This window comes from Peromyscus californicus, unplaced genomic scaffold (genome assembly GCF_007827085.1).
Source record: "Peromyscus californicus insignis strain IS unplaced genomic scaffold, ASM782708v3 Scaffold_4__1_contigs__length_199733344, whole genome shotgun sequence".
Classification (NCBI taxonomy): domain Eukaryota; kingdom Metazoa; phylum Chordata; class Mammalia; order Rodentia; family Cricetidae; genus Peromyscus; species Peromyscus californicus.
Window position 1 is genome coordinate 99,311,159 of NW_026294562.1, and position 72,089 is coordinate 99,383,247.

Below are 72,089 nucleotides of genomic sequence, written 5' to 3' on the forward strand. Positions count from 1 at the left end.
GAAAACAGGTCCCCAAGAAAGACACGGGGATCGCCCAATGACGGAGAAATAGAAGAGATCTACATGAACAGCCTGGACATGAGTGGGGGTAATGAAGGGCGAGGGTCGAGGGAAAGAGAGCTTGGGGGAGTGGGAGATCCCAGCTGGATCAACAACTGAGAGGGAGAACAAGGAATAGGAGACCATGGTAAATGAAGACCACATGAGCCTAGGAAGAAGCAAAGTGCTAGAGAGGCCCACAGAAATCCACAAAGATTCCCCCAGAACAGACTTCTGGCAATGGTCGAGAGACAGCCCGAACTGACCTACTCTGGTGATGGGATTGCCAAACACCCTAATTGTCGTGCTAGAAACCCCATCCAACGACTGAGGGATCTGGATGCAGAGATCCATGGCTAGGCCCCGGGTGGAACTCTGGGAGTCCAATTAGTGAGAATGAGGAGGGTTTATATGAGCGAGAATTGTTGAGACCGAGGTTGGATAAAGCACAGGGACAAATAGCCAAACAAATGGAAACACATGAACTATGAACCAATGGCTGAGGGATCCCCAACTGGATCAGGCCCTCTGAATGGGTGAAACAGTTGATTGAATTGATCTGTTTGGGAGGCATCCAGGCAGTGGGACCAGGTCTTGTGCTCATTGCATGAGTTGGATGTTTGAAACCTGGGGCCTATGCAGGTCGCTTGACTTGGCCTGGGAAGAGGGGACTGGACCTGCCTGGACTGAGTCTACCAGGTTGATCACAGTCCTCAGGGGAGGCTTTTCCCTGGAGGAGGTGGGAATAGGGGATAGGTTGGGGGGAAGGTGAGGGGGACGGGAGGGGGGAGAACAAGGGAATCCGTGGCTGATATGTAGAACTGAATTGTATTGCAAAATTAAAAAAAAAAAAGAAAGAAAGAAAAGAAAAGCACTATTCAAGTAATTGACATCAGGAAAACTCATGATAAAAATATTCTTGGATATATTCAGGAAATTCAATAGACATCAAAGTGTCCAGAGCATATTAGGGAAACAATGGGTGTATTAATTTTCTTTAAAAAGAGTTCATAATATTTACTCTCAATTTATCTACTTTTAGTTATCTATTAATATTTATTTTATTTTATGTGTTTGAACGTGTTCTTCATATATGAATATTGCAATAAGTGCATACTACCTGCCCACAGAGGTCAGTAAAATGTGTCAGATTCCCGGGTGGTTGTGAACCAGGTGGTTGTGAACCAGGATGTGTATGATAGGAACCAAACCCAGGTCTTTTGAGAGATTAACAAGTGCTCACTCATAACTACTGAACCATTTCCTTAATCCCTTAAGTTAAGTTGTAAACAGATCATTTACACACACAAACACACACACACACAAAATTCAATAAATATAAACATGTTATTTACAAAGCCACATAGTATAATGGTTATACTGGGACAAAATGCAAATATTAACACTTTCTAATGGCAATTATTAAATTACAAGTAAATAAGAACTTATTTAGAAATCAATAAAAATCTCAATAAGTAATTATTAACATAATAATCATAGTGAGTATAAATCCTATTAAATTTTAACTTACATTTATTATTTTTAATTTAATAGGATGAAAATATAAAATATGAACAATACAATGAAATCAACAACTAAAATGAACCTATGTATGAGATGATGCATGAAAAATATTACCTTGAGTAATCAGCAAATGACTAATACTTTTATTTTTAATCAAAAAGTACATGTACCACAGATTAAACCTAATTAAAGAAAAGGAAAATATGAGATATATGTATTTGAAATCAAACATATCAGAGATGGGGACATGACAGCAGTCTCATTCTGAAGAATTTCTATTTCAATCCATTTCTAATTGTGAAAATGAATCTCTTCATGTTCCATCACGAGGATGTGGAACCTGCACAATGAGCACAGAGCAGAAACCTTTCTCATCTCTAGAAAGCAACAGCCTTTTCTGCAAGGCGGTGTCTGGCAGATCACTGCTGACATCCACAATTTAGAAGGAAGATCTGCGCCACCCTCTTACGAATGACCATGTTTTTTACACCATAGACAATAGGGTTGAGAGCAGGAGGCAGGAGGAGGTAGATGGTAGACAGAAGAATGTGAGTTGAAGGAACAACATGGCCAAAACGGTGGCTGAAAAAGGAGAAAAAGGCTAGAATATACAACTCTAGAAAAACAAAAATATGAGCTGTGCAGGTGTTGAAGGCTTTGATCCGTGCCTCCTTCTGTTGAAGATGAAAAACAGCCTGGAATATCAGTGCATAAGATATGAGGATAAAAATCATATCAAATCCCAGAATGCTAAACCCCACAAAAAGACCACATATTTTATTGACTTGTACATCATCTGCTGCAAGCTTCACCACAGCCATGTGTTCACAATAAGAGTGGTCAATTCGAATGGAATGAAAAAGATGCAGTCTTTTTATTAGAATTGGTAACAGACCTACTAGCACTACTGCTCGAATTACCACCACCACTATCATACGACCCAGAATTGAAGGTGTAAGGATAGATGTGTGCCTCAGAGGATCACAGATGGCAATGTAACGATCAAAAGCCATTGCCAATAGAATGCCAGACTCCATGCCCCGCAAAGCGTGGATGAAGAACAGCTGGGCTAGGCAGGCATCAAAGGCCATGGAATAAGCTCTAAACCAAAAGATGGCTAACATTTTGGGGGCAATAGCTGCACAGAGTCCTATGTCTGTGGCTGCCAGCACAGCTAGGAAGATATACATGGGCTGGTGCAAGCTACGCTCAGCTGGGATGATGATCAATAAAATAATATTTCCCAAAAGAGCCACTAGACACACTGCAAAGAATGGAAATCCAATCCAAAACTGCAGATGCTCTAGTCCAGGGATTCCAATCAAAATTACAGTTCTAGGGTTCAGATATGACATGTTGTTGGGTTTCACTGAGCTCATCATTCTGTCTTCTTGCCACTGACCATGATACCTGAAAAAGAATTTGGGAGGCAAGTGAAAATATATAATTAAGCTTATTCTTTGTCAAGCAGTTACTAGCATTCAACTACAGTATATTTTGAGCAAAGATCATAGCCTCCCATGGTTCTTTGTTCAGTTGGTGATGAAAGGCCTATGATGCTTGTCATGGTAGAAGCAAACACTCACATAAAGCCTTCAATAGTTCCATGAAACAGGTAACAGTGAAAGTGTCTGGATTGCTGATGTCTTTGGCACATGCAAATACACCAGTGAGAGCTCTATTCTGCCTCTTTGGGACCTCTATACTCATTTGCTTGTGAGTTTTAACTATCTGTTCTTCCTTTACTTATGGAAGACAAACACTAATCATCAAACTGAAAAATTCTTCTGTGAGTTGTGGTCTTAGATGAGACCTCTTTTTACCTAATCCCATGAGAGCATTATTTATGAGCCATTCTGCCCCTAGGAAAGTATTATTCTGATCACTGGTATCTGTTCTCAAGGACAATTTTGGACAGAATTTTTAATCTTCTTAGAATCAGTCTTTCTTTCATCAAGATATTAAACAATCTGTTGCTTTGCAGGGTAATAGCTGTGATTATAAAAGACAATGGTAAAATTAAGTGTTCCTTCAATGAATCAGATGTTGATTGTTCCTTAGTAGAATGTTGGAAAGTGGATAAAATATGTGTTATTAAGAGGGTATTTTACATTCCAGTTTCAATGAAAGTGCAAAAACAAGTTAGACCTTATGGAGAATTAATGAACAATCTTCATGTTTCTGATACCTAGGCAACATCACAGTGTCTGTGTGAAGTCTTTGAGTAACTGTTAGCTATTTCAGTTGTGACTGGTGACTTGGCTGTGAATGGTTTTGTTTTTAACCCCCATTGAGATTAGCCATGGGCTTCAGTACCTCCACTGGGACCTGAGATTAGCAGTCTACTTGAGATTCTTGTAGGACAAAGCTTATAGGATGTGAGCACTGTGTCTCATCATGATGTGTATATTTTTAGAGCAGAAGTGTCTGCTAAACCCAGGAAGATATCTTGGGTACTTCTTCCAATTAGTGCTCATCTCCAATTCTCTACTGTGAAAAGCCTTATTTTGAAGAACCTAAGTTTGAATCTCTTACCATCAGACTCTTGATATAGGAAACTTAAACTGTCATAAGTACCTAATAGTTCAGACTTTCAAGAGTAAATGGATATTATTGGAACTTTTCCAGCTGTCCAATGCGAGTCACACATCAACGCAGACTTTAGGTGGTTCACTGCTGCAGAGTGGCTGGGGGTTAGTGTGGGCTTTGGTTCTCAGTGATCTAGTCTCAGGTCCCAGTGGAGGTACTGAAGCCCATGGCTCTGTGCAAGAAAGAAGGAAGCACAAGACTCAGGTCAGTGTGTACACTACTCACAAGACCATTGATATTTTCATTCTGCTTTATGATTCTCACTCTAGGAAGAGATAAGGCATTGTTTCCTACATGAAATTTCTGCTATAGGAGCTGAAAGCAGTAACTCAGATCTACTGTGAATGCCTGGAGCTCTGTTTTTCTTGGATGGTTGAGGAAATATGTGTTCCTTTCTCCCAATTTACATTCATCCCTTGGGATAGCTTTGAGGCATGTGTGAGTTAAAGACATTGCTGTTTCCATCAGAGCTTCAGAAGGCACCTAGCTGGCTTTGGTATTCTTGTTGTTCACCAGACATGTGCTTGGCTGCTTTAAAAGCATTAGGAGTTTTGACTTCAATATTTTATTGTATAGTAAGCTGTACAAACTGATTATTTTTGCCATTGTTTTGAGAAACTTTCCAATGTTCATTAGAACACAGTAGCTAAATAATAGAACTGTATGTAATGTACATGAAATGAGGAAAATATTTTGCACATTTTTAACTTTTATGGGAAATTTTATGATAACTTGAAAATTATACTTGTTCAAATCAATTTAAAAAAGAATAAAGCCGGGCGGTGGTGGCGCACGCCTTTAATCCCAGCACTCGGGAGGCAGAGCCAGACGGATCTCTGTGAGTTCGAGGCCAGCCTGGACTACCAAGTGAGTTCCAGGAAAGGCGCAAAGCTACACAGAGAAACCCTGTCTCGAAAAACCAAAAAAAAAAAATAAAATAAATAAAATAAAATAAAATAAAAAAATAAAAAAGAATAAAATATGGGTTCAAAACAGGTAATTTAAAATAAAAAGCAAAATTTCTTGAAGATTTTTAATACAATGCACATTTATTTTGGGGGAATCTAATTATTTTAAACCTTTTCCTTTGCTTTAATCACAGTTTTTTCCATCAAGCTATTTAAAAAATATTTATAATTTGAAAAATATATTTAGAATTTTTCTCCAGTCTTCCCATATATAGACACTGACTCCAATATCTTCCATGAAAGATTTATTTTCATCTATTCACATCAGGACCCTCATAAGGGAACGTGTTTGAGGTATTAGTGGAAAATTGTTTCTTTTCCTCTCTGGATGGCAGTTCTCTGGACCTTATCAGTTAAGCCTAGGTTGCTTTTATTATTATGTGTGTTTATGGGAGAATAAAAATAACCTGGGACACAAATTCTGTCATAAACATGTCATATAGGAACACTGAGCTCCTGTTTCTTACTATTCAACATCTGTGAATGTACTATGGTCAAAACATCCCTAAGTATAAGTTTTATAAACAATGTGAAAAGCATTTTATTTTGTTGTTTGAATATGGTGTTTGGGGAAAACAGGGTAGAAGAACTGCTGAAAGAGCCACATACTGTTTATGACACTTATGACTTGATGTGCCAGAAATTAGAGAAGCTTTTTTTTTTCATTCAATAATTGCCCAACAGTTTAAAGGCAAAAAGTATATTATGCTTCCCCCACTGTATGATAGCACTTTTATCAGACTATTTGCTTTTTTAATGAATATTTAAAACAAAGGCTTGAAAAAATAATCAACAAGTTATTTTTAGAATTCTAAGCACTATATTTTAAAAATGCCCATTTCTTAATTAAATCAAGTAATTTTTATCCATTCTGGGTTTTAGAATCATATAGAAACTTAATGTAGGTTATTCATGTACCTCGCTTCCCTAAAACCCGGTTCCTATAAGAGATAGTAGGGTCTTAACCTGATGAACCTTAGAATTCTGAAATAACACAATTACAAACATGTAATCAATGCCTACTGAAAAAAATGGTAATTAATGATATTAAAAGAAGTAAGAAAGTAAATATGATCTGGGATGTTCTTTGCCCTGAGAAAAAATTTTGCTTGGCAAATGGATCAGATATTGGACAATTATGGTACATTCTTGCTTCATCTTTATCATATTTCCTTTATAATTTCATAATTCAAACATTGGTAGAGCTTTCTGAGAGACAATTAACAGGTTATCTTGAAATACTCCTTTTTCATTTTCAAAATATTACAGAGTTGTAGAGTTAATTGGAATCCTATTGACTAAGACAAGGAAGTTGTCATTAACTACTTTGGGACCATAAGTACAATCATGTATTATGTAATTATCTTTGAAACAACTAAAAGGTGCATTGTTCCTAAATACGTAAATACAATCTCTTTAGTCTGCATAATGTTGCTTGTATGAATTTAAAAGGAAATGTATAGAGAAGTATGGGTGGGTTTATAGGGAGGAAAGGGAAGGGAGAAATGACATAATAATATTATAATTTCAAAATATAAAAGAAAAAAATTAAAAGATGCATTAATTAAAATAACACCTACTTCATGAAAAATAATAAAAGCAAATAAAACAAAAAACACTGAATGAAGTATTCTTAACTTTTTTTATTATATTTTTACAAAAACAAATTTTCATTACTCCCAGTTTAAAGTCCGTAGAGAGAAAGACATACCTGGGAGGTACGAAGGACTAAGTGCTGAAGCATTGACTGGTTATATCAATGCAGAGTTCCAGCACAGTTAGATGTTGACAGAAGAACCAGAGTACTTTCCACTACAACATGAGCCAAGAACATCCTTGTCCTTCTAACTCCACAAGTTATTCTCCTGAATCCTGCCTTTGTTTGCCCAAAGCAAACTACCATTAGGACTAGAACACACACATTGGAAGTTCACTGATATTTTAAAATGAAAAGTAGTCTCCTTGGCAAAAGAATTAGAATCTCTCTTATAATGCATCAAATCATAACATAGTGATTCTGAGAACTGCAAGGTCAAGAAAACATAAACAACAGTAATTTCTTAGTATGTAGCTATCAAATCTATCTTTTCCATCCTGTGTCATCTTTCAAGAACCTGGAGCTAAAGTAGCCGAGTAAGAACTATTCTTATAAATGCACCAGTGGTGCCTACTATCAACTTCAACCAACTATTTAATGAATGTTAGTTCTGTTTGGCAACATTTTGTAGTGATTTCCATAGGTATATATGTGCCTGTGTGAATTCATGTCCTATGCACTGGTAATCAAATTCGGTAAATGCGAAGAAAAAGTTCAACTACTAGAATAAACCATAGCCCATAATTTTATTTTTGAATGCAATTAAAATCTACTTTTGCACATATAAGTTTTTCTAAGTTCCCAATATTGATACATCAGAAATTTTGTCATTATCTAATTTTTTAAGGACACCTGATTTTTTAGTGTGCCACTGCTCTTACTATAGCTATTTTTTTAGTCCTGTTAACCACACACAGCATAATATACAATAACTCAGAAGACAAGTTCTCCATGTTATCCAAAAGAAGAGTCTACATTGTCTCTTAGTCAACTTCCACTTATAAATGTGCACTTAGAAGCAAATGAGCTAATTCTTTAAACAGTTAGGTCAAAATCAAATGGAGCATACTAATACCAGTGCATCTTCTTTCCTGTTGAGCTGGTTGGTGAGCTAATTGGTTTCCTGAGACACAATCTCAAGCTATCCAGGGTAGCCTCTAATTTGCCATGTAACTGAGGAAGACCTTGAATTCATGGTCCTTCTGCTTCCTCCCTCTCAAGTGCTGGGGTGGTCAGTGTCAGCACCCATGCCTGAATCTAATGCATCTTTCTCCAAAGCTCTCATAGCCCTGAAATAACTTTATTTGAATTATTCACACACAGTTCTTCTTTCCTTGATATTGTTTGCTTGCCACTAAGTGACAGTATATAAATACATATATGACGGTTTCATTAGGGATCTTCCCAAATCCCAAGGTAGAAAGTTCCATATATCATTAACCATTATACATTTCAATGTCAATAATTGGCAGGCATTTAAATGCTGAGTTTAGTAAGTCAGTCATTGGTCAAATGATAGCAATAACACACTAATTAAAAAAATGTAGAGATAAAAGACAACCTGTTTTTCTCTGTCAGGTTTCAGATAATAGCACCTAAGACAAGGATGATGAAACTACACCACTTGAACAAAGATTTCAGACAGTATCTTCTTAGAAGCTTTACTCCCATCAGAATGTGACTCAGTTTCTGACACTGTCTACCCTTTGGTGGGATCATCACTGATGGGTCTGTGTTCAACATTCCAACCTTCTGAAGTCTATCCAGCTCCACAATCATTTGTGAAGGCTCAAGATTAATTCTGTTCTTAGAGAAGTAAACAAACTGACGGTTGTCAACTTTGTTCCACTTCTTTCTCTTCCTTTCTTTGACGTTTACCTAAGAATTATTATTAATTCAGGTTTAGTTTCTGTTTTCATTTCTCTACCCCATTTAGTTGTTTGAAATCAGGTCTCATCAATCTTCTATATTTTTTGTGTCTAATCTCTTTCATTTCTAAAACATAAATATAAATGATGATAATGTAATTTTATCGTTTCCACAAAAATATTCTAAAAATATTTCTTCTTGTCCTTGATAGCTAAGTTCTTCACATAAACATCATGTTTATATTCTGTTTTTCAAATGTCATATTAATGTTTTCATTTTTCTCTCTACTGAATGTTTCTAAACAAAAATATATATCTACATTCTCTTCCAATAATTCTATTATTTGGTATTTCGTCAATACAAACAAGGGTAAGATAAGTGCATTAACTTTTATAGCAGCTCTTATATAACAGCACTAAGTTAAACCTAGCCATCTAAGTGTTCACCTAAGTATAACAATCTTGATGCAATGTAGGATATGTACACTAGTAGGAACGACTAGGAAACACCACCCAAAATATGATGCTGAAAGTTCTCAGTACCCAGAAAGTCCTTTCTGCCAATTTTAGCTCATTCTCTTGCTCCCACCACTCTGTGAATCCTTACATGTCATTGAGCTTTGCCAGTGACATATTTGTCTTAGATTTCGTTTGGGTCCTAAAAACAAAACTCGGTGTTAAATGAGTAAAAAATATCATGTAGAATTTCAAGTGGAAGGATTGCATTTACCAAGGAAAGGAGGCATGATTACACAGATAATGTGCTCATTTGTATGGCAATATAATTGTAATATAATTTGTAATGTCGCTATAGATGCATTAGAAGCAATTTGGAGTGAGAATGGAAATTATTAATGCACACACAAAGTTTAAACATCATTCATTCTATACACAATAAATAAAACCAACTTTTAAAGATTTGGACCATTAACAAAGCTTCTATACTGTCATAATTTGCTATTAATTGTGAGAAAGGCAATCAGAAATGTGTTTGACATGTGAGTTTTAAGATGTAGGAGCTGGAGAGATGGCTCAGTGGATAAGATTACTAGTTGTTCTTGCAGAGTACCTGGATTCAATTCTTAGTACCCATAAGGTGGATCACAACCATCCATAACCCCAGTTCTAGGATATCCTATAGTCATGCATATGGTGCACATACATTCATGCAAGCAGAACATCCATATAAAGAAAGTAAAATAAATAAATCGTGTCTTAAAAAATGAAATATTGCACATTTACTCTATCACTCAGCTACATCTTAAGCAATATATATATATATATATATATATATATATATGTTGCACATCATATATAGATGTGAGTCATGGTCTTAAAAGCTCAAAATGGCTTGAACTTACTCTGGAATGCAGGGAAAATTTAAATTTGTGATTCCCCCTGGCTCAACCTCCTGAATATGTAGGACCACAAGCATATGCTTCTAGCACTCAGATATCTGTGGCAACATGACAGACATCCTAATTTACCATGACTAAGAAATACTAGAAAAGCATGAAATCTTCATTGAAAAAAATAGATTGGATTTAGAAGGAAGGATATAAACAACATAGTTCTTCTGCAATGAATTCTTAGTCACCATTGTATTGAAGTTAAGAGGGGAACAGGAAGGGAAGAAAATCAAGAAATATTTCATAATACCATAAGAATATTCTGAAATTAAATTAGGATGCTAACTCCATAATCTGTACCCATAGGAAATGATAAGAAAGCTTTCTGATTTTGATGCACCCTACACCTAGTTGAGGTAATTGTCTCATTTCTTCCATGTGCTCTAAAATGCTTATGAGGAACTTGTAATCAGATTGAACTAATGATTTTCCAACATTTACTAAAATGGTCTCTCAAAGATCTTTTTGGTCCCACAGCAAGATGCATTGGGTGGATTTAAAATTCAAAGACATTCCCTTGAATTTGTAAGGTAAATGCTACTTAGAACATAAGGTCATATTAACTTCAAATTTTATAAATTTTGTAGATGTTTTTAAAGGTAAGTTTATGAAGGGCTTTATTATCTCATTTCATTTTCATATAAGCTGTTTTTCTAGTTTTGTTACTATAACAGCATCTGTAGCAAAAATGAACATGACTCAGAGATAGATATGAGGGTCAAGTATCATGAAAGCTGCAATATTTATACAAAATCAAGGAGAATCATATGAATAAAGTAATACTGGAAGAGAAGTGGGTACTTAAAGCATTTAGCTCAAAAATATTGATTCATGGGTTAATTCTTAAGACATGTGTGTCATCAAAATTCTTTTTATAGAACCTATATGTAGTTTCTGCTACTGACATAGTAAACCATTTTCCACATATTAGAGAATCTTTCTACACCTTTTACTTGGACTTCATTCTCCATGTTCTCTAACTCTCATAAAAAAAAACAAAGACAAGAAACATTTTGTAAGAGAAACATTGAATGAGGATTCTAAGGTAATGACTGAAGTGTATGAATAGCCCCTGATCTAATTGCTAGTTGGAGAACACTGAGAAAGATGAATGCCTGGCAGCGTTTATGAACCTCTGATATTTGAGTTACTCTTTGTTTACAAATATTTTCATGACTCCCTCCCTAATTTGTTTCGTCCTCACTCCATAAATAACTGGATTTAAACAAGGAGGCACAACCACATAGAGATTGGCCAAGAGGATGTGAATGTAGCGAGGAACATTTCTACCAAACCTATGGGTCATAAAAGAGAAAAATGCTGGTGTATAAAAGGCTAAGATGACACAGACATGGGAACCACATGTACTAAGGGCTTTGTGTCTGGCATCCCTAGAAGGAAGGCGAAACACAGCCTGTAGGATCCAAACATAGGAGAGAGCAATGAGAATTAAATCAAAGATCAGAGCAGCAATGGTAAATAAGCCATAGATGATGTTTATCTTTATGCTGGCACAGGCTAGACGAGCTATCCCCATGTGTTCACAGTAGGTATGAGGAATAATGTAGTGTCCACAAAAGGGCAGTCGTTTAAGGAGTGGACAGAAAGGAATGACAAGAAGGACAGGCCTCCCTACTACAACAGATGCCATGATAGCCACCACCTTGTTGGTGAGGATAGAGGTATATCTAAGTGGATAACAGATGGCAACGAAACGGTCAATTGCCATGGCCAGGAGCACAACAGATTCCATGCCTGTGTAGGTGTGGATGAAGAACATCTGGATGAGGCAGCCTTCAAAGCTTATCTCTCTAAGGTTGAACCAGAAGATACCCAGCATCTTGGGGATGGTAGAAGTGGAGAGGCCAAGATCGATGAAAGAGAGGAGGGCGAGGAAGTAGAACATGGGCTGGTGAAGACTCTGCTCATTCTTGATCACAGAGAGGATTGTGAAATTCCCCACAAGTGCTATCAGATAAACAAGGAAGAAAGGGAAGGCTATCCAGATGTGGAAAGTTTCCAGACCAGGAATGCCCAGCAAAAGGAAGGCAGAGGGGTGAGAAGCAGTGTCATTGATAGAGGACATCCTTCTGGGACTCTTGGGAGATTATCTACAATCTTTCTTCAGTATTTCTGGGAAGAAATAAGAAAATACGTGAAAGTTGATGATTAGTACATATGATGACATACCAAGTAAACTCTTAATTTCTTTTTAACAATTCCAAGTTACCAGGAGTTCAGGAATATTTAAGAGAAAACCCCAATATGCTAGACAAAAGGAGAGGGGAAATTAGAATGGGGAGAGATTACAATATGTCATTCAGAGTCCCTGATCTTTTGGTATGGCCTCTTTCTTTATTTGCCAAAACTATAATGTGCTCACCCACTTTTTAGTGAAACAATGGTTTCATTATTATGCTTTGATGAATGAATTATTAATGTTTTCCTGTTCTGATAATTAAAACTTTGTTATTGACAAACATAAGTAATGCAAAACATAATGATTATATTAGAGGTAGAAAAGTATTCAGTTAAATTTAGCATCTATGTCAAGTTTAGCTCAATGCAGGATCACTTGCCTAGCTTACATTTGGCTCTGGGACCACCAAAAAGGTCATTTTCCATTTTTCACAGTTTTGAAAATTTTTTATTAAACCTAGAAATAAAGAAAATCTGAAAAATGTTCCTATAGGATTTAGAATCAATCAAGAATATCAACTTTTATCAATTCTGTTAATATACTTTTTTAGTTTCTTCATGTTTAACACATCCAGAAAAAAGAAAACAATCCTAGTGGTAAAGGGATGTCATCTCTGCTATGCAGGACACTGAGGTAAAAGAGTCTCACTTTCAACGTTTGCTGGGCTCCAAAGTGAGTTCAAGGCCAGGATGAGCAACTTGATGTGGATATGTCACAAAAAATAATCTGCACACAGAGACAACACTAAATGAATTTTAGTGAGCATGAAATTTAAAACTGAAAGAGAGAAGAGCGTGGGAGAGAGAGAACATGAAAATGGGAGGAAAACTGTAGAGTAGGGGAAGAACTGGAGAGAAGATACAAGTTGGATTGGATCCAAATACATTATATGTATGCATGCACATTAGATAAACTATTAATAAACCTGAGCCAGGAATAGAACTCATTGGTAGAATGTTCACTAAGCATCTGCAAGACTCTAGGCTCCATCAACAGTACTGAAAAAGGACAAGTAATAAACTTTTAATTGAAAATTTTTACCATAATTTAACATAAAATTATTAAGGTATAAGTATGTGCACTTTCCATAGTAAACAACAATAATTAAAATTTTACTTAAAATTTGAACATTCATAAAACCCAAAGCATAAACTGTTTAGCAATAAGTACTAAAATTTATGAAATATGAGAAAGAACATAAAAGTGTGTGTGTGTGTAGCCATAATTTGTAGATTAAACTATATTAACTTGCAAATCCATTCCAGATTGTTAATAAATTTAGAACAGTAACAACCAAAATTTCAAATAAAATCAAAATTTATTTGGTAATAATAGTCGGTATATTCTAAATTTACCATTAAGACAATCACAGAATATAATAGTACACATTAAAATATTTTAGGTTATTAAAGAATAAAGACTGAAAAAAGTGACCCCTGCACAATGAAGATCAAACAAGGAGACTAGAAAGGTCAAAAAGAAATAGAGTGATGTACAACTGGATTTTTATAAAGAAATTAATGTACTAATTCAATAAACATATAACTTTCCAAAACTAACTTTTATCACATTTAAAAGAGTAAAGCCTCAAGTCTAATATATAATCCTTCCAAACTTATGACTTTCATACTTGAAATATATCAATATTTTTAAGTTAAAAATAGTCTTTAAAATAACTAAAATAAATCTTTAAAAAAAACTAATATTTTTAGACTCAGCATAGGAAAATATATTTACCATACACTGTACTATAATGTTTTCTTAGGACAGAAGATGCAGTTACTATAAAAGTAATCTACTTTATATTACCAAATTTAGAAGTTTTCTAGTAAAACTGTGAATGTAGAAGGTGTATAATGGGGAGAAATAGTCACAATCTCTATGTCTACACTCAACAAAAGATAATTTTTGTTTAGAGCATATAAATATGTCTTCAAATAATTTTAAAGGTAAAGGGGGAAAGTAAGGAGGCTTACATTGGCATTTTGCAAAGGAAATATATAAATGCATTAAAACTACCCAAATCACTAGGCATCTGTAATTGAACAATAAGCCTGAACATAATGCCTGAAGTGGAAAATCAGAGCAGCAGGATTTGGAATGATGAAACAACAGGCTCTCTGATAGACTCAGTAAAATGGGAAGTGCAGAACTAGAGCTGGAAAATATGGCATCTTCTTAGTTTAGTAATGTTCTACATCCATTATTTCTCAAAGAAATTAAACACTAAACTCATTGCTCAAGACAGAGTAGATATGTCCATCTAAAGATTAGCACAAGGATGTGCATGCCAGCTTTGTTCATGGCTATTCCACTGTAGGAATAACTCAAAATATCAATCAATAAGGGAACATTTGATATAAACGGAATTTATTCAGCAATTAGTATGGATTAATTACTAATGCAAATGAATAAATAAATCTTCAGTAATCATATTTAGTTAATATACCCCTATTATAAAACTTACTTAACATTCCACATGTTACTCAACATATATGAATTTTTTCAACAGGAAACTGAAACTGGGTTACGTCCCTTGAGCTGTCAAGGTTTGAAGGACTAGGAAGGGACACAAGTGCCAGATTTACATTAATGAAAAAATATATCTTTACAATAACATAAAATCTTTAGGTGTATGCACCTGGCAAAAATATGTGAATATGTGTGTACTTATACATATGTAAATATAATATTTAATAATTCAAATTCAAATAGGAGAAAATTGTAGGAGGCTTATGAGTTTTTTCAATCAATTTTACTCTATTTCTATGAGTTCATTTTTACACTCTAACTGAAAATGAGATCATGAAGTGATTATCTTTTTGTGCCTTAACATAATGCCCTCTAAATCTACCCATATTGTTGAAAACAACATTCTCTTCTTTTTGAAGGGTATCTATTTACCTATCATCTATCTATCATAATCTATCATCTATCTACCAATTATCTATGTATTTTCCATGATTATTAAAACTCAATATAATATGATTATCTGTTTCAAATTCTCCATAGTAAATTGGTATAAAGTCTATATCTCATGATAGTAAGTTTCACCTTTTATAGCATACAGTATGATGTGATTTGCTTCAACAAATTCTTACACTTCACAGTGAATTTTAGAGATAAGTTTATTTACTTGAAAAGGAATTATTTTCACTCAAATAATAAAACAAAAATATCCTAAAACTGAATTGCTTTATTTCTTAGTCACATTATTAGAGTATAAAACAGATATCCTAGGAGATTAAATATTATGCCATCATTGTGTTTTGAGTGAATTGCATATTATTTCTGATACAGTCATTGTTTGTACTGAGTGCTCTTCATATCTGTTACTCTGCTGTCATTAAGGGACAATTTCCCTTTCAACCTATTCATTATACTGACTCTGATTATAGGATTGCACATATTTGGTATCTATAGCAATAATATACTACGTATGAAATCTAATGACAGTCTACATCTGAATTCTAAAACACAAAAATAGTACATTAATTACTTTTAAAATTTAACATCCATGGCTTAAGAACCATAATGCCTTGCCAGTACTAGAATTCATTAACCAGTGATAGATGTTGGCTCTACAATTAAAGCAACATCTCCCCACACTCCTCCATTCCACACCTTTATCAACAGTGGTATAGACATACACTTACTTGAAGATCTCATGCTTTTAGGTATCCTCTTACTAGATCTTTCTGATCCAATCTGTCTTATCCACTTACGTACTTACATCATGTAAAGTCTTCACTCCACTGTTGGTGATTACAGAACAATTCATTTATGATGGATGGCCATACTGGGTCTAGAAAAACCCACATTTACAACTTCACTCTGTCTCTCAGTAATGGCTTTGGAAAAACTGTTTCATGAGTTTTACTTTCTTTATCTGTAAAAGCTGTGACCGTAGTAATATTATCAATGTGGCTGACAGGAAGGGCTGAGCGAAATGCATTGATGGTGAGGCTTTATTCACACTAGGAGGAAATACATTTTTATTATTATTGTGCATGGGGACAGTTCTGGTTCTAACATCTGAGTGCAAATAAAAGACATCATGTCAATCATACAGACAAAAATTAATTATTTTAGAAGGAACAGTATGAAGTGAGTACACAACATTCAGTTTAGTTAAAAATAAAGATGGCCAGTTAGATCATCATTCTAAGCACAAATTGTCTATTTAGTTAGGTAACATGGGAGAATCGATTAAGAATCCCTTACTGACTCTTCTTTAGGAAAAACACCTTTTCAGGATAAACTTATAAGTCTCCTGAATTGCATTGTGAAACCTGTAACATGTGTGGAAGACTTGGCTCTGTTTGAACAAAATAAGACTGACTCAAATTGACACTTTATCACTCACACTAACCTCAAACTGAAAAACACCAACAGCCACTCAGAATCTGACTTATTAACGTATATTAGCACATATATTGGAGCCCACATACAAGGTCATATCTAAGGGGTCTTCATTAAAGCCATGCCAAGCGTATCCAAGAGATGACTAAGACTCAACATTGACATGTCAAGTACAGACAATGGTTCCAGACACCAAGCACTCATCAAGGCCCTTATCAGAGAGGGCTGTACCCTGCCTTGTCTGGGGCCTTCCCATACATAATGACAGCTGGAATCAAGTGAGGTGACACTTTTACCTGTGCTGCACCTGCAACTAGTACCATCTGATAGAACTTCCAGTAACTCCTCTGGGTCCACTGTGCCAGACCGCCTCATTTATTTTGAGACATTTTAGTGGGGGGCATGACACATATACAAGATGTGGGCTCCCTTATCAAGAAGGACAGTTTTGCCTCTTCTTACAGCCAGCTGCAGGCAAGCAGCAGCGTTCTGGTTTACAGGTTTCTCCAGATGAAGACTTTATGAAGAGAAGGGCGCTCCCCTGAGAAGCTAGCTGAGGTCAGGCTGTTCAGGGATTGAGAGGCTCTGAGAGCTGGATCACGCCATCAGAATCCTATGGGTTCAAAACCCAACTGAGGAGTCTGGAACCTCTTTTGAATTTTGTTTCAAAGGAACACTATTTTCTATGTGGTTAACTTTTATTTTTAGCTTTTATGCCTCTTAATTTCTGTAATTATTTTAATCATAGTCTCATATTTGGAATCATATTTTCAAATACATCCTTGTCACTTTTATTCATTTTTTCTGACATCAAAGCAACGCACAGTGCCTTTTATAATTCCATTTTGAATTGTATAATGTCATGTGCATTCCTAAAATTTTCTTAACACCTGATTGCTCATTGTATGCTCTATTTCTACATTAAGTTATGTTGGAGAATGGAGGAAATTCAGGTGAAACTAAGTCATTTCAAAATCTTCAATTTTTGTTTTAATTTCTAGAATATTTAAGAATATTTTTGTTTTTATTGAAAATAGGTTATTCTCTCATACAATACATCCTGATCACAGTTTCCCCTCCCTCCACTCCTCTCAGCCTCCACCTTCTCTCTTCCTCAGATCCACTCCTCCATTTCCTCTTCAGACAAGAGCAGGCCTCCAAGAGACAAACAGGACAAAACAAGATACAATACAAAACAAGGCAAAAGCCCTCATATTGAGACTGAACAAGGCCCAATAGGAGGAAGAGTGCCCACTACCACTGTTAGGAGTCCCACAAAAACACCAAGCCAACAGCCATCACATATAAGCAGAGGACCTAGTGCTGATCCATGCAGACCCCGTGATTGCCGCTTCAGTCTCTGTGAGCCCATATGAGATATATACACATATCATATCTTGCCAATTGCCCTGTTTGGTTCTACTCTAGGTTTCTGGGCTGTTCTCTAGCTCCTGACCATCCAGACAGTGTGGGCCACGGGCTCCCTCTGGTGGCTTGGGCCTCAAGTTAAACCAAACATTGATTGGGCACTCCCACAAGTTCTGTTCCTCAATTGCCCCAGCGCGACTGCGACTTGTAGCCAGAACAGATTGTAAGTGTGTGTTGGGGGAAGGGTGGCTGGGTTAGTGTCCAGGTTTCTCATTCAGTAGCCTGTAGAGTACATTCTCATGCTAAAGAGTCTATGATGTAGAAATGAAGGCTCCAAGCAGGCACCAGCTCGATCTCTCTACCTTGAATGAGTTTTATAAAAGTTGTCCTTGGCAATGGGCCCCCACTATCAGTTTTCAGAGAGTGACCTTCTGCTGGGGTTGTTTAGTTATCTCCATGGGACCCCCTCGGCCAACAACTCAACCAAATGCAACTAAATTATTACACCGTCGGAAACCTTGCCTGGCTACAAAAGATGGCCAACTCAGACTGAATCCTCCATTACTAAGAGTCCTCATTAGGGTCACCCTCATAGATTTTAGTAAGTTTCCACTGCGCTGGGTTTCCATACCACTCCCCTTGTGCTCCCCAATTCCAGCTGTCTGTCCTACACTCTCTCCCTCCATGCTCCCATACCTGATCCTTCTGGCTTCCATCCCCACTGGGCTCCCAGTCCACCAGCAAAATTTAGCTACCCTCCCTGACACATCTCCCATGTTGATAGCCTTTTTCTTTGATTGTTACTGCACTGCTGTGTGTGTGTGTGTGTGTGTGTGTGTGTGTGTGTGTATGTGTAATAGTTTAAAATCTCAATTTTGACTAAAAAAAAAGTGAACTACCCAAAATACCACGTACAGTTCTGGAAAAGGTAAGTGGTCAGGAACTATCTATCACTTGCTATCTCATTAACAATATTGCTTGCTTTGTATTGTGTGTTTCTTAATTTTATGGTATTATGGATTGCTGTTTCATTTCTTACTCTTTAGAGCTCAATTTTTTTAATAGTAGTACTTGAGTTTATTATTGTACATAAAATTGACACACATATTTTTGTTCTAAATTTTTAATATGCTCAAGTTGTATATTTTAAATAACTCATTGGAATAAAGAATAGTCTTGTATTCAGTTATGAGATGCTAATTAATCTCATATGTTATAGATATTATATAATCAATATTATATATTATTATATATTATATATTAAAAGCAATATTAATGTCATGTGTTTTATATGATAATTATTAAAATACTTACTGAGAAACCAATTCTATCAATTTATGGACATGCTACATAGTATGTTTACTTACCATTTACACATTAATTAGATATTTTGGTAAAAATACATAAAGAAATATGTGAATAATTTGGTAAAAATACATGAAGAAATAAAAAATACATGAAAAATGAAGAAAAATCTGCATGATGTTTTTTGTGGTTTTGGTTTGTTTTATTTTACTTAGCAATGTCATTTCTATTTCTCTTTCATTCCTATAGAGATTAACTTTGTGGGGTTGTTAGTCTTCTCCTTCACTTTCCATTCTCTCTCTCAGTTCCTCACACCGTGTCAACCCACAGGTGCAGGATGCTGTCATGAACAAAATATAAACAAACAGCTCCTATCTTTATACTTTGGTCTTAACCTCCACTTTTGTTACCTTGTATTCATATTGTATTTCTATCTTTAGAAAAAACATACTTGATGGGTCTGAGAGATGGTTCAGTGCTTAAGAGAGCTTTCAAAGCCCTAGAATTCAGTTTCTAGCACCCGTATCATGTGTAACTTAGAACCAGGAGATCCAACACCCTTTTCTGGCTAATATAGGCATCTGAATGTTCATGGTATACACACACACACACACACACACACACACACACACACACACACACACAGAGAGAGAGAGAGAGAGAGAGAGAGAGAGAGAGAGAGAGAGAGAGAGAGAGAGAGAGATCTTTACCCCTCCATAAAAGGACTTTGTGTGTTCTTTATCCTCCTGGCCTTATGTAAAGCTTATATATCCCTTTGGATTGCAGAGTTTGCCTGTGTCTCTTAATCTCTCTGCTTCCCACAGCTTACATCCTCTCCATTATTCCACACCAGGTTACTACCTGAACTTCTTTGGTTCAAAAAGTGTTACTAAGCAGTGATTGCTCCATGTTTCAGAAATAAGAATGTAACTCACGGTCGGGCGGTGGTGGCACACGCCTTTAATCCCAGCACTTGGGAGGCAGAGGCAGGCGAATCTCTGTGAGTTTGAGGCCAGCCTGGTCTACAAAGCAAGTTCAAGGAAAGGCACAAAGCTACACAGAGAAACCCTGTCTCGAAATACCAAAAAAAGGAATGTAACTCGCTGTCTTAAGACAATATCAGCTATGCAAGCATGAGGACCTAGTCTCAAAACTCCAGCATCCATGTAAAGCCTGTTGTGGTGATGAATAGCTGCAACCTCAGCACTGGTAGGTGGGCAGCAGGCAGAGACAGTGAGATCCCCAGAGCTCCTTGGGCAGCCACTCTAGCAAAATGAATGAGCATCAGGTTCAGAGAGAGACCATGTCTCAAAGAATAAGATTGAGGGTGATGGAGAAGGAAACCAGGCAAGTTTTTGGCCTCTATACATTTATGTGCAAACAAATTTGAATATGCACCTATGCATATGTGAACACACCCACAAGAACACACATGTACAATCACACATATACACATGGTGTACGCAAAAGAAAGGATATTAACACAAAATTTGAAAACTCAATGTCACCCATGTATTCTGTAAATACTTGTTACTATTATGCTAGTCACTTCTACTAGGTTCATATGATTTTTCATATAAATGATACTTGATCATACAGAGGTTGACAATTTTGATATGTGATTGGAACTATTGTCTATGTTAAAAATTGGAGCTTGTTTTTTTCATTACTAGAAGTAAAGTATTTCCCAAATATGCATATTGGATAACCTTTTCCCCAGATATCACAATCTTATATTAGATTGTGAAAAGTAAGGTCTAGTTTTTTAAATGTAACTCTCTTGACCTCATAAATCTAAATGTTTATAGCTTATTTCTGATGGCCATAACTACTCTCTCTTTGATTTGCTTAGTTCTAACACCATAAATAACAGGGTTAAGAGCAGGTGGGATGACAACATAAAAATTGGCAAGAAGAATATGGATGTATCGGGGAACATTTCGGCCAAATTGGTGGGTCATAAAAGAGAAAAATGCTGGTGTATAGAACGAAAGCATAACACAAACATGAGAACCACAGGTGCTGAGTGCCTTGAGCTGGGCATCCTGAGTAGATAGTCGAAACACAGCACGAAGGATCTGGACATAGGAAATGACAATGGCTATAATGTCACATATCAGGTTAGAGATGGCACACAAGCCATAGATGATGTTGACCTTGATGCTGGCACAGGACAGGCGAGCAAGGCCCATATGCTCACAGTATGTCTGTGGGATAATTTGGTGCCCACAAAATGGTAACCGTAAGATGAGAAAGACAAAGGGTATGGCAAGAACCAACGGTCTCAGAAGAATGGCCCAAGCAATGATGAACACCACCTTGTTCGTCAGCACCAATGTATAGCGAAGAGGGTTACAGATGGCCACATAGCGATCATAGGCCATGGCCACAAGCACAGCTGACTCCATGCCTGTGCACAGGTGGATGAAGAACATCTGGGTGAGACATCCCTCAAATAATATTTCTCTCAGGTTAAGCCAAAAGATTCCAAGCATCTTGGGGATGGTGGATGTGGACAGGCCCAGGTCAATAGATGACAGAATGGCCAGGAAGTAGAACATGGGCTGATGGAGACCGTGTTCAGTCTGAATCACAGAAAGAATTGTAATATTTCCCAGAAGAGCAGTCAAATACACAACAAAAAATGGAAATCCAATCCATATATGTACATCCTCCAGGCCTGGAATTCCCAGAAGAAGAAAAAGTAGGGATGGAATTGTGTGTGATTAGGAGAGACCATGCTTCTAGTGTTCTTACAGCCACTTATGCCATACATCAGCTGCCTCCCTCACTAACACACAGCAGCTCTTCTTACCCAAGGTCACTGATTTCCTGTAGAATTATATAAAAATGTTTTATCTTTCCTAATAACAAAGCCCATCGAGATATATCTGTATGGCTCATAAATACTTAAGTCCATGCTCTTTTTATATTACTTCAAAATATATATTGTACTGATTAGTAGTTACAAATAAAAGAAATTAAAAAACTTTGTTCAAGGACTGAAGGGCTAAGAAGACAAAGGTCAGATATTCATGGACAAAGATGTGTCTTGCATTTGTACTTTTCGTGGGGGGAGTTCTATACTTCAAAGAAACTTTAGAAGTAACATTTGTTCAAGTATGCAACCTCTCTGAGAATTTAACACATGTTTTATTTTCCTCTATCTTAGGAAAAAGCTTCATCCTGACTAATATGTAATATTATGTAATGAATATGTAAAATTTTATAATCAGCATTAAGGTAGTTCATATTTCAACTAGAAAATACACACCTGTTTTGGATGTGTTTGAGGGGATGTTAGCATTATATTTTGTGATAGAATGTTTAAAATAGCCAAAAAGATCAAAATGAAATTAGGAGTTTGGTTCATCACAGGTAGAATAGTCCCAGCTTGACTCCAGATGAATGTGTGAAAAATTAATTAAATCATTTTATGTGCTGTTTTCATTATGAAGGTATAGCAGAATATTTTAATGCACAAGAAAATTTGAAATAATTATGTAAAGATGTAAAGAGAGTGCCTTGCTGAATCAAAGAAAGGGAACTCATATATATGTATATATGTATATATACATATACACACACATGCATATGTACACACACATACATATATACATACAATCAATACTATGTCTATTTGATGCCCTATGACAAGATTATCTGACACTAATTTCTGTCTTGGCTCTCCTCTGTGCTCAGCCCCTCACCTTGATCAGTTTTGCTCAGTTTTGTCCTTTCTTTATTAGCTGATACACTCATCACACATTTCTAGGTGCCTCTCATAACCCACCCCAAATTTTCCTGGCCCACTCAGTGCTTACTTTTTTCACTTCTGGAATAATAAGATCATGTTAAACTCCGCAGTGTGCAGTCCTTTAGCTGTCAGAAAACTACGTATTTCCTAACAGCTCCACCTCTTTCGTTTTTTCTAAAATAGTTTCATTCCACATCTAATCACTGTAGTTTTGGGTTGTTTTGTTGTTGTTGTTGTTTGTTTGTTTGTTTTTGTTTTTGTCATTGACTACATCCCCTTACCTCTCTGTCAGACCTCTCTACTTAAAGTTCAGTTCAGAAACTCCACAAACATCTTTTCTTCTAAATGTTCTGATTTCTAAGGAAATGTGACAAACGCAACTCACTTGAAGTCTCTCTATGGAGCCACCTAAACTTTATGAGAGTCGTTCCTGTACCATGTAGTTTCTTTCTAGACTTCCTTTGTAGACAGGCTAAATTTGCACGTTTCTCAGGTTATACCTGAGTTATACACTTCCTAAGTTTTTCATCCTATTTCCTACAACACAGAATAAGCAATATTAATGACCTTTAACACTTCTATTTAGTTGTATTTTGGTTCCAATTTAAGCCTGAAACTATACATATTTCTCATAATCCTTTGATTATGTAGATATCACTCTTTATTCTCTCTCACTCACTCCTTGCCTTCCTCTCTCCCTCCCCGCCCCCTTCTCACACAAACATTTTCTATGGCCAATCTTATTCTAATTCAAAAACAAAATTCTTAAAAATTTTGTCCATATTATTTCAATGTATTGATTCCCCATCACTTACACAATGGACTATAACGACATAAACTGCTTCTACTTGAAATTGGAATTTGTTTGGCAAGCAGTATCCATCCCATCACATTCCCAAAAACCTTGAATATAATTTCCCATAACTTTATTTGTATCCTTAAAATTATACACAATTATTAGATATTTTTCCTTTTCAGTATTCCAGAAATACTATAGTCACTTTCTTGGGGGTAATAACACTTACTTACTAGAGATTTGCTGTGATGAAATTTAAGTGTAAAACATGATATTATTATTTATAGACACAATGTTGCTCATTAGATTTTTAAGACTTACTATGTTTATATCACTGAAGTTGCATGCATGTTGATCAGGAATTTTCCCTTTCTCTACCTCTTTAGCCCTGGCTCACAGCCATTATATTGTTTGTTTATGTATATTTGGTGATTTTAGATACTCAATACCTATGAATCATGCAGTATCCATCTCTCTTAGACTAGTTTACATCACTTAACATAATGAAATTTGAGTCATCCGTATTTGCCACGTTTTTGACAATTTAGGATTTCTGCTTGTTTAGATCTAAATACTATTCTATTTTACAATAACATTCTATCACACTTCTTTTTATACGTACCTGCTGTTGGGCAGTCACCATGCTTAAGCATCTTGGCTATTGGCTACTACATCACTGCAGTATTAATAGGCTTGTTAATGTTTATTCATTACAATTCTATATTGTGTTTTCTTTATCAGGTCATTTTTTAAGTTCTTTTGGGTAAACGCTCAGGAATGCTTGATCATATGTTAGTTCTGTTTTATTTTTGAGGATCCTTCATAATTACCTGCACCATTTTTTGCATCCTTACAGATGTACCAGGGTTCCAATTTATCTACATTCACATTAATTCTTATTCTTTTTTATACAGTCCTCTTAATGGTAGTGAAGTAGTACTTTGAATTTGATTGGTTTTTGTTCAATGTCAGTGATGCTGAGTACTATGCCACACATCCTCTAGCCGCAATTTCATTTCCTTTACAAAAACATTTATTAAAGTATTTAAAAATCAAATGGTAGAGACCTTACTTATAGAGAGTTCCCTTTATATTTGGGAAATTGGCCTGACAATTATGTGCAAAATGATATTGTAATATATTAAATAAATACCTTTTATGTAATATTTTAAGTCACTAATTGATTTTGCTTTATACAAACTGTGTAAACTGCACTTATTACACATGTAAATAGTAAACTATAAAGAGAAACACACTCTAGGTCTTGTTCTTAGTCATAACAGATATACTTTTGAGGTTTAAACAATTTTATAAATCTTCACCAGTATGAATTAAATGATTGTACCAGAAAGCTTATAATATTTGTTCCATTCCATCTCCACAATCATCATGAAGATGATATTTGTGAAATTAGAGAAAAGGAGGGTGAAGCTCACATGAACCACACAACTCTCTCTAACTTAGGAACTATCAGAAAATAGAATAGGGGTTCAAAGACCATGATTGCATTAATACGCCATTTTGTTCCTTATAGATTTTACAAATTTATCCAAAGAGGTATTTACGAAATCACAATGAAAATACCATCAGAGTAATGTGTGCTGAAGCTAAGTTGTAGAGAGAAAAATCAATGTAAAAGAAACTTGAATACAGGAGAAGTTAGAAATACTAGAGGCACAAAGCTGCGAAAAGGAGAGGCAAACAATATTTTCCATGCAACACCAAAAGGTAATCATTTTGCCCATCCTTTTCCCTCATTTTATGGCTATGTTCCATTTTACTTATTTATTTAAAGACTCGGAGTCTAATAGAGAATGGCAGAACTGGAAATTAAGTCAAATAGTCATTGGCACCTGGAAAAGGAGGTGGGTCAGGATGCTGATACAAGGATGGTAAGGGAACATGGGAGTGATAATGCTTACAGAAACTACTTTAATATTTTATGCCACAGTGAGGTAACTTTGGTTGACAATAATTAATTACTTCACAATGGTTATAAGCAAAGATTTTAATTATATTCAACAACAAAAACCGATCAGCATGTGAAGTGATATATCAATTTTTCTACCTGATCATTACACATTGTCTATACTTATTGATATACTATAGCTCAGAAATATATATAATTTTCTGTGTTAACACATATATATTCAAACATTTACTAAAGATATTACAATATGCAAAATGATAATGTGAGTGAGTGAAATGCACAGAAACACCACTGACAGTTGAAAAGATATTTTCATATACTCCCACATCACTTACACAAGTATTTAATAACAAGATTTAATAAAGTCTTCATCAGAGTAGACACCTGAGTCTGGGTAAATGCTCACCTTGTTACATTCCTGTCTCACAGATACTTTCCATGGTCAGTTCCCTTTTCTTTTTCATTCCTTTCCTTTCATGCATTTTATTCCCAACCCCCCAACTAAAGCTCAGTAAATAGGCACAATAAAATAACTCCCTAAGACAAAGCCAGACTGTAAGTAAAACTTTCTAGATGAGCTGGTTCACCTGCCCCAGGATAGTTCCATTCCCACCAACTCTAAATGAAGTGGGAGTTTTATACTGTAAATATTGTCCTCAAAATGAAATATACAAACATCTGAACTCCCTGAGGACAAAACCTCTCAGAGGCATTGAGAGAGATGTTTCATATGTATCGAAAATAACATCCTTGGGAATATAGGAGCCTGTCCTGATATTTGGTGTGTATGACTAATGGCATACTGTCTTATCTCTAAGCAAGGCAGGCCATGAAAAACGCATCCTCCCATGCCCTCACTGCTGGGTGCTTCTAGTTCTAGATTCTCTCTAATGGCCTCAAATACAGGGAATATCTGGCTGAATTCTGAAAATGCTTATTTTTAATCTTTCTCTGACCTCAGTGCCAATCAAAATTCAACTTTAGATAAAGTCATGATAATAATGAGGCTTAGCTATAATTCCACATGGAGTTTTCAATAAGTTGAAGAAGATTATACATTAAAATAATGGCAAAGTATTCCAAACACAAATCCCAACTTTTTCCTGTTTTTTATTAACAGTGATACAGGGCTTATAAATTTACTCTGCAAAGGACAAATGCCTAGGGAAAGAATGATGAGGCACAGGTAAAAAAATTGAGAACAGAAGTTTAATTCCCATTTTACCTACTTAATGCATAGCTGAATTGGGGAAAGAAATTTAAACTTTATCTCAATTAATTATTATGTGTGACTCTCCATCAAGGCATTTCATGCTATAAGCAAAACATTTTTAAATTTGTAAATGCTTGCTGATAATAATCTGAACTAGGATATGGAATTTCACTGAGATTTCAGTTGCCATAGACATGTTTCTTAGAACTCAGTAGCTATATATTAACGACATTCTGCTATTTCCATGTGTTTATTGAGAGTAGTGATTGAGACACATGAATCAAATAAGCAGCTTCTGTAATATCAGTTTTAATACTATGTAAAAACTGTGTATATTTTAGGAAGTTTCTACTGTAGTAGGTTTTCATACTACCCCTCAAATGTCCCTTAATTGTAGCCATTTTCCCCTGTATTCCCTCCCACAACACACTCTGCCATTCCCATTCCAGTGAAATCCTCCCATTCCAATCCCCCTCCATATATATTTATCTATTTTATTATCTCTAGTCCCTTAGTCTATACTTACCCTCTGTGATTCTGTGGATTATAGCTTGATTGTCATTGGCTTGCTAGCTAAAATCCATCCACATATTAGCAAATACACACCATATTCATCTTTCTGAGTCTGAGATACCTCATTGAGGATGGCGTTTTTCTAGTTCATTCACTTGCTTGCAAATTTCATGATGCCATGTTTTTCATTTTTGTTTTTGTTTTGTATGTTTGATTTTTGTTTTTTAATATCTGAGTAATAATCCATTGTGTAAATGTACCACATTTTCTTTATCCATTCTTTTGTTGAAGGACATATAGGTTGTTTTCAGTTTCTGGCTATTGTGAATAGAACAGCAGCAGACATGGCTGAGCAAGTGTCTCTGATGTAAGATGAAGCATCTTTTGGGTACATGCCCAAGAATAGGATAGCTGGATCTTTATATCTTTTTTTGTTGTTTTTAAGATTTATTTATTTATTATGTATACAATGTTCTGCCTGCATATATGTCTGCAGGGCAGAAGAGCGCACCAGATCTCATTACAGATGGTTGTGAGCCACCATGTGGTTGCTGGGAATTGAACTCAGGATCTCTGGAAGAGCAGTCAGTGCTCTTAACCTCTGGGCCATCTCTCCAGCCCAGATAGCTGGATCTTAAGGTAGATTAATTCTTATCATTCTGACGAACCACTACACTGATTTCCATAGTGGCTGTACAAGTTTGCACTGTATGAATGTTCCTCTAATTCCATACCTTCACCAGCATGAGCTGTCACTTTTGTTATTAATCTTAGCCATTCTGACAGGTGTAAGATAGAATCTCAGAGTAGTTTTGATTTCCCTGATGGCTAAGGATGTTGAACATTTCTTTAAGTGTTTCTCACCAATTTGAGTTTCCTCTATTGAGAATTCTCTGTTTAGAGCTTTTCTAAGTTAGGGTTTACTATTGTTGTGAAGAGACACCATGACCATAAAAACTCTTATAAAGAAAACATTTAATTGGCTCACTTACATTTTCAGAGGTTCAGTATATTATGATCATGAAGGGGAGCATGGCAGCATGCAGGCATATGTAGTGCTGGAGCTGATAATCCTTACATCTTGGCTCTGAGGCAACAGGAAGTCAATGTACTGTCAAACTGAGGGAAGCTTGAAAAAATAGACCTCAAAGCCCACCCCCACAGTGACATACTTCCTCCAACAAGGCCACACCTCCTAATAGTGCCACTCCTTTTGGGAGTCATTTTTTTTCACACCACCACATTCTATTTCCTAATACTCGAAGGCTTATAGCCATATCATAATGCAAAAATAATGTAAAATGCAAAAAAATGCATTCAGTCCAACTTCAAAAGTCCCCATAGTCTATTACAGTCTCAACAACGTTTAAAAGTCCAAAGTCCAAAGTCTCTTCTGAGCTGCATGGCAATCTCTTAACTATAATCCCCCTGTAAAAATCAAAATCAAAAAGCAAATCACATACTTCCAACATATAATGGCACAGGATACACATTACCATTCCAAAACACAGAGAAGGGAGCATATTGAGGAAAAACTGGACCAAAGCAAGACTGAAAATCAGCTCAGCAAACTTCAAACTCTGCATCTTCATGTCTGATGTCAAAACGCTCTCCACATCTCCAATTCTGTTCAGCTTTGTTGACTGAAACACACTTCTTTCTCTTGGGCTGCTTCCACTTCCTGTTAGCAGTTCTCCTCATCAGGTATCCCACAACTCTAGCATCTCTAACATATTGGGTTCTCCAAGGCAATCCAGGTTGCAACTCCACAGCCTCACACAATAGCTTCTATATAGTCCTCCATTCAGGGATACCCCTGACACATGTCTGGCCTCAGTGGCTGTCCTTAGCCATGGAGGCAACTTCTATAACCCATTTTCTTCTATCCTTAACTCTAAAGCCAGAATTATATGGCCAAAGCTGCCAAGTTCTGCTGCTTACTGGAGCTGGAACATAACCCCCTTGTTTAATTATATCTTTTCCAGTTTTCTAATTTTTTTTTAATGCCTAAGCTTAGATATAGTTGAACTTGATCTTTAGACCAGGCTAGCCTCAAACTCAGAGATCCATAAGCCTCTGACTTCCCAGTGCTGGGATGAAAGGGGTGCACCACCATACCAGCTCTAAACTTTTCTGTAATTCTTTTCCACAAGTTAGAAACTTAGCTGAGTGGGATCTTTCCCAGAGGTAACTACTTCCTTTATTCCATTTCTTCATCCATTTATCTCCTTGAAAATAGGATTTAGCTCCATTCCACTTCCTGGTGTTCTTTTTCTCCTCAAAATGTACTTTGTAATTTACCCTGCTCAGCTTGCTACTTTTCATTATAAATCTTCATTAGAGTTACCACTAATATCCACACAACAGAGTCTATGCTAGGGTGTTTTATGATTTCTTTTGTCAATGAAATTAATCCAAAATTCTTCACTTTAGCCTCAGACAGACTCTTGGGACAAGGGTAAAAGGCAGCTACTTTCTTTGCCAACATATCACAAGAATAATCTCCAAGCAACATACTAAAATTCTTTTCTGAAACCTCTTGAGTGAGCCCTTGGCAGTTCAAATAAATTTTAGCACCTCAATCTTTCATGATCCTACTAGTGTGGCCCATTAAGCAATGCTTAAAGCATTCTGCTGCTTTCATAACCCAAAGTACCAAAATCTAAATTCCTCCAAACAAACACATGGTCTGGCCTATCACAGCAATACCCAAGTACATGGAACCAACTTCTAAGTTAGGGTTTACTATTGTTGTGAAAAGACACCATGACCACAGCAACTCTTATAAAGAAAACGTTTAATTGAGGGTGGCCCTCTCACATTTTCAGAGGTTCAGTCCATTTTGATCATGAAGTGGAACATGACAGCATGCAGGCAGATGTGGTGCTGGAGCTGACAGTTCTTACACCTTGACTCAGAAGCAATAGAAAGTCAACTGATTGTCAAACTGAAGGAAGTTTGAGAAAAAGAAACCTCAAAGCCCACCCCAACATAACACACTTCCTCCAGTAAAGCCACACTTCCTAATAGTGCTACTCCCTTTGAGGGTAATTTTCTTTCAAATCATCACGGAACTGTACCCCATTTTTAATTGGTTTTTTTTGTTATCTTGATATCTGGATTCCTGAGTTCATTACATATTTTGGTATTAACCATCTAGCAGATGTGGAGTTGGTGAAAATCTTTTTCCATTCTGTAGGCTGCTGCTTTGTCCAAAAGATGGTGCCCTTTGCCTTTACGAAGTCCCATTTATTAATTGTTGATCTTAGTGCCTACATTAACAGTGTTCTGTTCATAATGTTTTCTCCTGTGCCAATGAGTTCAAAGCTATTCCCCCACTTTCTATCAGATTCAGTGTATATATTTTTATGTTGAGGTCTTTGGTCGATTTGGAGTTGAGTTTTGTGCAAGGTGATAAGTATAGATCTATTTGCATTCTTCTATATACAGCCATCCAGTTTGACCAGTACCATTTGTTGAAAATGTCTTTCTTCTAGTATGTATTTCTGGCTTATTTATAGAAATCAGGTGTCCATAGATGTGTGGATTTATGTTTGTCTTCAATTGATTCCATTGATCCATGTGTCTGTTTTTGTGCCAAGCTGTTTTTATTACTATAGCTCTGCAATACAATTTGAAATCAGTGATGGTGACACCTCCTGCAGTTCTTTTATTATTCAGGATTGTTTCAGCTCTTCTGGGTTTTTGTTTTTCCATGTGAAGCTGAGAATTGTCCTTTCAAGGTCTGTAAAAAATTGTGTTGAAATTTTGATGGGGATTGCAATGAATCTGTAGATTGCTTTTATTAGGATGGCCATTTTTACTCTATTAATCCTACTGATCCATGAGCACAGGAGAGATTTCCATCTTCTGATATCTTCTTCATTTCTTTTTTCAGTGACTTAAAATTTTTATCATTCAAATCTTTTCTTGCTTGGTTAGAGATAACCCAAGGTATCTTTGTATTATTTGAGACTATAGTGAAAGGTATTGATTCCCTGATTTCTTTCTCAAACCATTTGTCATTTTTATGTAGGAGAACTACTGATTTTAGTAGTTAATGTGTATTCAACTGCTTTGCTGAGAGTGTTTATCAGTGATAGGAGTTTCCTGGTGGATTTTTTTTTGATCACTCATGTATACTATCATATCATCTGTAAATAAAAATACTTTGACTTCTTCCTTTCCAATCTGTATACCTTTTATCTCCTTCAGTTGTTTTATTGCTCTAGCTAAGAGTTCAAATAATAAATTGAATGGGTATGGAGAGAGTGTGTTGGTTATGCCGCCGAGCTGCCCCTCGTGGCTGGTCACCGCCCGCGGCGGCCATGCCCGCGGAGGAGCGTGCCCGCGGAGGAGCGTGCTGATTGAAAGAATCATAGCCATGGTTACCTTTTTAGAGCTTTATTGGGGTGGGGGAGAGACAGAGAAAGACAGAGAGAGAGAGAGAGAGAGAGAGAGAGAGAGAGAGAGAGAGAGAAGGGGGGGAGAGGGAGAGAGGGGGACCGACGGGGGGAAGGAGCGCAAAGGAGAGGGGACAGAGAGAGCCCACAGAGGGCCCAACCGCTTTTTAGGATGGGAAGCCGGCGAAGGCTGATGACGTAATTAAAGGACGTAAATAAGGACCAAAACCTTACAGAGTGGACTACCTTGTCTTACTGATTTTAGTGGAATTGCTCTGAGTTTCTCTCCATTTAATTTAATGTTGGCTATGTGCTTGCTGTAAACTCTTTATAGTTTGAGGTAGGTTCCTTATCCCTAAGTTTACTGAGACTTTTATCATAAGGGGTGCTGGATTTTGTCTAAGGCCTTTTTATGCATCTGATGAGATGATCATGTATTTTTTGTCTTTCAGTTTGTTTATATGGTGGATTACATTTATCAATTTATGCATGTTAAGCCTTCCCTGCATCTCTGAGACAAAGCTTACTTAATAATGGTGGATGATCTTTTTGACTTGTTCTTAGATTCAGTTTGCAAGTATTTTATTGTGTATTTTTTGCATCTACATTCATAAGGGAAATTGGTCTATCATTCTCTTTCTTTGTTGGATCTTTATGTGGTTTGAATGTAAGGGAAATTGTAACCTTGTACAATGAATTGGGCAATGTCTCTCCTGTTTTTATTTTGTAAAATAATTTAAAGAGTATTGGCATTAAATCTTCTTTGAAAATCTGGTGGAGTGCTGTACTAAAACCATCCCTTCTAGGTTTTTTTTTTTTTTTTTTTTTTTTTTTTTTAGTGAGGGTGTGTGTGTGGAAAACTTTCAATGACGACTTATACTTCACTAGGAGTTATAGATCTGTTTAAATTGCTTATCTGATCTTGATTTAACTTTGGTAAGTACCTATATGAAGGTGATATAAATGAAATCTCTAAATATTGGGAAGACAGAGTACCAACTTGACATCTTTTTCAGTAAGTGAACTTTCTAGTACTAGGATTAGGTTACATCTAATTGAGTTGTTGCCAAAGGGGCCCCAAAGGAAATTCCAAAACAATGCAAGTTGTTGCCAAGACTGCAGGTGGCTCTCCACAAACTGGCAGCAAGGCCCCATTGCTGAAGGCAACACCTACTGTGGTGGTTTGAATAAAAATGGCCCCCACAGGCTTATAGAGAGTAGCACTATTTAAAAGGATTTGTGGGTCTGGCCTTGTTTTAGTAGATGTGGCCTTGTTGAAGGAAGTGTGTCACTGGGAGATCTTTGTTGAGGTTTCAAAAGCCCAAGGTGGGCTCAGTGACTTCCCCTTCCTGATACCTGCTGATCTATATGTAGAACTCTCAGCTCCTTCTCCAGCACCATGTCTGCAATAAACAAACCCCAATTAAATGCTTTCCTTTGTAAGAGTTGCATAATCATGGTGTCTTTTCATAGCAATACAACATTGACTAAGGCACCTACATATCTCATTGAAGTTGGAGATGTCGAGTCAGTGCCTACAAGCAGATTTCACCCTTATATTGCAGTGTCTTGGTGCAGGAAAAAAAAAACAAAACATTATTTTGTCAATTAAAAGTAAAATGTTCTAAAGGTATCTGTGCCTTTTTGCAGTACCAACAAAGCAAAATTGTATTGTTTTGTTTCCTCCCCTGAATTGCTTCTCAATCTTTCAATGTATGAACATAGGTTTTTCACTATATTTGCTTAGACTATCACTTTTTTCTATTTACATTTTCACATGTCTATCTTATACATATTTGATAGAATTTTACTATACTGTTTAATTTGTAAAGTGTTATTTTAAATGGTGTTAATTTTTTAAAAATTATTTTAATTTATTTTTGAACATATATATCAGAGACATTCACATGTACTCTTTCCCTCCAGGGCCTGTGGGACCTTCAACACACCTCCCTCTCAATTTCAAGACCTCTGCTTTTAAATTAATAACCCACTGAGTTTAATTGCTGTCACCCTTACTCACATGAATGTGGGCCATTCATTGTGGCATGGGGCTAACTACCAGCAGCCATGTTCCCAAAGAAAACTGACCCTACTTCCCTCAGCAGTCATTAGCTGCCAGAAGTTCCTCAGCAAAGGATGGGGTTTTTTAGCCCCCTGCTCCCTCCATGTTGGCATTTTTATTGGATTTTTCCATGTAGGTTTTATGCAGTTCAACACACCTATTGTGAGTTTAATGTGTGCAATGGCCATTTCATGTCCAGAAGACGGTATTTCATGGCTCTCCTCTCTATTCTCTGGGTCTTGTTAGCTGTGTTTTTATATTGAATTCCACTGGTTCATTGCTGGTATATGAAAAAGGAACTGATTTTTCTGAGCTTAGTTTGACTTCTATGACCTTGTTTTGATTACACATTAAGTACAGGATTTTTGTCTCATTTGCTAATTGTTATTTTCCATGTATATAATCATATTTGTAAAAATCAAATTGGTTTCCTTTTCTCAATATGCAAATAATGTGCTAAATTTTTAAAATTATATATATAAAATATATAATTACATATGTAAATACATATTTATATACTATATATAATTATAATTTAGTGCATTATCTAGAGCTTGGCATGATATTTAAGGAGCACAAGCTTTGGACTGTTTCTTATCTTAATTTCTCACAATCAATTATGCTTCAACTATGCATTTCTCCTTAAAATTATTTTTTGTCACAAACTGTGTATGGTTTTTCTTTCTATATAGGTAGAAATATGAGTATTTCTGTATAGGTAAAATATGAGTATTTTACCACTTCTATTATTTTAGGTTCAATTGTGTAATGTAGTGATAAATGTATACATGATAAATACTGTGTCATCTTCTTGATTTTAAAGAAAATTCTTCTGGAAGGCATGGGTAAGCAGATCCCTGTGAATTCAAGGCCTGCCAGAATTCCATAGTGAGGTGAGACACCATGCCCCAAAAAATTACTCTTGGACTATCAAGATTATGCCTTTGTATTTTAATGCATATCATAGATTAATTTGATAAGGTTAATTCATTCTACAACTGTTCAATATTCCTGAAAATAATGCTAAGGGATATGGCGATGATATTCTGTTGTTATTAAGAGTGAGATAGAGATGTTTATGTTGTAAAATTATTTAATTTCTGGTTCTTTGTCCAATCTTCCCAGTTCCTAATTTTTCTTTTTGTTTTTAGCATAAAGTAAGAAAATGAAGAGAAAATCAAAGTCAGTTGAGATAGATGCCTTCAGGATGTCAAAATCATTCTTTATCTCTAGAGTGCCACCAAACTCCTGTGGGAAATGTCTGGAATCTTATAAACCCCATTGCAGTGAAGATGTTCAGTGTTTTGGAACATCTGCAGGGGGTCTGTTATAGCATCTAATGCATTTCTTATTATCAGATTTGAGTAAGTATTTTATCACTACCTAGAAAGGTCCTTTAATGTCATCAAGCTAAGAGCAGGCCTTATTGTAACATAAAAAGGGAAGCAAGAACAGTCACCACTGTAGGAGAGATTAAATTCAGATATTTTTAATAATTATGAACACAAAGGACAATGATGAAACAAAGTGTAAGTAACTATAGTGATGCAGTGAGAGAGATGTCTTGGTTTTGTTCCCCATCACCTGAGATGGCTGAGGTAGGCTCTCAAGAAGAAAGGTTCTAGAATGTAAGAGAGGAGATACTGAGCAGAATCATTTGTGCTTTAGCTATAAAACATTGCTGTGAGAGAGATTCCTTTTAGATACTTAGTTCTGTGGCCAAGCTATAGAACTACACAAAAGGAAATTTAGTTGCCATAAAGTCTGCTTTGTGAGGGTTATTTCTTATAATTAAAGGAGATAATGCATGTGGGTTCATGTAAAACCCTAAACAGCAGTGTCCATGATCTGCTGCTTTGTTGATGCTTTCCACAATTTCAGAATTGCAGTTTCAGTCTGGCTTGAAGGCTTTGGGACAGTGTTGAAGGTTGTTATTGTCTTTTGAAGCAACTGGACTTTCACAGTTTGGTATTACCTGTTGGGAAATGAGTACTATGGAAATGTGGAGCAATTTTGATTGATCTTGTTTTTATAATTGTAATTATGAGTATTTGAGCAGTGCCATTAGAAATGCATAATACATGTTTTGTTTGAGCTGAATACATGTACAAATCATTGAAATAAATTATTTGTGGAGCAATCTTCAAAAGTTCCCAAACTGCCAGGCGGTGGTGGCACACGCCTTTAATCCCAGCACTCGGGAGGCAGAGCCAGGCGGATCTCTGTGAGTTCGAGGCCAGCCTGGGCTACCAAGTGAGTCCCAGGAAAGGCGCAAAGCTACACAGAGAAACCCTGTCTCGGAAAAAAAAAAAAAAAAAAAAAAAGTTCCCAAACTGTTCTTAAGAGGTAGATGTAGAGAAGTCACGCTGCTTAAGTGAATGCCACCTAGGACATTGTCTTTAGCTCATGTCATGTTTGTTTTTATATTGCAACCACAATTTAAAACATTGATGGTTTTAAGTACGACAGCCCACATATTAAAAACATACTGCTATTGTTTATTTACTTCTAACACACTATATTATGCTAGAGGCAAAATACATACCATAGTCATTTCAATGACTTAGTTTCATTAAAAATTTGGTAATTCCATAGTTTCATTGAAGAATTAAAAGATCTATTGAATTTATATCCTTTTTAGTGTACTTATTATAAATAACTATTGTTATTTACATTTAATATATCATAAATTATAATACATTATAAGATATTATAAATACATAATATTTATAATGACAGTATGATAAAGAACCAGAAAATGCATAATTATACATTATATATAATTAGAGGGGATAATTATTATTCAATGTATTTCAATAAGAATTCAGTGCAATTCTATAATTCAGATCAGTTTTCTGGTGCAAATAAAATTTTCCATCAATGGCTTCATTCTGCATATTAAGTTAAAATTCTTATTTATTAAATTAAATTATAACATCATTTCTTCTAGTGTAGTGAATATAATGCTGGGTACACTACTTACTAGTATTGAGACAATGTGTCTGAGCTGACCATCCCTTGCTTCATTTATATCAGCTGCAAAATAGAACTTTAATAGACAACAGTGACAAAAATGTAAGTACTTTTAAACAATTTGTATTGTAGTGTACACATAACACCAAATGTGTTAAAATTATTCACAATAATAAATAATTTTGTAGTTACTATTTGTAAGATTTTTAAATTTTCATAGTTTTTCTATTATCAAATGAATACAGCATATTTTATTTATATAATCCAACATGTCTGAATCATAATAACATACACATTTTCAAACCCTCATAATTATAGAGCATAGGGAAGATTAGAGGTAAGTTAAAATATTTTTTCCTGAGTGTTTCGTCTGTCCTGATTATTTCTTACTTATTAAAGAACATGGATAAACTTTATAGTGTTTCTGTATAGACCAGAATCAGTTCAAGTCAAAATATCTGTTTAAATGTATATACAGAATTTTAATTTAGATACATTACCTATAGTCATTATAGAACTCTAAAGAAATGGGGGATGGGGCAGATATCTTCTCTACTGATTTACACTCTCCCTAAATATACTTTTTTAAATGCTCAGAATAAAGAAAGTGTACTTCATAGCCTCACAATCATCTTCATTAATTGCCTAGCTTGGGTTATACTGGGAGCTGTCAATGAAGAATTAAGAGCAATAGGTATTTGATGTCCTGCGCTCCATAAGCAGCCAAGATACATTTCCTTGAAAACAGGGGTGAAAATGCAAAGTGAAAGGTCTGTCATCATGGGTCACCTTTCTGGTTAGTTCCACTGGACAAATGACAAGGTAGAGATGGAGCAATCTCTACTAAGGAAACAAGTCACTTAGCCATGGAAACAGAGCATGCCTGCAAAGGTAGGGAGAGAAATTAGCATTTCCCACAGCCCTTTGTGCCTGATGTGGTCCTAACATTTGTGGTAGCATCAGTTCTAAATATGACCAAGTTGTGTTTACGATTCTGTGGAATATGCATTTATAAAATGCTAGACAAGTGGAAAATAGTCTCTTAACAACCTGTCTGAATTATGTTTGGCTCTATTCTAGCAGCTAGTGATTTTTAAGTTGAAGATATAAAGACCTACATTTTATTTAATTTTACTTTTTACTTCAACTTTTCTGCATTGATGTCTTTTCTGTTAGCAAATAAGAATATATGTAATAATCAATTATTTATTTTTTAATTTCTGTTAATCTAAAACAATTTCCAAAAAAAATCTACATTCAAGCCAGTTGTCAGAGGTTGTAAGAGGGTCATGTGGGAAACAAGTACACACAATTGAGAAAGAAAAACCAGTAATAGGTCAAACCAAATACTAGTTTCTATTTGAAAATATAACTATTTGTGGAAAGCAGGACTGTAAAAATATCAGTAAGAAGATTTATTTTATAGTACAATAGAATACTACTTAAAATTATCTTTATGTATTTTGGGGAAATTATATTTTAAATGAATAAAATGTTTCAAATCAGCACATAATTTATAATACCCTTGAGTGTAAAAAGAATAAAGTCATGCTAAAAAATTAGAATACAAACTTTGGTACTATCGTTGATGGATTTTTGTATTCATTTTCATTTGTACTTTTGTGCTCATGCTTTAAAGAATGTGCAACATTTCCTTAAGATGGCACTTTAGCAAAAATCTTTATAAAGACAAATGTACTTTTTCCTAAATAAAATCAAGTTGAAGTTTAGTTTATCAGTACAGGGATGCAACGAATTTTACTATTGTTCAAAAATAGCTTTTCAGAGCTGCATTGCATGTTTGAGGCTCATAATGACTTTTGTTGTTTCTGAACAGAAGTTCTGAGTCATTCTATATCCCTGTGTCATCATGCCATTGCCCAATGGCACCTGTTTCAAGCCATCCATCTTTACACTGATTGGAATTCCAGGCCTCGAGTCAGTGCAGCACTGGATTGGAATCCCGTTCTTTATTTCCTTTGTTCTGGCCACAACCGGAAACAGCCTCCTCATCACCATCATTCATAGAGAGCGCAGTCTCCATGAGCCCATGTATGTCTTTTTAGCTGTGTTGGCAGCTGTGGATCTGGGTCTCACCATATGCATCACCCCTAAAATGCTGGCTGTCTTTTGGCTACAGTCAAAAAAGATTCACTTTGACTCCTGTCTAATCCAGATGTATTTTACTCACACTTTCCAGTGCATGGAGTCTGGCATTCTCCTGGCCATGGCCTTTGACCGCTATGTGGCGATCTGTGATCCCCTGAGGCATTCTGCTATTCTCACTAAGAAAGTACTAATTACCGTCATCACACTGGTGACCACAAGAGCATCAGTTATCATCATCATGTGTCCTCTTCTAATTAAGTTGAGGCTGACCCACTTCAGGACCACAATCATCTCTCATTCCTACTGTGAGCATATGGCTGTGGTGAAGCTGGCTACAGAAGATGTCAGGATCAACAAAGCATATGGACTTTTTGTGGCTTTTTCAGTCCTTGGATTTGATGTGATCTTCATTTTCTTGTCCTATGTGTTTATCTTCTAGGCTGTCTTTAAGTTGCCACAAAAGGAGGCCAGATTCAAAGCGTTCAACACATGCACAGCTCACATCTTTGTCTTTCTCCAGTTCTACATCCTCACATTTTTTACATCTTTCATACACAGATTTGGCTTTAATGTTGCTCCTTATGTTCACATTCTATTGTCAAACCTCTATCTGCTTGTGCCACCCCTGCTAAATCCTATTGTCTATGGAGTGAAGACAAAGCAGATTCGAGAGGGAGTTATCAAAATGTTTGCTTCCAAAGGTTAAATTGGCGGATTCTCCAGATACTCTTGCATTCTTTATAATGTGTTTGTCAAGCTTGCTATACAGCATAACACTGTGATAGTTTTTGTATTGATTGTATTCTCTATAAGATAGGCACACATTTATAACTAAAATTGTAAATTATAGGTAATTATATGTTCATTTAAATGCCATTTTAATTATTCTTCATTCTAATTTTTTGTCAGAGTTTTTAGTATCTTTGCAGGTGTACTTTATTCTTAAAACAAGACCAATTTTACACAATACTACCTTAAGCTTTGTGCTTTTTATTAGTTATTACTGACATCAAGTATTCTCATCTTTCTACTGCCAGATTCTAAACAATGGGTACATTTTCAAACTTAATATTTCAATTGTTAGTAAATTTCCAATTGTGTTTGTTACAATTAATAATTACATGTTTGCATATAATATGGCATAGTATATATGAAAAATCCTAATCACATTATTGTTTTTAGAATCATTATGGGTTCTATGACATATATTCTTATTTGAACTATTTTCTGAGAAAACAAAAAATTTCATTAAATATTATTTTAATCATCTTTAAATGTCTTCTTGAAGAATGACATGTCATTTTATTTTATGAAAACTTTCCATTTTTTTCATCAGTGTGCCTCAAAAGCACATAGATGCACTTTTGTGGGATAATGTTGTTTGTCTTCTCTCAATATTGGCATATATTTTAATGGTGGAACCCTTGCCTAGTATATCCGTTCTCACAATAAGACCTCTAAACCCATGATTATGAAACAAGATCTTCCTGTCTATGTGTTATCGTTTACATCTCTAAATAGCTAAAACTAGGCTCCTGATACAATATATTCACAGAAATATTCTAGTTAGGATTTCAATTGAAGTTCTTTTTTAGTATTCCAAGAGAATTGTTCCATTCCATGATCGCTTCTGGTTCAAACACATTCCTAAAAGTTTGTTCCTGGCTAGGGGTTTCCATCATGTGGGTGCTGTCTCTCTGACAAGTGAAATGTGTACCTGATTCAGTAAAACACTTTCCCATAAGGCACTTCAGCTTAGCAGGTTGTATCAAGGAGGGGAGAGGAATCTGCATTTGCTCTGTGATAATTTGGTGCATGGCAACATAAAGTCTACCTGACCGGAACTTCCTGCAACTTTGAAATCATTTTTAATATTTTCCTCTGTTTTTACTTTAAAATCACTTTGTTGCCATGAACTCACAAATAAAAACATCATGCAGCTAGATTAGCATATAAATTGTATTTTATCTTCTAAAATCCTCTTTATTTGCCTTTCTAGACTGAAGCATTGGTTATAAACACAATGCACAGTCTCCAGATAGTGTGATTGAGAACAGAGGGTCAAACTGTCACTGAATTCACATTTTAGGTTTTCTTCTTCTACAAGTTTAGGATTATGTTTACTCTAGCCTCCTGCCACCTGGTTCTGTGGACTTCATTTTAATATCATCATTCAACTTGTTTTATCACTGATCTTCCTTTGAATTTGACCTAAAAATGTGTATTATTTACCTACTTAACTTGTGCCTAGATGCAAAGTACTAAGTCAGCATATCAAAACAGCAGTGGCAACAACATTTTATAGTTGCATGAGCCACATCTGGGGAATCCAAGTGGCATTTTCTACAGCACTCACTGTAATTATTCTCTTCTTGTGCTGTAGCCGTCATGGTTGATATAAAATAGTGTTACTGTAGCTCCTCATTTTAATTTACCTGATAACAAACTGTTTGAAATTCGCATATCATCTTTACAAAAGATTTAAAATCCTTTGCTGTTCTTAGCTGAGTTTATTGACTTTTTGCTGCTTTGTCCAAAATCTACCTTATGTATTAAGAAGCAACTATATGTTCAGACATATTAATGGCACATATTTTCTTCTAGTTAATAACTTATAATTTTGTTTTCTTCATAATATCACTTTTAAATTTGGGTTCTTTTTGTTGTTGTTTTTATTTATTGTTGCTTTTGTTTTTTAAGGTAATATGCTATAATAAAATAAGATAAAACAGAAATTAATGAATCAGAATTGAACAAAACAAACAGAAGGAAAAGAGCCCAAGAAAAGGTACTAAAAACAGAAATCCACTTGTTCACACATTCAGGAATGCCATAAAAAACACTAAATTGGAATCCTTTTTATACATATGCAAAGGACCTATATGGTAAAAACAGAGAAGAAAAAATATCTAAATAAAATAAAATTAAAAAACAATAAAACATTAAAAAAAGAGTTTGACATGACATTGTGAGACAAGGGACCTCCAAAGATACCACTGAGTGTTTTTTCTGTTAGCCATCTATTGCCCAGCAATTGACAAGTAGCATCAATTGAAGATTGCTTCTGGGTTAGGAATGGGGCATGCATCCACTTCTCATTTCAGCTCTAGGTCCCCATCTGGTACAAACCAGTGCAGGCCCCATGCATGCTGCCTTGATTTCTGTGAATTCATGTGTTCTGTTCATTGAACCTGTTGATTCAGAGAACCATGTTTTGTGGAGTGCTCCATCCCTTCTGGCTCTAATACTCTTTCTGCCTCTGGGTTCCTTGAGCTCTGAGGGGAGAGATTTGATGGAGACATTCTGTTTAGGGCTGAATGTTTGAAGGTTGCTCATTCTCTGCATAATGTCTGGCTATGTTCTCACTATGCAGTCCTGGCTGTCCTGAGACTAGCTTTGTAGACCAGGTTGGCCTTGAACTTAAAAAGATCCATCTGCCTCTGCCTCCCAAGTGCTGAGATTAAAGGAATGCACCACACGCCTGCCTGTCTTTTACTTTAAAAAATTAATTCAGTCAATTTCATTAAGAACATAGGAAATACAATCTTTGAATAATCATAATTAGATGTTTTTTCTAACCTCCATTAATTAATTCTAGACACTTTAATGGACTCACTGTGTTCATGAAAACACAAGACAATTAATATTCTGTATTTGTAAGCACTGAATATTTTCTTAGCCCATTTAGTAATGGCATATGATTGTAAAGGTACTTGTTGTCTGATGATAACTTGCCACCTGAAAATTAGTTCTATCCCCCTGAACAGCAACAATTTTTTAAAAAAATATTTCATTCTTTTCTGTCTATATTATCTTCTGTCAACAGAAAGTCAGAAATAATAATAAAAATTGTCCATAACTCAGAATTTCTGGTGAAATTATCTCTTTTAATACAATGCAAGATATTTGGAAGAATTCTCCAATAACTACGTTAATGTAGGTGAAAGTGAAATTTTATTTTGTACATTAAATTTACTCACTTCTGCAAAGTTTCAGGACTCAGATGCTGCTTTTAAAATTCTGAACATTAAAATTTTCTTATAAACAATATCTACACACTTGAGCATAAATACTGGTATATTTCATACTTCCTCACAAAGGAGGTAGCAGTTGAGTGAGGACACGTGCCGCCTACTGATGTTGATGAAAAGCAAAACAGTTACATTTGTAATATTTATAAAACTCGAATCAATATCCCAGTTATATTTCCAGATCAATTCAATGCATTAAAGTTATGTTTGAGAAAAACAGAAAGATTATTATTTTCATTTGTATTTATTCATTTTGCCATAGAAAATCAAAGATTGTGGTTGATATATTGTGCACCCCAATAAACTTATCTGGGGGTCAGAGAACAGAGCAGCCACTATATTAAACATAAGTTTAGGCAGTGGTAGCACAGGCCTTTAATCCTAGCATTCAGGGGGCAGAGATTCATGTGGATCTCTGTGAGTTCAAGGCCACACTTGAGAACAGAGCCAAGTGTGGTGGCAGATGCCTTTAGTCCCAGCACTTGAGATCTCATGTCTTGCTTGGGAAAGACACACATCTTTGATCCCAGGAAGTGATGATAGGAAGCAGAAAGGTATATAAGGCATGAAGACCAGGAACTAGAGACTTTTTAAGCTTTTAGGCTTTTAGCAGCAGTTCAGGTGAGATCAATTCGGGAGAAGACTCAGAGGCTTCCAGTTTGAGGAAACAAGATCAGCTGAGAAGTTGGCAAGGTGAGGTTAGCTGTGGCTTGTTCTGTTTCTCTGATCTTTCAGCATTCACCCCAATACCTGGCTCCGGGTTTGTTTTTATTAATAAGACATTTTAAGATTCTGCTACAAAAGATTCTGGAGTCAAGTATTTTTTTTCCAAATAGAATATTATATTATTCTCAAATAGTCACAGTTTAACATTGTTTCCATATTAAAGACTAGTGGGGTCCTCCCCTCTCTCCTGTAGTGGATTCCACTAAGGAGAATGTAACACTGAACATTAATGCAGAGAGAATACATAAGGATTCAAGACCCCTAAACATTCTCCAATGCCTGTTCCTTCAGTCACTATAGCATCTTCTTGTGTAAAGATCTCTTCAAATGAAAATCCAGAGAAGTGTTAAAATTGCCCTCTTGGATTATATTTTCATCCTTTAGAACTAAACTTATGCAAGCTCCCCCTACTTCGAAGTTAAAGTGTGGACCACACGCTCACGGATCTGCTTGGTTCGCACACCATAGATTACAGGATTGAGGGCTGGTGGGATGACCACATAGAGGTTGGCAACAAGAATATGGACATAGCGAGGAATTTTTTTTCCAAATCGGTGAGTGAGGAAGGAGAAGAGGGAGGGTGTGTAAAAAACGCACATGACCCCAACATGGGAGCCACATGTGCCCAAAGCTTTGTGTCGTGCATCCTTAGAAGGGAGGCGAAAAACAGCACGGAGAATATATGCATAGGAGATTCCAACCAAAGCCACATCCAAAATAAGAAAAGAAGCCACAAAAAGCCCATAAATGGCATTGATGCGAATGCTAGCACAGGCCAACTTAGCAATGCCCATGTGTTCACAGTAGGAGTGGGTGATAACCCGGGCTTCACAGAAGGGCAGACGGTGGGTTAGGTATAGAATGGGTAACATGAGCAGGACTGGGCGCATTACAATACCCACACCAATGCCTACCAGCACCCGGGGTGTCAGAATGGTTGTGTAGCGGAGAGGCACACAAATGGCAGCATAGCGGTCAAATGCCATGGCCAGCAAGACTGCGGACTCCATTCCCGTAAAGGTGTGTATCAGAAACATCTGAGCTACACAGTTTCCAAAACCAATTTCATGTGCATCAAACCAGAAGATACCTAACATCCGAGGTACTGAGGATGTGGAGAGTGCTAGATCTATGGCTGATAAGATGGCCAGAAAGTAGAACATAGGATCTCTCAGAGTACGGTCTATCCAGATGACCAATAGAATTGTGGTATTCCCCAGCAAAGCCATTAAGTAGATACAGCAAAAAGGCATGGAAATCCATCCATGGAAATTCTCAAGTCCAGGAATGCCTACAAGATAAAAGGTGTCTGGGTGGAAAGTGGAAAAGTTGGTGTGGAGCATCTTGCCATTGATGTTGGAGAAGTAGTAACTCTAGAAGAAAAACTAGAGTTTAGACATGCTTAGCTTACAAAATCTCTGTGAACATTTTTTTCTAAATTCACATAACTTTTATTACAGTATGTTATCATCTGCATTTTATTAATAGTTAATTATTAATTTTGCTAGTCTATAAGTTAAATGATATTACAAATATACAAATATAGGAAACAACAGAGACTAATAAACTTTTGGTTCTATTTGTTGTTTCAGGCATCCACTGCTGTCTTGGAAAAGATTTCTTGCAGATGATGGAGGATGATTGTGTCCATAAATTACCTGCTTTGCAATCCTTTATGTTAAAGCTAAAACATTGTTGAATTGGGCATAGGTTACACTGTGCAATTTGTGGTTTGATTTTGACTTAAAAGTTAAAAGTTGCCCTGCCCTTTTAATTCTATGGCCACCCTATAAGCATCCTTTGTTCAATTGGGGTTTTATGGTAGAGTTTGTTGTTTGATGGTTTTGGTTTGGTTTAGATTGCTTACTTGTTAATCTGAGTGTAATTTGACTATTCTTATGCACCACAGACATATTTTTCAATGGCAATGCAATTAATAATTGAAATATAACTATTATTTTTTATTTTATTATTATTAAGATTTCCATTTGTAGACTCATTGTTCATAGCACATATTACAGGAGAAGACTTTCACTCCAGTACATATTGTAAACTGAGAATATTGTCCCACAACATTTCCATACTCTCTTTTCTCACCCCAATCCTCTCACTGTTCTCTTTGCTTTTGTTTCATTCTGATGTTATGTGTGTCAAAATGTGAGTCCAAAATCCAGTATATGCCTGAACTGAGACTTCTCAAATGGAAAAGACATCATTTATAACATGTTCTTACCCAAGGTTTCAGACATTAATTTACTATTTCACAAAACCTGAAGTTTAATTTAAAATATATGAAGTTTGTGTTTATATTGCAATCTCAGTCCTCTCTCTATGATAAAAATGCTTTAGATTCTCACATCAAAATAATCACAGAAAGTCTGACATAATCATTGCATAAAGAATCTGCAGTATATGTAAGATATAGGTGTGACTACACACACGGAAGAACAGAAAATCTAGTGAGTTCTGAAAACTGGTTTGTTCAGTACCAACAATGGTACATATTTAGAGAATTAGTCCCTAATGAAGACTCGTGTTTCACTAATTCATCCTCCCAGTATTACTCACATATGCCCACAAAGAGTTGAGCCTGAAGTAGTGCCACAAACCTGTGAACCACGGCAGCTCAGAATCATCTCATCTATGGGAGTAAACATACAGCCTGGTTGCAATCGGTCTAAGACGGGCCACAAACAGTATTTTGTGAAATTCCAAGAAATAGACCAGGATATCCTGCAGTTTTTCTCTTCACTGTGTGTGGGCAGAAGGGTTTGCCCACATGGAGACAGCAGGAAGAAGCAGGCACAGGGAAGTAAAGCTGGTCAACACCAGGCTGAAGAAACCCCTGCTGTGCTTTGGAACACCTCCGCTATATTCTTTCCTCCCCTCTTTCTTCCTCTTCCTCTTCTTCCCCCATTCCTCTTTCTCCCTCCTTGAATCCCTATCTCCCACTCCCTCTACCTTTCAGAAAGAAGAGCTATATAAGACTAAAATTAAAAAGTAGATGAGATAGAGGGGTGTAGAAACAAGCAGAAAGTGAAAGTTTAGAAGAAAAGAGATGAGACCGAGGGAGAGAGGGAGAGAAAAAGTAGCTCTAAAGGTATCTATAGAAAGGAGAGCAAAGTTCAGTCTTGAGAATAATTTGTTACTGTTTTTTTTTTTTTTTTTTAATTTTCCTTCTGGTAAATTCTTCATGCAACATCTTTCTGGAATCTCTGCATCTCCTCCCCCAGTCCTCTAAGGTAATCATCTTCATAAGTCTGCATTTGACACTAGTTCTCTGAAAGCCTGATAATTGTTTCTATTCTTGAAGGGGAAATCCATAAGCTAATAAACAATCATCTCTAGGAGTGGATATTGCCATATATCACTAAGAGTGGATGCCATCATTTATATCATTCATTAAATTCCCTCCGCAAATGGCAACTTTGAAAATACAAGTGCCCCAAACTGTTCCAGTAAAGATAGGAGGAAGGATTTCTCTGTAACATGAAACAGAGACTGTCAGATTACTAAATTCAGCTAAACAGTAGTCTAATCAACATCCTGTCTATGGCATGTTCCATGGGAAGCTCACCTCCAGCTGGGGTGGGTCTAGAGACCTTTTGTATATCTACTAAAAGGATGAGATCTTTATAATATCACTATGTAGGGTCCCTGGGGGCTGTCTAAAGTTAAAGTCAGTTCAAATCTATTTCATCTCTCAGGATTAACACCTCAGTGCCTCTTGGGAAAGATTGCATTTTCTTCATCAGGGACAGGTAGACTGGTGCTGAGTGGAAAGTCTTCTCATCTACTTCTCCCCAAAACCATTAAAGCTTGGAATTGAGAGGTACAATGAACTGTCACATGGAGAATCTATGTGAGGAGAACAGACTTCCTGGGAAAGTTTTAATTCTCATTTTCTGAGAAATCATAATTATGTCATTAATCATTAACAACTCACATGCTTGTCTCCCTTCCCACATCTGTGTCTTAACACTCACCAACATTCACAAAGACATCCTGGATTCCAAATCACATAAGGCCTCATTTCTTCTCCAGCAAGGCTAAACTTACTGACTTAAACATAAGATAATACAAACTAAATTTAAATAGCAAAGTACAATTATAAAGAAAGGAAAGGTGTAGCATTGTTCAAGACTTACAGTGTAACAAATCAAATTGTGTGTCTCAACCTCATAAATAATAAATGCATGGTAGTGTGGTGATACACTCTATAATCCCAGCACTCAGGATATTGAAGCAAGAAGTTCATGAGTTTAAAACTAGTTTTAGCTACATAGTGAGGCCTTGTCTAAAAGAAAGGATGGAAGGAAAGAAGGGGAAAATTATTAATTGTACAAAAAAATCAAATATGTTTATAGAGAGAGAGAGAGAAAGAAAGGAAAGAAAAAGGAGAAGTGTAGGAAGCCTGTGTTAATATAATTAATTTTTTCTGTTTTATTAAAAATATGATCATTTCTCATACAGTAGAGCCTGACTACAGTTGCCCCTCCCTCTACTCCTCCTCCCTGTTCCTTCCCCACTTCCCCTCCCATCCAGATCCACTTCCTCTCTGTCTCACATTAGAAAATAACAGCCTTCTAAGATATAACAACAAAATAACAAAATAAAATATAATAAGATAAAACAAAAGCATCACATCAAATTTGGACAAGGCAACCCAACAGAAGGAAAGGATTTCCCAAGAGAAGGCACATGAATCAGAGACCCACTTGTTCACACACTCAGGGGTGCCATAAAAACACTAAACTGAAAGCTATATACACAGAGACCCTGATACAAACCCATGTAGGCCCTGTGCTTGATGCTTCAGTCTCTGTGACTTTGTATGATCTTTACACAGTTGAATCAGATGGCCTTGTTTTCCTGGTGTCTTTCATCTCCAGTGGCCCTTACAATCTGTCTACCTCCTCTTTTGCTGGGTTCCCCGAGTTTATTTTCTTGTGAGTGTGTGTGTGTGTGTGTGTGTGTGTGTTTCAAAGAAAAAAATTTTATTCATTTTACATACCAAAAATTCCCCTCTTCCCTCCTCTCACCCCTCCAGCCTCCCCTTCCCTAAACACCCTCAATTCCCTCCTACAAGAAGGTAAGGCCTCCTATGGGGAGGTCCATTTAGTAGAGCAGGTCCAAGCCCTTCCCCTTGCCTCAAGGCTGCACAAGGTGTCCCATCATAGAAGTAGGCTCCAAAAGGCCTGCTCATGCACTAAGGATGGATTCTGATCCTACTGCCAGGGGGCCCCTTAATCAGATCATGCAACACAACTGTCTCACTGTGCAGAGGACCTAGTCCAGTCCCATGCAGGCTTCACAGCTGTTGATCTAAATTTCATAAGTTCACACTAGCTTGGTTTGGTTGTCTCTGTAGGTTTCCCCATCATGATCTTAATGCCTTTGCTCATAGAATCCCTCTTCCCTCTTTTCAACTGTTTTCCTGGAGCTTGGCCTGGTGTTTGGCTGTGGATCTCTGCATCTGCTTCCTTCAGTTACTGGAAAAAGGCTCTATGATGACAGTTAGGGTATTCACAAATCTGATTACTGGGGTAAGTCAGTTCAGGTACCCTCTCCACTACTGCTAGTAGTCTAAGCTGGGGTCATCCTTGTGGATTCCTGGGAACTTACCTGGCACCCAGTTTCTCCCTATCCCCATGATGTCTCCCTGTCATGGTATCTCTTTCCTTGCTCTCTCACTCCATCCCTTGTTCCAGTTTGACCATCCTGTTCCCTTATGCTCTCATGCCCCATCCCCTACCCTTCATTGCCCACCCTTTATCTCCAGTTTACTAATGGAGATCTCATCTATTTCCCCTTTCCAGGGTAATCCATTCATCCTTCTTTGGGACCTCCTTGTTAGCTAACTTCCCTGGAGCTGTGGATTGTAGTCTGGTTATCCTTTGCTTTACATCTAGTATCCACTTATGAGTGAGTACATACCATGTTTGTCCTTCTGAGTCTGTGTTACCTCACTCAGGGTGATATTTTCTAGGCAATTGACAGCAAACCAACAGCCAATATCAAATTAAATGGAGAGAAACTCAAAGCGATTCCACTAAAATCAGGAACAAGACACGGCTGTCCACTCTCCCCATATTTATTCAACATAGTACTTGAAGTTTTAGCTAGAGCAATAAGACAACAAAAGGGGATCAAGGGGATACAAATTAGAAAGGAAGAAGTCAAACTTTTACTATTTGCAGATGATATGATAGTCTACATAAGTGACCCCCAAAATTCTACCAGGGAACTCCTACAGCTGATAAACACATTCAGTAATGTGGCAGGATTCAAGATTAACTCAAAAGAAATTAGAGAAACATCACCCTTTACAATAGCCACAAATAATATAAAATACCTTGGGGGGAACTCTAACTAAGCAAGTAAAAGACCTGTATGATGAGAACTTTAAGTCTCTAAAGAGTTTATTTTCTTTGATGGGTTTTTGTTTTTGATTGGTTGATGGGTGATGCCATTCTGTATGCTGTGAATATGTGTTACTCTGATTGGTTGATAAATAAAGCTGCTTGGCCAAAACTGAGGCAGAATAAGGTAGGCAGGACATTCTAAAGAGAAAGAGAGGAAGAAAGAAAAAGAGTGTAGAGGAGATGCTGCTAGCTGCAGCCAGAGGAAACAAGGTATAAAGGTACTGGTAAGCCATGAGCTACGTGGCAAAGTATAGATTTATAGAAATGCATTAACTTACAATAAAAGAGCTAGCTAGCAAGAAGCCTGAGCCATTAGGCCATACAGCTAGTAATTAATATTAGCCTCTGTGTGTTCATTTGGGTCTGAGTGGCTGTGGGAACTTGGGTTTGCAGAAGCTGAGCGGGACCAGAAAAGCCAGCTACAATTGGTTTTGTTTGTTGTTACTTGAATTAAATTCACTCTTTGACAGTCTCATACATACATACACACTAATTGTTCTCACACCACTCTCTTTTAGCTCTATCCCTCCCTCATCTACACCTTCTTCCCTACAACTCTCTTTCTCATATTTATGCATATATGTTTTGTTTGTGACTCACTGAGAGGGATGCATATGGAATTTAGCTCAGTGAGAACACTTGCCAAGGAAGCCCAGCAAGTTCAAGGCCCTGTGTTCTTTCCTCAGCTCCTGGCAGAATGGTGCAGGGAATACTGTAGGGAAACTAAAGCCTTAATTATATTATGGGCCACTGAAATAACCAACTTTGAAACCTGCCTTGCAATAGATTTATTGTTATGTAAAATAATATTTTGTTATAGTTCAAATAAATGTAAACTTTATTACTTTTATTTGCTACCTGAGCAATGTTAGTCATAATAATGGTTGTAAATATCTTTAAGATAATTATATATTGTTAAAATTACTTGTCGCAAATAACCTACCAATTTACATTTATTTTCCATCAATAAAGTAATTAGGTTAGAAAAACATGCCCCTACTCAATTTATTTACACGCTAAATGCTTTTAGAACCTACTCATTTGGGGCTGGGGATGTAGCTTATTTCATAGATTGTCTGGCATTGATGAAGATCTGGGTTCAGTTTCTATCACCACATAAACAGAGCCTGGCACTAGTATAATGCTGGCACAAGAAGGATGAGGCAGAAAGATGGGATGCTCAGTGTCAAACTCAGTTACACAGCATATAAGTAAGCCATTTGCTCATAAATTAACAGCCTAAATTTTTTTTCTGACTGTAACTCTTGATATTTATGATATACTGATACATGAGAATTCATTCTGTTATAAACTGACCTTTTTAGAAAAAAAATGTTTTAAGAAAAAATTTTAAAATACCAGTGACATTATATATAAATATATAAAAATATACAAAAAATAAATAACATGAATGGGAAACTGAAATAAAGAAGTACCTTGTAACATAGGTATATTGATATTATAGATGAATTTTTTAAGGGGTCAGCTTATAGCTACAAAATAAGAGGAATGTTAAAGATATTGAAGTTGAAGGAATTATAAGACATGGAAAAAGAAATAGCATATGACAATTGCTAGAACTCAGTAGCAATAGAGACATACAGAAAACATCTAAAAGATGCTTATGAAGTAATGTCATATGATAGAGATGGTTGAAAGTAGCTAGTGAAAGAGAAGTTTTCAGAGATAGAGTCATCATATAAAATACAAATAATTACAACATGAAAAAGTAAGTAGAGGAAGATATAATTAAAATGAGATGAACATGGTTACTGTGGGATGGTCTGTATGTCAAATGTGTTGCTGATTGGTCAATAAATAAATCACTGATTGGCCATTGGCTAGGCAGGAAGTATAGGCGGGACAAGGAGGAGAATAGAGCTGGGAAGTGGAAGGCTGGGGGAGAGAGACTGCCAGCCGCCATCAGGACAAGGAAGATGTAAAGTACCGGTAAGCCACAAGCCACGTGGCAAGGTATAGATTAATAGAAATGGATTAATTTAAGCTGTAAGAACAGTTAGCAAGAAGCCTGCCACGGCCATACAGTTTGTAACCAATATAAGTCTCTGTGTTTACTTGATCGGGTTTGAGCGGCTTGGGACTGGCGGGTGAGAGAGATTTGTCCTGACTGTGGGCCAGGCAGGAAAACTCCAGCTACAAATGGCGTCCAACGTGGTGGCAAGAGTTTCCACCTAAAACCTGAGAAAAAAGATTCTAAAACGGAGCTAAAAACAGCTTCCTAATTGTCTCTCTCAAATGAGCGGCAGCTGCCGGTTTGAGCTACTGGCGGGTTGCTGGCGTGCGCGCTCGACCTGCAGTATGGCGGGAATGAGGCCTCTGCAAGTGGCACATTAAGCTACATTGTGGATTTAGCCTTTGCTAGTACAAAACAAAAAAAGAGGTTTCTGGGCTACACGCTGCTTGGATAAAAGCATAGACCCACGATAGCTCCCAGAGCTGGTGGTAAAGTACCACGCCAAGTTGGGAAGCTGAGGTGGGCGGAGCCAGCAGCCACAGTTGCTGCAGCTTAAAGCAATAGATTCACAATAAGACAGATTCAGATGTAATAGTTTAAAATGTGTGTAAAATATACGTAGGCTTGAAAGAGACAAAAAAAGGTGATATATACAGTATAGAAACAAATACATGGTTTTAAAAAATAAAGTCTTTAAAGAGACAGTAAAATTAATATAAAAAATAAGCCACGTAGAGATGACTATTACACAGAGAGTCTGGATTATGTTGTCTTTGGGATTCTTAACTACAGAGAGATATTTGATTGTAAAGGAAGCTGAGTTAAACCAGTATGTATATTTTAAAGATACTTTGACTTCAAAATTTGGATGTAAGGATATGTTGCTTTGGAAAAGAGTCTCTTTTGTTTCCACAGAAAGCAAGAGGCTATGGATTTGTTCCAGAGTAAGATACATCAGGTTTGACCAGCCAAGACCCCCTGAAAGGTCTCCGATGACACCATGGCCCAGATGATCCAACATCCAGAACCGTTTCAAGACAACTGGCTCAGATGATACAGCCTCACGGACTACTCCATGATCCTAAAATTTTCTTTGTTTCCCCAGAAGATACAGCGCCCCCCTCCAGCAGGAAGTAGTAAGAGAAGCTACGCCCAAATTCCCAAATATACCAAGCTGACTTTGGAGATGTGTAAAGGTTAAAACCTTCCTTTTTAAGAAAAGAAAAGGGGAAGTACTGTGGGATGGTCTGTATGTCAAATGTGTTGCTGATTGGTCAATAAATAAATCACTGATTGGCCATTGGCTAGGCAGGAAGTATAGGCGGGACAAGGAGGAGAATAGAGCTGGGAAGTGGAAGGCTGGGGGAGAGAGACTGCCAGCCGCCATCAGGACAAGGAAGATGTAAAGTACCGGTAAGCCACAAGCCACGTGGCAAGGTATAGATTAATAGAAATGGATTAATTTAAGCTGTAAGAACAGTTAGCAAGAAGCCTGCCACAGCCATACAGTTTGTAACCAATATAAGTCTCTGTGTTTACTTGATCGGGTTTGAGCGGCTTGGGACTGGCGGGTGAGAGAGATTTGTCCTGACTGTGGGCCAGGCAGGAAAACTCCAGCTACACATGGTTTCAGAAGAAAAAAATCATGGAAATATCTGTATACTTACTGCATAAAAAGGAGTAGGTGCTAGGTACACAATTATTTACAGCTTAAATATTATATTTTGAAAACCAAAAGGTATTGCTAAGTTGATAGAGAAGTAGAGATAAAGATAGAGATATAGAAATAGGAGAGACAGAGACAAAAAAAGAGATGAAAAGTGCAGGTTAATCAATGATAGACCTGGTGAAAAAAATGAGCATTTTTTTTCCAATTTTCCTTGAATAAGGTCTTCAAAAGCCACCACCATATTTTCACAAAATCTGGATTAGTTTGACCTTAATCTCTTAATTAAATGTGTATTTGCTTATGTACATTATAAATACAATTTAGTGTTTTTCGTTCACATTACAACTTCAGGAAATATTCATAGCAGCAAAGCTCTCAAGTGTAGACACAAAACAAAGAAAATTGATAACACAAGTGGTGATACCAGCAACTGCCAAGACCAAGTTGTATTAAAGCAGGACACTCACTACGGAAAACATTGTGGAAGAAAATCCCTCATGCTTGGGTTAGAGAGATGGCTCACAGACTAAGAAGTACTTGTTGGTCTTGCAGGGGATCAGGTAAGATTCTCAAGGTCCCCAGCACCTACATGGTGTCTAACAACCTTCTGCAACTCCATTTCCCAAGGCTCTATTGCCTTTTCTACCCTTCATGGATACTGCATGCGTGTGCGGCACAGACAAACACACTGACAAAACATCCATGCACATAAAGGATAAAATAAATAAATCGGTTGTTTAAATCCCTCATACTTAATCTATTAGAAAGTAACCAGGACTGCATTTGTAAAATATATTATTGAGAAAAATTAAAACATTTATTAAAGAAATAACATGATGATACTCAATCATTGTTTAACTATTAACATCATGTGAGCAATGCTGGGACAAAAGACAAAATAATTACAAATTTGTTTAAAATGAGCTAAGAACAAATGGATGGGTGGAAAATGTGAGCAACCTCTGTAGGCTATGACCAATTCCTTTAATTATATTTAAATAATTGGATTGGTCCATGGAAACCAAAATATACTTGTGTGTGAGTTGACATTTACCATATGAATTGATACATCACAGTCTAAACTCAAATTCACACAAGAGAATAAAAATTTTCATCAAAAATATTTACATTTACAAAATATAACAAGTTGTCCCTCTGCTCAAGCACTTCATCTGATAAGTAATATATATATAATATATATATATATAAATTAAAGTCTGTATATGTAAATACACACACACACACACACACACACATATATATATATATATATATATATATATATATATATATATATATATATACAGTATACCACACACACACACACACACACACACACACACACACACACACAAACTTTAATTTTTTATTTTTGCAATAACATTTTCTTCACACGGTCATAGATTTGCTTGGTTCTCACCCCATATATGACAGGATTGAGCATTGGCGGCACTACAACATAAAGGTTGGCCAGAAGTATATGTATATAGCGAGGCACATTTCGACCAAAGCGGTGTGTCATGAAAGAAAAGAGAGCCGGTGTGTAGAAGGCAAGAATGACACAGACATGAGAACCACAAGTGCTGAGGGACTTGATTCGGGCTTCCCGAGAAGGGAGACGGAAAACAGCACGGAGTATGTGTACATAAGAAAGCACAATGGCTATAATGTCAAAAACCAGGATTGAAATAGCACCCAGACCATAGATTATATTGACCTTAATACTGGCACAAGCCAGGCGAGCGAGACCCATGTGTTCACAGTAGGTGTGGGGAATGACATGATTCCCACAGAAGGGCAACCGTAGTATGAGAAATACAAATGGAATAACAGAAAGAAATGATCTCACTAGCACCCCCAGACCAATCATGGAAACAACTTTGTTGGTGAGGATGGTGCTATACCGAAGTGGGTTGCAGATGGCCACATAGCGGTCATAAGCCATCGCCAAGAGGACTGCTGACTCCATACCTGTGAAGTTGTGGATAAAAAACATCTGGGTGAGACAGGCACCAAAGAGTATTACCCTGAAACTAAACCAGAAGATACCAAGCATCTTTGGTATAGTCGCTGTTGAGAGGCCCAAGTCAACTGTAGCTAACATGGCCAGAAAGTAGAACATGGGCTGGTGGAGGCTGCTCTCAGTCTTAATCACCAACAAGATAGTAAAGTTCCCAAGGAGAGCAATCAGGTACACAGCACAGAAAGGGAAGCCAATCCAGATGTGGAAAGACTCTAGTCCTGGGATCCCCAGCAATAGGAAGGAGGAAGGGTGAAACTGGGTGTCGTTGGGAAGAACCATCCTGCTAGACACCACCTAAGTCCATGGTCCCAAGGAATAAACATTCATCAGTCTTCAGGGTTGCAGGTCAAAATCTGTGGAGATAGATACCTAATGCAAAAACATTGTACTAACTGTATGTGTTCTGTGCTTTATAAACACACAATTCAAAACATCTAAGAGTAAGTTTTTTAATTAATTTATTTTATATTCTGATCAAAATTTCCCTTCTCTCCTCTCCTCCCATTCCTTTCCTTCCCCCCACTCCAGTCTGCCCCCGATCAACTCCTCCTCTGTTTCTATTCAGAAAAGGGAGGGCCCCCCCATGGGTATGGATGAAATATGGTATATCAATTTGCAGTTAGACTAAGCACCTTACCTTATATTAAGGCCTGGCAAGGTGACCCAGTATGAGGAATAGGGTCTCAAATGCCAGCAAATGAGTAAGAGACAGAGTCTCACAAGAAGACAAGAAAACCACAGAATCAACTAACCTGGGCTCATAGGGACCCCCAGACTGAACCAACAACCAGGGAGCCTGCATGGGACTGACCTAGGCCTTCTGCATGTATGTGACAGTTGTGTAGCTAAGAGTAAATTTTTGATGGCTGACAGAATCATGCCATGAATTGAGATAAAAGTAGCAGTAATATATTAATCTTAGTGCCTTTCTTCTCTATTAATTTGTGTTGGCTTTGTCATTGATGTTGTGGTAAAGGTTTGGTTTAGCAAACACCTGTTATATATTCTCTATCATCATGGCCAACAGAATTTTTTTCCACTTTGACAAGAAAGGTTCTCTACTAGGCATCATTTTCTCAAGCTGTTAAAAAAGATATTGTGTTGTCAATATATTTTTTGAAATGTAGTCTCAACTCTTAAAAATTATTTAAAAGCTTAGAATTGACTCTTTGTCAGTACATGTTTATTATAATTTCAAAATTATGGTGTAATATAGTCAAAGTAACAGCATCAACCACCCCTATTGAGGTACTGTCTACCATGTGAAATGTTATATCAAAACATGTACAAATAACATAATCCTTATAAACATTTACAGACAACATACACATTCTTACCTTTTACAAAGGGAATGAACTTCAATATTTCAGATTCTTCAAATGCTCAATGTGTCTATAGTTTTCATCTAGGGGAAACAAAGGAAAGTAGTTAATTAAAATAGAGAAAAAAAAGGAAATGATAATCTCTGCCTTGATTGTATCATATTACAAAGCTCCCCAGAAATGTGTATATTCATATACATATTTTAAATTCATGTCTATTCATTCATGTAGATATCAGTATATTTTCTCTAACTTCAAGACAACTAAGATTTTAAGAGTCATCCAAAATATGTCAAACACATTTCAAAGAATAGATACAAAGAAAAAAATGTATTCGGTATAATTAGTAGCCATGTTACTTTTTCAGTTGCCCAAGACTACCTGTTGTTTTCTATTTTCATGTGCCTTACTTAAGACATTACTAGGAAATGTTTTCAAAGCATTCTATCATTTATTATGCTGATGGCTTCACAGTAACCATCAGCATAATAAATGTAACATTTAAAAGTAACCCTTGTTCACGTGTATCCTTCAAGATTGCAGAGGAACAAAACAATTCTAATCAAGACCTCTGTATCAGAATAAGAAAGGGGGTTTTATCTAGAAGACACTGATGAGCAATAAGCAAATGGTGTGGGTGGGGGGATGACTCAGTATGATACGGGTGAGGAAAAGGGGGGCTCCTCACCTGAAAAGCAAACATTTCAATAGAAGGAAAGTCAGGGACAAGGGATATTTATTTTATGGAACATAAATAAATTTCTACTAGAAGAGTGTATTTTTTCCCATAAGGCTGTCCTTACGATGGGATAAAGCACACATTTCAAAAGATATTGCATAGGGGCTAAAGCAGGATTCTGCCACTGAAGTTGAAATTTACTTTTTTTATTATCTATTTATAAAACAATGGTGTGTTATTTTATAAAATAAAACTTTCTGTGCTTCTAAATCACCCTTGTGACAAAACAAGACAGCTAATAGTCTTTGAACGCTGTTTTTCCCTTTTCCCAGTGTACCCATTTGTAATAGAATTTCAGTAAATAAGAAAATAGCTTCTTCTACTCTGTGTAGTGCCCATGATTTATTTAAATTTAAATTTAATTGTAAAAGATACATAAAAGTTTAGATCATAAAAATAATTGGAATACTGATAATTTAAAGAAAAATAGAATGAAGAAAATTACATCTCAATGCAAAAATGTATATTCTATGGTGTAATGGTGTCTGAGAAGTTGATTAAATAGACAAATTACTGAATATACATAATTTTAAGACATACACAGAATGGTGAGGTTGAACAGCTATCTCAAATTTCTAGTTCAGTGACCTAACCAGGTAGAAAATCTGAACAACAGTGTCCTCCTTTGTCCTTATACATCTTTTAAAAAGTACAGTTGATATTATTCCCCAATGTGTTTAAGAACAATGCATGTATCTCTACACTAATGGGACTATTTCAAACCACTACTGTTTCTTGGCTAACTATAGCATAAGATCTATATGAGACTAAAGTGTTGAAATCCTATTTCCTGACAGGTCTAAAGAACCATGAACTGTCAGTCATGAAATTTGCACAACTATATTATCATTTTTGTCTCCTTTTCCTGTATAAAACTGAAATAGCAAGGAAGAATGGCTCTAACTGGCCTGAAGCAATTATTTTAAAACATCTGAAAAAATATTTTTTCATCACTCTTTAGATGTTAAGAGGTTGATTTTTCTCAAATGTGCATAGAAAGAATTTATGTGGAAATACAAATGCCCTTTCAAGTACATGACACTACCCTGTAACTTTTGTTTCTTGGTCTTCTCTCTCTCTCTCTCTCTCTCTCTCTCTCTCTCTCTCTCTCTCTCTCTCTCTCTCTCTCTCTCTGTGTGTGTGTGTGTGTGTGTGTGTGTGCACATCCATCTGTAAGCCCCACCTGTGAGTGTGAAGTGGAAGACAGAAAAGACTTACCAGGCTTGGCAACAGGATGGGCCCTGTCTCCTTTATTTCCTAGCTGATCTCCATCTTTATTAAGATTCTGCTCTTTCCAGGAGAGGCAGTTACACTGGAATATTCCACAGAGATAATTTTGTAATGGACAGAAGTTCTCTGGGGAGTCTATTTTCTAGACTAGCCCTCACACAGGAGGATGCTTAGATTGTTTATCCTGAAGCACAGGACATGTACAGTTGGGCAATTCTGGCTTCCAGAGAAATCAAGACAGAAAAAAAATAGGATTATGTCAGCAAGGTGGAAGAACAGAAGGGTCCTGGATCCCTTTCCCAACAGAAACATTCAATTAATAACTATCATGGACAAAACTTCTTAAAGAGAATGCTAAAATTCACACAGAAAACACAATAATCTTGTGAGCAGAATAAGAACACACAATGAAGTTTCATTTACCATCTAACTATCATAAGGGAGATTTCTCAGTCCCTTAGTTCTGTGGTGATATTATGTTTCCCAATATAGTACGCCCTAATAAGCTTATCTGGGGGTCAGAGAACAGAACAGTCACAATATTAAACATAGAGTTTAGGCAATGGTAGCACACACTCCTTTAATCTGAGTATTCCAGAGGCAGAAATCCATCTGGATCTCTGTGAATTCAAAGCCACACTGGAAACAGTCAGGCATGGTGACACACGCCTTTAATCCCAGGAAGTGATGGCAAGAAGCAGAAAGGTATATAAGGCATGAAAACCAGGAACTAGAGCCTGGTTAAGGTTTTAGGCTTTTAGCAGCAGTTCAGATGAGATTCATTCTGGATGAGGACTCAGAGGCTTCCAGTCTGAGGAAACATGATCAGCTGAGGAATTGGCAAGGTGAGGTAGCTGTGACTGGTTCTGTTTCTCTGATCTTTCAGCATTTACCCCAATACCTGGCTCCAGGTTTGTTTTTATTAATAAGACCTTTTAAGATTCTTGCTACAGAGTTCTCTCATAGGAAATAGAAGAGGCAAAAAAAATGTAGTAAAGCTATTCTATAGAGTCTTGTCACTTGTGACAATGTGACTAACCTTATAGGATAGTATGCTCATTTAATAGTGCAGGCAGAAAAGACTAATTTTTTCTAGTCACATGTATGAAATAAAAAAGTGAAATCATTAAAACATAAAGGAATATCTTTGTGGATTTCTGTGGGCCTCTCTAGCACTTTGCTTCTTCCTATTCTCATGTGGTCTTCATTTACCATGGTCTCCTATTCCTTGTTCTCCCTCTCTGTTGTTGATCCAGCTGGGATCTCCCGCTCCTCCAAGCTCTCTTTCCCTCGACCCTCGCCCTTCATTACCCCCACTCATGTCCAGGCTGCTGGCAATGGTCGAGATACAGCCCGAACTGACCTACTCTGGTGATGGGATGGCCAAACACCCTAATTGTCATGCTAGAAACCTCATGCAACTACTGAGGGATCTGGATGCAGAGATCCATGGCTAGGCCCCGGGTGAATCTCTGGGTCTCCAATTAGCGAGAATGAGGAGGGTTTATATGAGTGAGAATTGTTGAGTCCAAGGTTGGATAAAGCACAGACAAATAGTCAAACAAATGGAAACACATGAACTATGAACCAATGGCTGAGGGATCCCCAACTGGATCAGGCCCTCTGAATGGGTGAAACAGTTGATTGGCTTGATCTGTTTGGGAGGCATCCAGGCAGTGGGACTGGGTCCTGTGCTCATTGCATGAGTTGGCTGTTTGAAACCTGGGGCCTATGCAGGGTCGCTTGGCTCGGCCTGGGAGGAGGGGACTGGACCTACCTGGACTGAGTCTACCAGGTTGATCTCAGTCCTCGGGGGACGCTTTGCCCTGAAGGAGGTGGGAATAGGGGGTGGGCTGGGGGGAAGGTGAGGGAGGCCGGAGTGGGGAGAACAAGGGAATCCGTGGCTGATATGTAGAACTGAATTATATTGCAAAATAAAAATTAAAATTAAAAAAAAGTAAATAAATAAAATAAAAAAAACCATAAAGGAATAAAGGAAAATGTTGCTTACAAAAGACCAGATCCTGAAAGATAAGAGACAATACAGTTATTTGAAAAGTTTAATGAAAAATATGAATAAATTTATTTTATTTTTGCATTAACAATATCTTGAATTCTAGCTTTAGAGTAACACTTATTCATTAAAGAGATTAAATTTTGTTTAAGAATTACATTTTTTGACTCATTGCTACCCCAGTTGCAGACCAGCTGGGAAGACTCCTGAAGGCAGGGCTCCCCACCAACACCCCCCATAAGACCCTGTAATCTACAAGACCCACTCCCCACCCCAAACCACCCAATCATCCCCCTGTGACTTCAGTGGCTCCCTGAGACATAGAATGCAGCAGCTCTGATTGGACCAAGAGGTGAGTGACTCTTCTCCCATGCAGAGGTCCTGCCTCTAAGACCAAGGCCCTGAGGCACAACACAGAACCCCTTTCATCCCCATCCATTGATGCGTCAGTTGCAGGTCAGCAGGGAAGACCCCTGCAGGCAGGCCTCCCCACCAACACCCCCATCTGACCCTGCAATTTACAGGACCCACTCTCTAACCCAAACCCACCCATCCCCCTGTGACCTCAGTGGCTCTCTGAGACACAGACACATCAAGCATAGATTGGACCAAGAGCAGCTCCCTCAGACACAGACACCTTTTGTACCTATTGGAAGAAGAAATGGGTAGACACCAGTGCAAAAATACATACAACACTATAAAGAGCAATATGGCATGACCAGAACCTAGTGGTTCTACAATAGCAAGACCTGAACATCACCATGTAGAAGAAGCTGAGAAAAGTGACCTTAAAAATAACTTAATGAAGATGATAGAGACCTTTAAAGAGGAAATGAAAAACTCCCTTAAAGAAATTGAAGAAAAGACAAACAAAAAATTGGAATAAATCAATAAATCCCTTAAAGAAAGCCAAGGAAATCAAGAAAAAGCAATCAAACAGATGAAGGAGACACTTCAAACTAAAATCAATCAAAAGAACTTAGGAAGGACATTACATATTCATCACAGGAAAAAAATCCACCAAGATGAAGTTTCAATTCTGAACATTTATGCCCCAAAGACAAGGGTACCCACATATGTAAAAGAAATAATACTAAAGCCTAAATTGCACATCAAACCCTACTCGCTAGTAGTGGGAGACTTCAATACCCCACTCTCACCAATGGAAATGTCTGCCAGACAGAAACTTAACAGAGAATTAAGGCAACTAAAAGATGTTTTGACTCAAATGGACTTAATAGATATCTACAGAACATTCCACCCTAACAAAAAAGAATATACCTTCTTCTCATAACACTGTGGAACCTTCTCTAAAATCAACCACATACTCAGTCACAAAGCAAATCTCAACAGATTAAAAAAAAACTGGAATGACCTCCTGCATTTTATCTGACCACAATGACTTAAAGTTAGATTTCAACAACAAAAATTACAGAAAGTCTACAATCTCATGGAAACTGAACAATGATCAACTGAATCACCAATGGGAAGAAATAAAGAAAGAAATTAAAGATTTCCTAGAATTCAATGAAAATGAATGTACAACATACCCAAACTTATGTAACACAATGAAAGCAGTGCTAAGAAGAAAATTCATAGCACTAAATGCCCACTTAAAGAAGTTGGAGAAATTTCACACTGGCGACTTAACACCACAACTGAAAGCTCTAGCACAAAAAGAAAGAAATTCACCTAGGAGGAGTAGAAGACAGGAAATAATCAAATTGAGCTTCTGTAAGGCAAGAAACACAGTAAATAAGACAAAACAATAGCCACAAAATGGGAAAAGATCTTCACCAACCCCATATCTGACAGAAGGCTGATCTCCAAAATATACAAAGAACTCAAGAAACTAGACAACAAAATACCAAACAATCCAATTTTAAAAATGGGCTACTACCAGGTGGTGGTAGCACATGTCTTTAATCCCAGTTCTCGGGAGGCAAGAGGCAGGTGGACCTTTGTGAGTTCGAGGCCAGCCTGGTCTACAAAGTGAGTTCCAGGAAGGTGCAAAGCTACACAGAGAAACCCTGTCTCAAAAAACAAACAAACAAAAACAAAAAGACCAAACAAACAAAAAAAGAGCTACCACCCAAAAAGAAAGAAAAATATCCCACCAAACTGTAATCAAATAAAAGCACACATGACTTGGGGGTTGTTGTTCTACTGGGTTCTTGTTTGTGTTTTGAGAAAACTTAAAGTTGGGTGATTAAGCCGGGTGGTGGCGGCGCACGCCTTTAATCCCAGCACTCGGGAGGCAGAGCCAGGTGAATCTCTGTGAGTTCGAGGCCAGCCTGGGCTGCCAATTGAGTTCCAGAAGAGGCGCAAAGCTACACAGAGAAACCCTGTCTCGAAAATCCAAAAAAAAAAAAAAAAAAAAGTTGGGTGATTAGGAATGGGGAGAGGATCTGGAAGGACTTGGGGGAGGAGAAGAACATGCTCAAAATCCATGTAAATTAAAAAATTGTTTTGAATAATAAAAAATTAAAAGAGAAAAAAAAATAGGCTACCGAGCTAAACAGAGAATTCTCAACAGAAGAATCTCAAATGGATGAAAGACATTTAAGGACTTGCTCAACATCCTTAGTCATCAAGGAAATGCAAATCAAAATGATTCTGAGATACCATCTTACACCTGTCAGAATGGCTATGATCAAAAACACTGATGACAGCTTATGTTGGAGAGCATATGGAGCAAGGGGAACACTCCCCTACCATTCGTGGGAGTGCAAACTTGTATAGCCACTTTGAAAATCAGTATAGCAGTTTCTCAGAAAATTGGGAGTCAATCTACCTCAAGACCCAATGATACCACTCTTGGGCTATACCTAAGGAATGTTCAATCATACCACAATGACACTTACTCAGCTATGTTCACAGTAGCATTATTTGTAATAGCCAGAACCTGGAAACAACCTTGATGCCCCTCAACCAAAGAATGGATAAAAAAAAATGTGGTACATGGATAAAGAAAGTGTGGTATGTATACTCAATGGAGTACTACTCAGCAGTAAAAATTAATGACATAGAATTTTCAGGTAAATGGATGGAACTAGAAAATATCATCCAAGTGAGATAACCCAGACACTGAAATACAAACATGGTATGTACTCACTCATAAGTAGATACTAGATGTAAAGCAAAGGATAACCATACTACAATCCACAGCTCCAGAGGAGCTAGCTAACAAGGAGGACCCTAAGAAGGATGCATGGATTGCCCTGGGAAGAGAAAATAAACGAGACTTCCATGAGGAATCTCAGGCTGGGGGGCAATAGAGGGTAGGAGATTGAGGAAGAGAACATAAGGTAACAGGATGGTTGAGCTGAAACAAGGATGGAGTGGGAGAGCAATGAAAGAGATACCTTGATAGAGGGAGACATCATGGGGATATGGAGAAACCTGGTTCTAGTGAAGTTCCCAGGAATCTATAAGGATGACCCCAGCTTAGACTACTAGCAACAGTGAAGATGGTGTCTGAGCTGGCTTATCACAGTAATCAGATTGGTGACTACCCTAACTGTCATTATAGAGCCTTCATCCAGTAACTGATGGAAGCAGATGCAGAGATCCACAGCCAAGCACCAGGCCAAGCTCCAGAAATCTATTCAAAGAGGGAAGAGGGATTCTATGAGAAAGGGGTATCAAGATCATGATGGGGAAACCTATACAGACAACCAAACCAAACTAGTGGGAACCCATGAACTTTAGACCAACAGCTGTAGATCCTCCATGAGACTGCACTAGGACCTCTGCATAAGTGAGGCAGTTGTGTAGCTTGATCTGCTTAAGGGGATCCCTGGTAGTAGGATCAGGATCCATCCCTGGTGCATGAGCTGGCTTTTTGGATCCCATTACCTATGGTGGGACACCTTGCACAGCCATGATGCAGGGGACAGGGCTTAGACCTGCCTCAACTGAATGTACCAGGATCTCCTGACTCCACATGGGAGGCCTCACCTTTCTGAAGGAGGGAATGGAGGGTGGGTGGGGGGGAATGCTGGGGAGGGTGGAGGAGGTAAGAAAGGGGGATCTGTGGTTGGTATGTAAAAAGAATAAAAAATTTCTTAAAAAAGTAAAAAATAAAAAATTAAAATTAAAAAAAATATATTTTGCCATTTTATTACTTGACGCTTCATACATTTATATAATAGATTTTACTCCTTTTGCTCCCCATTTTCTTCCTTCCATCTCCCATTGGCACTCTTCTTACACAGTTCCCCTCCTAATTTCTTTTTGTATGTGGCAAACTAAATTTAATTAGAGTTAATTCCCTGAGCTTATGTGGGAAAGTATTCATTAGAACAAGGGCAACTTATCTGTGGCTACACAACTGAAGAAAGCGAACCCCTCTCAACAAATGTTAATTGCCAATATTCCCTCTATGAGAAGTGGGATCACATGTAGAGCAGCCCATGAGTCTGGCTCCCAGAATTGCTCCAGAATTGTAAATAGAATGCCTTCAAAGTAGTGGGGTTCAGGAAACTTCTTTATCTGTGAGTTTTTAGGACTAAGTTTCTATCTATCTGAGGAGAAAAGACACACCCACACACTGAGGGTCATTCTCTTTTATTCTTTTTGAGCTCTAATTCTCTTCACCATAGCTGTTTCTGTACACCATAGCTGTTTCTGAAATCACAGACAGAAACAACAGTTTCCGGAGTGTGTGGTCTCATAAGTCTTGCTTGAAATGGGTTCTCCACCATCAGAATTATTCATCTGGTAGACTGACATCTGAATTATCAATTGCTATCTACTGTATTTGCAAAATGGCCCACAACAACTCGTGACACTCATGGATTCCTCCCTTATTCAAAATAAAAGGATGAATTTTGTGCAAATCTTGTGAGGATAACCAGGGTAATAGTGAGTACATGATTGCAATAGTTACATCAAGTTGAGACTTCATTTTATTTTGCTGTACATCTTCTCTTCTTGGCTCTTATTTTCTCTCTGCCTCTTCTTCCACAATATTCCCCAAGCCATGAGCAGAGTGTTATAGCTATCTCAGTTGGATTCAAGCACTCTGCCATCACCAGGTCTTAGCACTTCGGCCAGTTATATGTTTAGCCACTGCATACTACAAGAAGAAACTTCTTGAAGGCTGGAATGAGCACTAACCTTTGGGCATAAATATAAGAATTTATACTCAGTTTGAAACATGATCATTTAGCAAAACAATAGTAATAGGTTCCCTCTTAGAGTCAATGATTCTCAACCCCCAGCCAATAGGTTTTTTTTTTAACCAGATTTACAAGACCATGCATAAGATCTTTCTTGTGGAGTAGACAAAATGCAAATCCAATAAGAAAGCAACTATTAAACCCCATAATAGCTGTGCCATTATAACACTAGAGGTTATCTCTTGACTATTAGGTCATTATTGTACCTTCCACAGTTCAGTTCCAGTCAGAACTGAATAGGAATATTAATGCCTTGCCCCAGTAGGTTGTGATAGTACCTTCTGAAATTGTGAAGGCTAGCTGGTGTGAAGGAATTTTCAAGGTCACTATGAGCTTCATTTTTCTATGATTTGTGACCAGAGGGTATGGCGTGTTCAGGAATAGAGACTTACCATTAAGTTCTTAAAAACAAGAGTAATGGAAAGAGCCTGTACTGTTTGGGGGGCTTTGGGAATGCCTGGTCAACAACTCATAGGAAGGAGTCTGAGCATTGCTGTTTCTTCCATAACTCATGACTTATGGGAAGATTATTATCTGACCATAGAGAGCACCTTCAGTAATATTCTTTAATTTTTAGATAGTATTTTTAATAATGTTATTAAATAGCAGTTTCTGATATGATTCAGCTTTTGTCATATTCTTGACTGTGATCACTCTCCCTTCTTCCCCCTCCTCTTCCCTATTTGCTCACCTCACTTGCTGATTAGACAGGGCTACAGAGAATGGTCTGACCTCACAGCTTAAATAAAGGGTTACAAGTTCCTTTCCTTGTATAAACAGGCTACAACAGGGGGTTACAAACAAAATAAGAGAATATATTTTTAGGTTTGGGATGCTTTCAATGCCATTGCTCAGGAAAGTGCCAAGCACCATGTCCCTGCCTATGTGTTGCCATGGTAAATGACTTTGCTCCTTAATGTTTACTCAAGGAATGGGCTGTGACCCTGAGATACAGCCTTTGTAACTTTTCTTCTTATTGACTCAAGCCTCCTGTAAAATATGTATATAGCTGTGTAGAACAAAGAAAATTGGGAGAATTAGAGCTGAAAAGAAACTGGAGAATCAGAGCTGGAAAAATAAAGTGCATGACCCTCAGCTCATCTGTGAATTTATTCCATTTCTGGAAATACCCCTCAGATAGAAAAATCCTATATTTTGCTATGCTATGGCCTTTTTCTTTGAACCCTGTTTACAGCCTTTAGAGCCAGTCTCCAAAAGGCTGCATTAATGCATACATAGAGAAACTTGGTTTTCTTTAGGGACATATACTGATGCTTGTAACTCATATCATAAAGCACTGCAATTCATTATGCATGAAACTTGTCTAACAAAGTTATTTTTTACCAAGTACATGACAAAGTTCTGGCTCTTTGGAACACTGTACATGATCCCAGCACTACACTGATAGACCATTTTACAGTAAAAAAAGAAAGGAAGAGGAGGAAAGAAACTGAATAACAACGCACAAAGGATTTTGTTTATGATATTTAAAACTAGAATTTAAGAATCTTATTTTGCCAACCCTCTTCTAAGAATATGTATATTAGGACATTCAAAATTTTGGCAGATTTTTGTCTGTGTTTATTACTTTGAATGAGTCACAAATACTCATTTGGACTTACAATTATGCTTTAGGAACTAGATATATTTAAAATATGGAATCTATGAATCATGAGAATTAATTACATATATATGTGTGTGTAATATTCACATACATATTTAACACATATATGAAGAACACAATGCAATACAAAAATAAATTTATACAATGCCAGATTTTATATCTAACAAAACTAGTAAAGTTGACCTTTGTCACGGTATGCTTTGTCAACTTGACAAACTATAATAACCTGGAAAAGGATTATATGACTCAGGCTGGCTGTGGGTATGTCTGTAGTGTATTATCTTAATTAAGGTAATTGATGTGGGAATCCAGCCCACTGTGTGTTGCACCATTCCCTAGGAAAATGGTCATGAACTATAAAAAGTTGGAGAAATCAAGCTGAGAACAAAAAAGCAAGCAAGGAAGCATGCATGCATCTCTTCTCTATCTGTTCTTGAGTGTGATGTGATTAGTTGTTTAACATTATTTCCTTGATTTCCTCACAGTAGTGGAATATAACTTGGACTTCTCAGCTGATAGAAACACCTTCTCCCCTATGGTGCTTTTTGTCAGGATACTTTATCACACAACAGAATTGAAACTAGAACCCCACTTTTATTTTTAAAAAGGCTAAGTCTCCATCTTTTCTTTTCACATTTATTTAAAATTAAATAATGAGATTCAAACAATTTAAAAAAATGTTGCTGAGACGGAGGCTGCAGAAACAGAGGAGGTCTCCCTGCCTGCTCTGTTTTCCAGAGATTCCTGTAAATAAGATGTGAATCCAAAGGTCTTAAAGTTGTCTCTGCTCTCAAATCTCCAACTTCAAATCTTTCAGTTTTCTTTCTCTTGATTCTACAAAGAAGTCATCCTCATTCCTTGGCCATGGAAGTCTGAGGCAACTGAAAATTGTCAATAACTGGATTCAGTCATGACACATAGTAAGACAAGGAAGAAACTGTAGATTACTTAAGCCTAGCAGATGCTCATCTTGATGCTTGAAGAATTGGTAATGAGGTAATGAATACACAGTAACTCTCACTATATGATCAGGTAGGTGTATATGGGTCAAATGGAAATTTCCAGAGCTCTACTAAAGCAACTAGTCACTTACATCAGCTTCTATAAGATTTCTTGGGACAATTGATCCCATGTGTTTTTGTGCTACCTGTGCAGAATGCTTCTACCTTATAAACAAGAAGTATATAATCTTAATTGTAGAAAAAGGTAAGCTTGAGAGAGTTGGTTATTCCAATTTTTTTCTCAGCTAAGTGTTCAGAGTTGCATTAGGGATGGTCTAGTTTGAAAAGGAAAAGATTAAATTTGGAGGAGCTTATTCATGTAATGAAAAATTGGAGCTTTTAACATTACTTGTAATCAACTTACTACTGAAGTCATGTTTTAATGTTGTATAAACAATAATACTCATCATTTCTATTATACCAATACAATGAAATAATAGTAATGATTAATAAATTGCAGAAGTAATTTATCAGTGTAAATAAGCATGAATGTCCTGAAGTTAGTATGTGAGCTAGAATACGGGTTTATCACTTACCAGATTTTTAAACTTATAAAGTTACTATGACTCTACTCAACAAGAAGGTAGATGTATGGGTTAATACATGTGATGTTCTCAAAAGAACAATTAACTGCCTTATTATCAATCACTGGTAGGTTTAGAAGTATAAGATAATATATAATTAAATAACTTTCCAAGTATCTTTTTTTTCTTTATTTTCTTGTTCTAACCACTATACAACATAGTTTAGAAATTTCATTGCTTAAAAATTACAATGCTGCCTTAACCTAGCTATTCAACTCTTTCTTCTAAAATTAAAAAAGAATATCAATCTCAAAGCTCTCTGAAGGTCACATAATAGAAGTGAGTACATAATTTGTATTTAAAATTTCAAATAAAAATTATTATCTTTCCAATTTGATATTGACACCCAGTCTGTAATATGTACTATAAACCTGATTTTTTTGGATGCTGTTAATTTTCACGATCATAAACAAACCATAATGTAAGACTATCTGTAATAGTAAATATTTTAGGAGCAGCTTCAATTGTGTTTCTAAATATAAGAGAATAAAAATAATTTATATATGATGAGACTGACACAACTTTTAAGGTTCTGTTTTAATAATAAGTTAAATAAGTGAAACCATCAATTTACAGCACAAGTCTGGGGATGAGAATCAGGCAACAAAGAAACACACCAGGCAAAGGAAAAATTTTGAACTGAAGGTTTGATGGATAATACCTGTTCTATCAACTTGGCTAAAGAGAGGTTGTTTGACTCATAGATAAATAGAAAGAAGTTTCAGTAGCTAAAATAATGTTACAATTAACTTATTGCAAAAAAATCACCTAGTAAGGTCAAAACTAAAAGTACAGTGAAGTATCATGAATGACACCTTGCCTTGTTTATCGCCTAATATAATTTTTCTGACGACTAGTGCTGTCATTTCAAATGGCTCTCAGCTAGGGGTGAACAAAGGTGTACATGGTCATTTATCTACTACTATTGATAGATTAGCCAATGCATTGGTATTCCTATATCATAGATATGTGTACATAGTCATTTGGAATTTCTCTAAAGTATAGTAACTACAATTTATTTTTTAAAAGAAAGGAAGGTAAAGAAAGGGAAAAAAATCCTCATCTAGTCCCTCATAGACTACTTTTCTTTTCAATTTTTTACCTCCTTTCACTATAACATACACATTCTTCAATTTTCAATTAGTAACAAATTCTTTCCAATGAAAGATAATAGAATTTGCAAACATTTAAATGTGTATTTTGGTACTTAAATGTCTTCCTCATTTGCAACTATGCATCAATCATATCAGAAAATTCATATAGTAATATAAATAACAATGTTAATGCATAAAAAGAAAGTATGAAAGTTGTTCTCTGTGTGGTTAAGGAGAAAAAAGACTTTAGGGCATGCCATTATAATAAAAAGTTTCATGAAGGTCTCATTACAGATATTAACTACTTCTGAATTTGAGTGATAAGTTTTCAAAGGCAGAGTAATTCTATAATTAAAGATAATTATTTTATGCCATGGAATAACCTTTTGATGTACATTTAAAGATACAGTAATTTCTCCAGTACAAAAGGTATTCCCTGTACATTTTAACTAACGAGAAGTTTCAAATTTAGAAATTATTTTTATTCTATTATAGAAAACACCTATGAAGAAGAATCTAAGACATCTAGCACTTGTTATGTCTGTCTACAATAAGTCTGATGTCCATCCCTCAACCTTCATTCTCATTGGCATTCCTGGATTGGAGGCAGCACACATGTGGATCTCCATTCCCTTTTGTGTGGTCTACATTTTGGCACTAGTGGGAAACTGTTCACTTCTGTTCATCATCAAGACAGACTCCAGCCTCCATGAGCCAATGTACCTCTTCCTCTGCATGTTGGCAGTGGCTGACCTTGTGGTGTGCACTACAGCTGTTCCCAAACTTCTCAGTCTCTTCTGGTTTCATGATGGAGAGATTCCCTTTGAAGCTTGCCTCACTCAGGTCTTCCTGATTCACTCTTGCTCAACCATGGAGTCTGGCTTTTTCTTGGCCATGGCATTTGACCGTTATGTAGCCATTTGTAACCCATTAAGACACTCAGCTATTTTGACACACACTGTAACCGGAAAGATAGGTCTAGCTGTTGTACTTCGGGGACTAGCCCTTCTCAGTCCTCACCCTTTCTTGCTAAGTTGGCTTCCTTATTGCAAGACCAACATAATTTCTCACACTTATTGTGAGTTCATGGCCCTCATCAAGATTGCCTGTGCTGAGACACGCATCCGCAGAGCTTACAGCCTCATTGTTGCCTTTCTCACTGGCGGGGTGGACTTCATATTGATAATTTGTTCTTATGTCCTTATACTCAACACTGTCTTCCATCTTCCTTCTAAGGATGCAAGACTCAAGACTCTGGGCACCTGTGGGTCACATGTCTGTGTCATCTTAGTGTCATATACCCCTGCCTTCTTCTCCTTCCTCACCCACAGGTTTGGGCATAAAGTAACACCCAAAGTGCACATATTTGTGGCCAACATCTATCTTCTTGTACCACCCATGGTGAACCCAATTATTTATGGAGTAAGGACCAAGAACATAAGAAACAGATTTCTCAAAGTG

General features: G+C 36.8%; 6 protein-coding genes and 1 pseudogene across 6 annotated transcripts in view; 2 read left to right on the forward strand and 5 right to left on the reverse strand.

The window, feature by feature from the left end:
• Window positions 1-1,982: 1,982 nt before the first annotated feature.
• On the reverse strand, window positions 1,983-2,945 carry LOC128123899 (olfactory receptor 52A1-like). The gene has a single exon (XM_052760177.1). The coding sequence runs from the start codon at window positions 2,943-2,945 to the stop codon at window positions 1,983-1,985; it is 963 nt and encodes a 320-aa protein (XP_052616137.1).
• An 8,196-nt stretch (window positions 2,946-11,141) lies between these two features.
• On the reverse strand, window positions 11,142-12,080 carry LOC128094031 (olfactory receptor 52E4-like). The gene has a single exon (XM_052712078.1). The coding sequence runs from the start codon at window positions 12,078-12,080 to the stop codon at window positions 11,142-11,144; it is 939 nt and encodes a 312-aa protein (XP_052568038.1).
• An 8,951-nt stretch (window positions 12,081-21,031) lies between these two features.
• Window positions 21,032-21,969, reverse strand: LOC128094313 (olfactory receptor 52E1-like). The gene is given in 2 exon segments (XM_052712597.1): window positions 21,032-21,924; window positions 21,927-21,969. Coding segments are annotated over 2 exon segments (936 nt in total).
• A 16,780-nt stretch (window positions 21,970-38,749) lies between these two features.
• On the forward strand, window positions 38,750-39,694 carry LOC128123900 (olfactory receptor 52A5-like; annotated as a pseudogene).
• Window positions 39,695-44,152: 4,458 nt separating this feature from the next.
• Window positions 44,153-45,183, reverse strand: LOC128094295 (olfactory receptor 52J3-like). The gene is made up of 2 exons (XM_052712558.1): window positions 45,172-45,183; window positions 44,153-45,088 (listed from the first exon to the last, which is right to left on the reverse strand). The coding sequence occupies exon 2, from the start codon at window positions 45,086-45,088 to the stop codon at window positions 44,153-44,155; it is 936 nt and encodes a 311-aa protein (XP_052568518.1). The 5' UTR covers window positions 45,172-45,183.
• A 9,997-nt stretch (window positions 45,184-55,180) lies between these two features.
• LOC128125395 (olfactory receptor 52E2-like) lies at window positions 55,181-56,122 on the reverse strand. Its single transcript, XM_052762776.1, has one exon. The coding sequence runs from the start codon at window positions 56,114-56,116 to the stop codon at window positions 55,181-55,183; it is 936 nt and encodes a 311-aa protein (XP_052618736.1). The 5' UTR covers window positions 56,117-56,122.
• A 15,010-nt stretch (window positions 56,123-71,132) lies between these two features.
• LOC128095336 (olfactory receptor 52D1-like) overlaps window positions 71,133-72,089 on the forward strand; it is a 969-nt gene continuing 12 nt past the window's right edge. Inside the window, exon 1 of the mRNA XM_052714195.1 lies at window positions 71,133-72,089. This exon is cut by the window's right edge and continues 12 nt beyond it. Within this exon, the coding sequence (XP_052570155.1) occupies window positions 71,133-72,089 (957 nt within the window).

Bases quoted from the DNA above. Each gene is read 5' to 3' on its own strand.
- LOC128123899 (XM_052760177.1), bottom strand. From the start codon at position 2,945: ATGATGAGCTCAGTGAAACCCAACAACATGTCATATCTGAACCCTAGA.
- LOC128094031 (XM_052712078.1), bottom strand. From the start codon at position 12,080: ATGTCCTCTATCAATGACACTGCTTCTCACCCCTCTGCCTTCCTTTTG.
- LOC128094295 (XM_052712558.1), bottom strand. From the start codon at position 45,088: ATGCTCCACACCAACTTTTCCACTTTCCACCCAGACACCTTTTATCTT.
- LOC128125395 (XM_052762776.1), bottom strand. From the start codon at position 56,116: ATGGTTCTTCCCAACGACACCCAGTTTCACCCTTCCTCCTTCCTATTG.